Source organism: Hoplias malabaricus, chromosome Y, assembly GCF_029633855.1.
Source record: "Hoplias malabaricus isolate fHopMal1 chromosome Y, fHopMal1.hap1, whole genome shotgun sequence".
NCBI classification, from domain to species: Eukaryota; Metazoa; Chordata; class Actinopteri; order Characiformes; family Erythrinidae; genus Hoplias; species Hoplias malabaricus.
Window position 1 is genome coordinate 79,455,792 of NC_089820.1, and position 71,278 is coordinate 79,527,069.

At 40.0% G+C, this 71,278-nt stretch overlaps 4 protein-coding genes and 1 long non-coding RNA gene across 6 annotated transcripts in view; 2 read left to right on the forward strand and 3 right to left on the reverse strand.

Annotated features, from left to right (window-relative positions):
- Window positions 1-2,255: 2,255 nt before the first annotated feature.
- On the reverse strand, window positions 2,256-5,008 carry LOC136679683 (CD59 glycoprotein-like). Of its 2 annotated transcripts, none has more exons than XM_066658339.1 (4): window positions 4,920-5,008; window positions 4,393-4,448; window positions 2,893-3,015; window positions 2,256-2,512 (listed from the first exon to the last, which is right to left on the reverse strand). In XM_066658339.1, exons 2-4 carry the CDS (start codon window positions 4,439-4,441, stop codon window positions 2,406-2,408), a joined length of 279 nt encoding a protein of 92 aa, XP_066514436.1. In that variant the 5' UTR covers window positions 4,442-4,448; window positions 4,920-5,008; the 3' UTR covers window positions 2,256-2,405. The 2 variants fall into 2 exon arrangements, with proteins under 2 accessions (XP_066514436.1, XP_066514437.1); XM_066658340.1 differs by having other exon boundaries at window positions 4,393-4,445; window positions 4,920-4,998.
- Window positions 5,009-7,045: 2,037 nt separating this feature from the next.
- LOC136679454 (gamma-crystallin N-A) lies at window positions 7,046-11,396 on the forward strand. The gene is made up of 4 exons (XM_066657977.1): window positions 7,046-7,162; window positions 9,151-9,399; window positions 9,570-9,715; window positions 11,117-11,396. The coding sequence occupies exons 1-4, from the start codon at window positions 7,142-7,144 to the stop codon at window positions 11,250-11,252; spliced, it is 552 nt and encodes a 183-aa protein (XP_066514074.1). The 5' UTR covers window positions 7,046-7,141; the 3' UTR covers window positions 11,253-11,396.
- Window positions 11,397-14,400: 3,004 nt separating this feature from the next.
- On the forward strand, window positions 14,401-29,239 carry LOC136677896 (activin receptor type-2B-like). The gene is made up of 11 exons (XM_066655594.1): window positions 14,401-14,842; window positions 19,646-19,853; window positions 20,338-20,447; window positions 20,622-20,773; window positions 21,030-21,173; window positions 21,433-21,576; window positions 22,772-22,917; window positions 23,047-23,161; window positions 23,357-23,495; window positions 23,691-23,821; window positions 26,366-29,239. The coding sequence occupies exons 1-11, from the start codon at window positions 14,791-14,793 to the stop codon at window positions 26,567-26,569; spliced, it is 1,545 nt and encodes a 514-aa protein (XP_066511691.1). The 5' UTR covers window positions 14,401-14,790; the 3' UTR covers window positions 26,570-29,239.
- Window positions 24,396-32,119, reverse strand: LOC136677897 (uncharacterized). Its single transcript, XR_010796443.1, has 3 exons — window positions 31,599-32,119; window positions 31,129-31,195; window positions 24,396-26,102 (listed from the first exon to the last, which is right to left on the reverse strand). It is a non-coding gene; the product is annotated as an uncharacterized lncRNA (long non-coding RNA).
- A 9,345-nt stretch (window positions 32,120-41,464) lies between these two features.
- Window positions 41,465-71,278, reverse strand: part of LOC136677895 (sodium channel protein type 2 subunit alpha-like) — a 52,310-nt gene continuing 22,496 nt past the window's right edge. The window contains exons 9-27 of the mRNA XM_066655593.1: window positions 71,173-71,278; window positions 70,101-70,298; window positions 68,583-68,765; window positions 66,365-66,715; window positions 65,786-65,915; window positions 65,096-65,334; window positions 64,605-64,778; window positions 62,811-63,167; window positions 58,042-58,470; window positions 51,791-51,905; window positions 51,122-51,276; window positions 50,341-50,514; window positions 46,093-46,215; window positions 45,235-45,507; window positions 44,778-44,831; window positions 44,531-44,672; window positions 44,328-44,428; window positions 43,963-44,233; window positions 41,465-42,693 (exon numbers count right to left, since the gene is read on the reverse strand). The exon at window positions 71,173-71,278 is cut by the window's right edge and continues 36 nt beyond it. Coding sequence (XP_066511690.1) covers window positions 41,465-42,693; window positions 43,963-44,233; window positions 44,328-44,428; window positions 44,531-44,672; window positions 44,778-44,831; window positions 45,235-45,507; window positions 46,093-46,215; window positions 50,341-50,514; window positions 51,122-51,276; window positions 51,791-51,905; window positions 58,042-58,470; window positions 62,811-63,167; window positions 64,605-64,778; window positions 65,096-65,334; window positions 65,786-65,915; window positions 66,365-66,715; window positions 68,583-68,765; window positions 70,101-70,298; window positions 71,173-71,278 — 4,804 coding nt within the window. The remainder of the gene's footprint in view (window positions 42,694-43,962; window positions 44,234-44,327; window positions 44,429-44,530; window positions 44,673-44,777; window positions 44,832-45,234; window positions 45,508-46,092; window positions 46,216-50,340; window positions 50,515-51,121; window positions 51,277-51,790; window positions 51,906-58,041; window positions 58,471-62,810; window positions 63,168-64,604; window positions 64,779-65,095; window positions 65,335-65,785; window positions 65,916-66,364; window positions 66,716-68,582; window positions 68,766-70,100; window positions 70,299-71,172) is intronic.

The following is a 71,278-nucleotide window of genomic DNA, read 5'->3' on the forward strand; positions in this document are numbered from 1 at the left end:
TAATGCTGCCTTCACAGATGTGCAAGTTACTCATGCCATGGGCACTAACACACCCCCATACCATCAGAGATTCTGGCTTTGGACTTTGTGCTGATAACAATCCAGACAGTCCTTTTCCTCTTTGGCCTGGAGGACACGACATCCATGATTTCCAAAACAATTTGAAATGTGGACTCATCAGACCACAGGACACTTTTCCACTTTCCACTTTTACAGTTTTAACTTGCACTTGTAGAAAGAAGCAACAAACTGTATTCACCGACAATGGTTTTCTGAAGTGTTCCTGAGCCCATGTGGTAATATCTGTTACAGAATGATGTCGGTTTTTAATGCAGTGAGGGATCGAAGGTCACTGGTGTTCATTGTTGATTTTCGAACTTGCCGCTTACACACAGAGATTTCTCCACATTCTCTAAATCCTTTGATGATATTGTGGATTGTAGATGATGAAATCCCTAAATTCCTTGCAATTGTATGTTGAGAAACATTGTTCTTAATCTGTTGGACGATTTGGTCACGCAGTTGTTCACAAAGTAGTGAACCGCGCCCCATCTTTGCTTGTGAACGACTGAGCCCTTCGGGGATATGCTCCCTTTAAACTCAGTCATGACAATCACCTGTTTCCAGTTCGCCTCTTCACCTGTGGAATGTTCCAGACTGGTGTTTTTAGAGCATTCCTCAACTTTCCCAGTCTTCTGTTGCCCCTGTCCCAACTCTTTTGGAACGTGTTGCAGGCCTCAAATTCAAAATGAGTGAATATTTGCAAAAAAACAAAAAAGTTTATCCGTTTGAACATTAAATATCTTGTCTTTGTAGTGTATTCAACTGAATAAAGGTTGAAAAGGATTTGCAAATCATCACATTCTGTTTTTTTATGTTTTACACAATGTCCCATCTTCATTGGAATTGGGCTTGTAGGTATGTTAACATATGTATGTTCTGAAATAAGGGGTCACAGTTGGTTCTTGGTTAAACTTTTGCCCCGTTTCTCTTCAGTTGTGTGTGCACAACCGACCTGATGTTGTAATCTACAAACACTGTTGCTGGGAAATGTTTTGTAAAATGCAATGAAAACAACCTGTGGCTTGTTATTTCACTTGAACATTTAATTAACTGATAAAAGAAAATGGTTCCTGTTTTCAATGAAAAATGTGTTTATGGAATGACCATCGTCTTCTTGTTAATGGAATTTTACGAAAATCCAAACGTTTCCAGGAATATGATTTGTACATTTTGTGAGTTTTAAGAGCTGAGGACGGAAATATTCATTTTTACAAACATTCAACATATAACACGTGATATTTATATATTTATGACATAAAGTACCAGTTAAATTTTTGGAAAATTTTTCTTCTAATTCAATAGTATTTCTTTGTTATTTTTTTTTACTATTTTCTACATTGTAAATGAATATGAAAGACATTAAAACTATGAAGGAACACGTGTGGAATTATGTAGTAAACAAAAATGTTAAACAAACCAGAATATGTTTTATACTTTAGATTCTTCAAAGTAGCCCCCTGTTGCTTTGATGACAGCTTTGCGCACTCTCAGCGTTCTCTCAGTCGGCTTCATGAGGTCGTCACCTGGAACGGTTTTCAATGAACAGCTGTGGCCTCACCAAGAGTTAATTTGTAGAACTGTTCACCTTCTGAATGTGTCTGAGACCATACCCTGGGTTGTGCAGAGGTAGGGGCTGGTACACAGTTCTGTACAGTGACTAGCCCTATTCCACCAACGAGTAATGCGAAGATGTGTCCAAACTTTTGACTGGTACTGTATATCAGACTTGTGTTTCTATACTAATGGGTTTTATATGTGGTAAGGGTTATTTTGTCAGTTGGGATTTGGTTTGATTTTAAACCTGGAGTTGCAGGAGTTGACTATGAGTGATTTTATGTGATGTCCTCTAGAGGGCAGTCATCACCTTTTATGTGTAAAGTACTTTACCTCCGTAAAAACTGACACCCTGCCAAAGCCTCACCTTGGTGAATTGTATCTACAAAGACACAACTAAGCTCCCTCTGGCATTGTTTTGGTCTTCAGAAGCTAAACTAAATACCAACACAGCTCGGAGGTGACAGTAACATTAACAGTGCCAGAGTAAATCATGTTTTAATATCCAGTGTGTTCAGCTGGGGCATTCTTCTAAACTTATAAAAGACAACAATATATACAGTAAAGTAGTATCTATTTTCATTAAATACCACATCTGTATAATAATAATATAAATATAAAACTAAATAAAGGTTTCACAACATAGTTTCACATCTTTATTTTCCACACGTCACACTGCATTCATTTTTGAAGCAGTAAACACCTGAACACAAAGAAACACATTATTACTGAGTCATTGTGAAAGATCATAGGACTCTGGTTGTGGATAAAGCAAAAGGTCGCCGGGGTCAGAAAGTGTTGCAGCGGTCCATCTGGCAGCATTTGATATTGATGTAGGCATTTTGCTTTAGCGTCTCACAGTCAGACATGGCCATGCACTTCTGGTAGTGTCCATCTGTTAGAGAAAATAGAAAGATTTCACATATGATTTTGTTCTACGTTTACAGTAACATTGATGATAATAATAATAATAATTTCTGCTTCTTTACAGACGGCCAGTTATATAAACCCACTGGACCATTCAACACACTGGAGGAGATCACCAGCTGCTCAGATCAGTCATTCCAACTGACAGCCATCACTAGATACTGTGATAACGGGAGAAACATTGCCATTTATGGTTTCTTGGACCTGAAGACTGAGCTTTCACTGAGAGATCGAACTGTAAATGAGTTGCACTAGTGGCCAAAGATATGTAAGAAATGATCTAGACTTTGTGCAAGTGTGTGTATATGGGGGAGTGTGTCTTGTGTGTGTGTGTTCATTTAAGCTCACATGGATGTCGGAGGAACTTGGCTGCAGCACAGGCATCTTTTCCTGCAGGACATGTTACCATGGTGATCTCACAGGCCCCGCCTGCTTTCGCCGGCACACAGTTGAAACAGTCCAGAGCCAGACCTGGAATAGAGGTACACACTCAGAAACCGATCGTGATCTAATATCAGGTGTACACATAAGTCTGAAAGCATTTTTGTGTAACATATAAAAGTAATAAAAAATTCAAACATTGTCCTGATCTTTTTAATCTACTGGAAACTGTTGAGTACAGGGTGGGCCATTTATATGGATACACCTTAATAAAATGGGAATGGTTGGTGATATTAACTTCCTGTTTGTGGCACATTAGTATATGGGAGGGGCCTGAAACTACGGATACTGGAAGTCTGTGCTAGCATTTCTCCTGCGGTGTTGCTATCAGTGTGTGAAGAGTGGGAGAAGAGATTTGCATTGACAATCCAACACAATGGGCAGCGATTTGAACACATTTTATAAGTGGTCAGAAACTTGTAAATAACTCATGAACGAACAAAGTTACGTTAAAACTAAGCACACTCTTGTTTTTCTTGTGAAATTCCCAATGAGTTTGATGTGTCACATGACCCTCTTCCCATTGAAACTACTAAGTAACTAACTAATCCAACTAAGTTGGATCCAAAATGGCCGACTTCAAAATGGCCACCATGGTCACCACCCATCTTGAAAAGTTTCCCCCCTCCCATATACTAATGTGCCACAAACAGGAAGTTAATATCACCAACCATTCCCATTTTATTAAGGTGTATCCATATAAATGGCCCACGCTGTAGTATTAGAAATGACAATTGTCATTTTATTCACCAAATAAATAACCCAAAAATTAAGTCATTTGAGTTCCATGATGGAAAAAGCACGGCAAAAGCATGTTCATCGATTTGTCCTGTTCTTGGGGATAATCCAAAAGTACATGTGAGTTATGGTTTTTATGATTTAAAGATGGTGATTTTGCTGTTAGCGATCATGTACATAGCATATTAACACTTAATACATTCTTAATAATGTGCAACAGTTCCCATAAAATGGTAAAGAGAGCAGGACAATGATTGAATTCTATTTTTACACTTAATACAAACACTCTCCATACACTTACTCCTTACTCCTCCCTATGACCTAATGTACCTTTGCAAACCTGCAGAATTTTTAATAAGACTGTAATACACCGTAAATCAAGTGTAGCTCAACTTTAATATATTTTATAATTTAATACTAACACTAATAAAATAGACATCCCTATTATCCCCAAATAAAGTGCCTCATAAAGAGAAATATAGTATTATTGACTAGAAAGAAGAAAGTAAGGAACTTTTGCCATGTTTGCAGTGCTTTTGTACCATGCCCTGACCCAAGCTGACATATTACAGTGTGTTAAAGTGGGGAGAGGTGAATAACCATCAGGCCGAGAGTGTGTTTAGTTAACAGTGTTTCTTTGCTAATAAAAAACAACAACAGCAAACTCACCACTGGACAAAGTTAGCATCAGAACAAGAGCAAAGACCAGGACCTTCATGTTTCTGCTGAAACAGAACATCATCAAGTCATATATTTTCAGCATGTAGCTGTTTATTGGGATTCATGTTGTATATGTTGTAGACTAAGCTCAAACTTGGGGCCTACATATCTTCATCATTTTGTATCTACTGAGGTTTTTTATGATCAAAAAGCTTTTTTAAGTAATGCTCCAGCATTTTCCAGCCAACTCTACACCTTAATCATATTATTGATTACCACAGACTATGATTTGCTTATAACTTTCAGACTTATAAAAGAAGCCAGTGAGATGGTGCAGCTCAACAGTTTATATTCTTTCACTGAGATTGATTCTTTTAAATTGAATCATGAAGTGTCTTAACTCCCCCACCCCGTTCAATTAAGAGGAAGTGACATATTTTTAATTACTTAATTTTATTTGTATCTGAGGCAACAAGCAGTGCTACATTTGTTGATGAAATATCTCCGTATGAAAGCAAAATCTGTTCAGAACTTACCTTTCTGTTGCAGTGTCACTCCAGACTCAGGTCTTCAGTCTCCCAAAGTAAATGTGTCTACTTCCGTACTGCCTTTATTTCTCTCTCTCTGTTTACACAGCCCCTCCTCACACACACCCTGAAGCTCAGCCTACTGATATCTCCATCCACCGCTCTACCACTGTGTTATAAACATCAAATACATTGCTCAATTTTATGGCTCCCCGGGTATGTGCCGAGCTGGAAGAGAAATCAATATAATGCAGTAGTGACATACTTTGGGTTTGAAAAGTGTAAATCTGCTATGGTTTAGGTGATTCGTTTGGGTAAAGCGATGTTTGTTTCAGCGGTGCTGTTTGTGTAGTATTGGTGTGATAGTGTAGTGGACAACACACACTCCTATAATCCACCAACAGAAGCCATTGGATGAGTTATAACTCTGAGAGTTATATTCCACTATCAGGAACCTCTAAACATATAGTTTCAAGTCCTTCGCATGTTGTGAACATTTCAGAATGAATACATTAATAGGAAGGTTCCAGCTTAGAAACAATATATAGATTTACATTAATACTTTTACCAACATATTAAATATCATAATCATATCGTGTCGTGGGCGGCACAGTGTTGCAGCAGGTAGTGTCACAGTCACACAGCTCCAGGGACCTGGAGGTTGTGGGTTTGATTCCTCCTCCGGGTAACTGTCTTTGAGGAGTTGGTGTGTTCTCCCTGTGTCTGCGTGGGTTTCCTCCGGGTGCTCCGGTTTCCTCCCATAGTCCAAAAACACACGTTGGTAGGTGGATTGGTGACTCAAAAGTGTCCGTAAGTGTGAGTGTGTGAGTGAATGTATGAGTGTGTGTGTTGCCCTGTGAAGGACTGGCGCCCCCTCCAGGGTCTATTCCCGCCTTGCGCCCAGTGATTCCAGGGAGGCTCTGGACCCACCGTGACCCTGAATTGGATAAGCGGTTACAGATAATGGATGGATGGATATCATGTTGTTAGGTGTTCAGTGATTCCTATCACTTTTACCACATTGACACTCTGCATGGACTCTAAAGGTATCTTATTGTATCTGGAACCAAGACATTAGCAGCAGGTCCTATAATCCCTTTAAGTTGTGAGGTGGGGTCTCTGTGGATCAGACTAGCTTTTGTAGCATGTCCTTCACCCAATCACATTGAGATCTGGGGGATTTACAGGTCAAGACAACACTTCAAAATCTTTGTCATGTTCCTCAGAACATCCCAGAAAAACTTTTACAGTGTGACATTGCAACAGGAAAATCCATGCTATCCCTGTTGCCTCTCAGTGGTTTTAATGTTGTGGCTCATAGGTGTATGTGTGTGCATGTATGGACATGTATATATGAGTGTGTATTTACTATCATATGCAAAGGTTTGCCCACAAGTACACGTCTGGATATTTTTTTATTATAATTTTCCTGTTTCATTGCTTCATTTAACATAAAGTAAAATACCTGGGCTAGTTAATACTCAGCAATAATACAGAAAACATACACAGGTAGAAAAGCACAGTAATAGTGTGTTATCTATGGAGGGCATGTTCACTAAGAAAATCAATAAACACATCATTTGCTCAGAGGTGCATGACCCTCTGCACGTGACTGTATCCTGCCTGTGCTGTCGGCAGATATGAATTTCAGTGTCCTTTTTTACCTGCAAAACTGCTGAACGTGCACACGGAAAATATTGCATGTAAACGATGCGCTGTGTTCAGGGTTTGATTTGCAATAATGCAGCATATTCATCGATCGATCCCACTGGGATGACTGTGTGTGCTCTGTGCTGATTGGCTGCAATGACACTTCACTATACCTCTGTTGTGCGGTATGTTGACTCCTCGTAACCGCGGCCCGGCCTGTTTTGAGCGTGCCCATGTGGTAGCTGTCCAAACAAACCCAAACAGGTGGTGGACCCTGTGTCCAGCGCGCTTGTCCAATGCTCTGAAACACGGCCAAAAACATTCGGCACATTGTCTAACCCCCTACAGCCAAATCCCAATATCAGCAGAGAGCAATGTAAGGGAAATTGTCCATGAGGCGAAAACCACTAAGCCCTCTATTATAGTGGCATTGTAGAGGCAGCCTTGCTATAGCCCACCACAGCCTATAGGCCATATATATCAGAGTGTCCAAATTTTCCCTCTGGTTGCTTTCTCTCTCTCCTTTTCTCTTTCCCTCTCTCTCTCTCTCTGTCGAGAGGATAGTCTGGACTGCGTTCAGGATGTCTCAGTATTCAGGGAAGGTGAGTAGTGCACTCAGATTGAGGAACATTCACAAAGTTGCAGAACGATCCACATTGACCTAGCATTAATAGTGTAAGAGCAATGTCTGAGTCTGTCTGAGCCGTGCACGTTTTAAAATCCGGCCTCTAATGACAGCTCTAGGATCAGTTTCCCCCTGTGATTATTCATTTAAATTGTCGTGTGCATACGTTTGCACAATCCTAGTAAAATGATTCGCTGTGTAAATCAAGAGGCCAGAGTTAAGCATCTTGGAAGACAAGTAGAACCTAAACTTTAAAATATGCCATTACTTTTGTACAGGTCACATTTATGTTTTCTTTTTTTCTCAATAAAATCAATTAAAAAAATAGTCAATGGTGCTTTAAAAATGTGAATTACAATATTGGCCTTACCCTCTGCACACAGCTGTACTAAATGCAAGCCATCCATACAATGTAAATCTCAGCAGTGCACATTATTAATTTCTAGCTACAAGGACAGTTTGGAGGTCAGTGTTTTGTAAATGCATTAAAAGGCATCAGTCACGATGTGTAATTCCTACTCTAACCTCTGTCTGAATATGGATAACATGGTTATGAGTGATGCATGTTTGCAGATATTTATGAATGCATATAATGCATCTTTAAACTCTATTGTCCTTTTAGACAAACTTTCATTTATTCATTTGTCTTTTTTAACCACTTCGTCCACGTCCATTCATACATTAACAGCTGTAACGTGGCTCAGACACCTTGGACACGCTGAGAATAACTGACATTTTACTTAAGCATATGTTGTTTTGTCATTATCTCCCTGTACTTTTTCATTTGGTGCTTAATCACATTTAAAGCAGGTGCTTTTTTTTACTAAAAATATAAATTTAGCACTTCTACTTTTATTTGAATAACAGCTTGATTGTGTAGACTTTGGCCACTGCGGGGGGCGGGGGGTGTCCTCCAACTACATTAGTTACAGGACTGGTTCTTTTATCCCTATGATATCCCGCCCAGGCCTTTCTGCTGACATCAGCCCGATTATAATGCCTGGTATTTAATCAGGGCCTTCTATTATTGATAGCGAGAGTGAGTGTCTGTAACATGAAATTGCCCCACAAGCTGACTGCAGGAAATGATATGTTTATTATAGGAGTGAACTGTACGTGTGTTGACTTAGATTCTATGTTTAATTAAAGCTTTAAAGTACTGGTGGACATTACACATTCTTGCCACTTAGTGTGTGTGTGTGTGTATGTGTGAAACTATGTGCATGTAGGTTGTGAAGTGTTTCCTGACTCAAACTTCCTTCCATTGAAATATTATTTTGGTTGAGAACAGAACTCATACAGAGGAAACTAACCATCAATGTTTAACATTTTCCTTTAAAAAAGGAAAAATGATTGCCTCATGTCTCTAAGTGTTGTGTAGGGAGCCTCTGGCCCACCATCCATACACAGCCCTCTAATCATCTGTATATATTTCATATTTTTGCAATAGCTATCAGTTCTTTTGCAAAGAAAATGAGCTGAAAACCTAAAAGAACCTCCCTGTTTTCAATGAAAGGAATATTGAAAGCGAACACACACATTATGCCACGCGACAAGGAACAGTACAGAGAACATGAAGGTTCTCAAGATTAGTCGGACTGCGCAGCAGGACACTGTGACAGGAATAAGTGTGGGATAAGTGTGTCTTTAGTGAATTGATAATGCATTTTGAGACGTTTTTTTCCATGTTAGCTGTTAATGTAACCTCCAGATACCAATTACAAGCCTGTGTAGTGGCTGGAAGTAGGGGGAGTGACAATAGCTATAAGTGAATGCAAGGAACTGAAATTCTAGCCTGAACTTAGGACTTGAGGTAAAATTGTTGACCTTTTAAAACCAACAAAAACAAGCTTTTGCGTGTTCTCTTTTTCATTTTGCAACCACCAGAAGAGTGTGTGGGCACTCCCATAACAGGCAGGTCTGTAGCAATCATGCTAAAGCTAACGGCTAATCCTCTTTTTCCAGATAGTGTTTTATGAAGGGAAGTGCTTCACAGGCAGGAAGCTGGAGGTGTTTGGGGAATGTGATAATTTCCAGGACCGCGGCCTGCTGAACAGGGTCAACTCCATCCGTGTGGAGAGTGGAGCCTGGGTGTGCTTTGACCACCCGGATTTCAAGGGTCAGCAGTACATGCTGGAGAGAGGAGAGTATCCAGAGTTCCAGCGCTGGAATGCTCACAATGATCACATGGGCTCCTGCAAGCCAATAAAAATGGTGAGAGGTTCTAGAGCATCATTTGCAGAAGCAATCAGGCTATTTGGAAAGCAAAAACCGTCTGAATGTATGCCCATGGTTTTACTTCACATTTTACATATTGGTTTCATAACTGGTGTCTGTCTGTTGTTCTGTGTGTGTATCTCTCCCCCTCTCTCTTATTCTCCCAGCATGGAGAGCACTACAGAATACAGATGTATGAAGGTCCAGACTTCACTGGTCAGTGTGTGGAGTTGTGTGAAGACTGTCCTTTTCTCCAGAGCACTGGCCTCAGCAAGACCTGTGTCAACTCAATTAAAGTCTATGGAGATGGAGCGTAAGTCCTGTCACACAGGGTAGATAGAGACGTTGTGTTCATGTCACTAGTAGAGAACCAAGAATGAGGTGTTCGCTGTATATTACCAAACTGGACAATGCTGTTTTAACTATTTACACTAGGCAGTCCGTACTGTGCATATTTGACACCAAAAGTAAAGGTTGTTTGACTAGTGTTAGTGCCAACAATGGCAATGTTCAGCTGGACTCAGGCAGGGTATGGGTCTTTGTGGGTGCTAACCACACTCAAACATGGAACCTGAATGTGATATCATTTTTGTGACACTCACTGCAAACAAATATCATGTCAACGGGGACACTCTGGTCTACTCATAGACATATGGGTCTGTGACTGAGGTGCAGTGTTTGCTGGAAGTGTTTACAGAGGTTTTTGTTACAATTTGTAACTATTTGCTTCAGTAAAAATATCCTTATACATTCGGTACGATTGAAGGAAAATCACTGTGCTGTTTGATCGATTAATTTATAAGGCATTAGAGTGTCATTTATCAAAAATGAAAAGCCATAGTCTGGTGATGTAAGCGTGCTTGGGCTCTGAACATTAAACACCGTCTGAGTGCAGGTCAAAGCGGGGTACAGAGATGGGGACCACCCTACTTCCACATGGTAGTTTCGACTGGGCCAGCCCTGTGTCTGAAATGACTCCGCTATCCTAGGGTGACCACACGTCCTCTTTTACCCGGACATGTCCTCTTTTTTAGACTTAAACAAATGTCCGGGCGGAATTTCACAAACTTTTTGTCCCCTACTCTGATTGGTTCGCTTGAGTGAGAAAGGGGCGTGGTGAAGTAGCCTAAAATCTTCTGATTGGACGGTCTGACTGTAGAGCTACAGTTATTGGTCGATAACCTTCTCTGTAAACATTTAATTGGTCAGTCTGCACGTCAGTAGTCCTTGTTTACGTCAGGCAAAGCTCATGTACCCACCCTCATCTCGAGCAGCTATGCCGAAACGTAAATGTAAGTCCTCGGATGAATTAAAAAAGAAATTCCCATGTTTTGTGTAGCAGATAAAGGTGTAAAGGATCTAAAAGCACACATAGGTTCAGCTAAGCATAGAACGGCACCCACCCACCCACCTCCCAATGTTTTTTGAACACTTCTACAAAATGACAGAACCCTAAATAATGCACTATATGGTGATTAGCACAACATTTAGCCACTGTACTACAGTCTAATTTGCTGTTTCTCTTCAGCTGGGTGCTATACGAGGGAATATGTTTGAAGTAAAATTCACTTTTTAGCTGTTTATCCATGTTCTCTGCTCAGGTGCTGATTTATGACGTGTCAAAGTTCCACTCTCCGTACATGGAAAATCCTTGTAATATATTAGCATAATAATATAAGCCACAAAAATAATCTAACTTGCTGTTTGCCTATAGCTGGGTGCTGTATGAAGAGCCAAACTACCGTGGACGTATGTACATTGTGGAGAGAGGAAACTTTGGCAGCCACATGGAATGGCAGGCTGAAAACCCCAACGTCCAGTCCATCCGCAGAGTGGCCAACTACTTCTAAACCTCCAAGACATGAGTTGCTAGCCTGATAAATCCAGCTAAATCAAACAGCAGATACAGCTAGCAAAAGCTACAAACTCCACACCATAGAACAGTTATGGTCTCATCAAACTGGACATGACACAAATATACTTAAGATTTTAATCTCTGCAATAAAGCTGTAAATGAGTAAAAGAACCTAAGAGTTGCTTTGTCCAATATTTGTGTTTTTGTGTGAAAATGTTTGAACGTCAGAGAAGTCGTTTCTCCAGAAATTTGCTCAGGGAAATCATTCAGTTTCACAATATGCTTCTGATCTATTTTAACTCTGTACTTTTGTCATATCCTGAGGAACAGCATTTTGTTAAATTTCCTCATAAGTCTTTTTCTTTCACTTTTCTTACGTTTGTGACTGTTGCGCTGCTCAGACGTTAACAGGCATCTCCTGTAAGACATTGGCGTTGGGCAACAGTTGGCACAGATAAGCTTTAACACGGTTAGACAGGCCTTTCCTTGGCCTTATCTCATAGTGTCTAGTCATGGATTACAGTTCTGTAGCTTTATCATACTCTATTCCATCAAACTGACATTAGTCATCAGATGCATTTCTGTACTGAATCCTGACCTCTTTCTTTAACAAACATTGAATCATTGGTCATTAGAGACCTTTTACAACACTCAGTGAGACATTTTAAAAGCAGATGCTTTATGCCCAAATGTGTGTTAGTAACACTGACACTGCTCTTATGTAATCAACCAGTCAGTGCTAGTCCATATAAATGTTTCTTTGAAGACTGTACTATAGCAAGGACAGGCTTTGCCCACAAATGTGCAATTTGCTGTGTTGGACAAGCTAATACAATCCAACACCTTATGATTGCTTACATCTTAAAACAATTATAAGATACTCCTAAATGAGTACATGACATTATCAAGCTTGACACATTATACCTGGTGGTTAGCTGATAGTTTCTGGTGCTCACCTACACCTTTTCCAAAATGCCATAGTTCTACCTTCCTCTGTGTAAAGACATGATGTGCCATATCAAGAACCCATTACTGACAAACAAGAAGAATATCTGCAGATCAAAGAAAGAAGCTGCTGATGTTCGCAGAACAATGTACTGGTTAGAGCCCAGACCCCAACATCAATAATGCAACCAATGTCTATGACTGAACTTTGTATCTGAGCATGACTCATGCAAAATACTGTAACGTAATAAAATTAACACACATAAATGGTGATTTTATTATAGTGCCTGTATGAATTTTACAGGAAGTCAAACGCTCAAGAACATAAGTCTATTCATATGAGCCGCAAGAACAATACACATATAACAACTAATACAATATAGGCAGCAGGTCTTTTAGAAAATGGTAATTGAAATTTTGGTGATAAATTTCAACTTAAGATGCAATTTTGATATTTGTTCAGATACTTTCATTTGTAAAAAAAAATGTTACTTAATTGTGGGTTTAGGCTTCTCTGTCCCCTCTGGATATGACTCCTGCGTTCACTTCTTTGGGTGAAACAGGGAGAGCCTTTGTATGAGTGAGGAGGAGAAAGCGAATATGCCTGAATATGTGTGTGTGTGTGTTGTGTGACAGCTGAGCTTGTGGGGGTGTTGGGGAGAAAATGGCCTTCTCCTCTGAAGTTTTGTCTCAGAGGAGCTGAGGGACAAAGCCATGACCTTTTGGGGCAGTCCATGCTGGGCCTTCCCTTGGCCTTTGTGCTGCTAATAGTGAAGCAACTCAAAGACAACAGAAAGAGTGGGAAGGAGAGAGGAAGAAAAGACACATTCCACATGCAGCGTTACACTGCTGATTCACACTAGAGTTAGAAAACAGAGACACAAAAATTAGAACCAATACTGGGTATTTTATAATATGATGCATACTACTTGAAATCATCATAAGTTCTAATTATTAAAAAAATATTTGTTTTAGTTTAGTTAATTTTTTTATTTAATATTTATTAAACTCCTGCTCCGGGTGACTGTGAGGAGTGTGGTGTGTTCTCCCTGTGTCTGCGTGGGTTTCCTCTGGGTGACTGTCTGTAAGGAGTGTGGTGTGTTCTCCCTGTGTCTGCGTGGGTTTCCTCTGGGTGACTGTCTGTGAGGAGTGTGGTGTGTTCTCCCTGTGTCTGCGTGGGTTTCCTCTGGGTGACTGTCTGTGAGGAGTGTGGTGTGTTCTCCCTGTGTCTGCGTGGGTTTCCTCCGGGTGACTGTCTGTGAGGAGTGTGGTGTGTTCTCCCTGTGTCCGTGTGGGTTTCCTCCGGATTCTCCGGTTTCCTCCTACAGTCCAAAAACACACGTTGGTAGGTGGATTGGCGACACAAACCTGTGAGTGAATGTGTAAGTGTTTGTGTGTGTGTGTGTGTGTGTTTGTGTGTTGTCCTGTGAAGGACTGGCGCCCCCTCCAGGGTGTATTCCCGCCTTGCGCCCAATGATTCCAGCTAGGCTCTGGACCCACTGCAACCCTGAACTGGATAAGGATACAGATAATGAATGAATTAATAAACTCTTATTATTTTGTTATATTCATTAAGCTATTTATTACTTTGATTTAAAAAACTGTACAAAAAATTGTATGTAAAGAAACCTAAAGAAGTTCAGATTCCACAGTATTGGTTAAATATAAATATCATGGATTTTTCATGGTAAATAATAATACTCTCTTTGGGAAAATCACTTTGTAAATATTTAATTCTGAGAATGTTTCCTGCTTTAGTTTTCACCGTTCACTACTTAACATTATGTCTTCTAAAAATAAAATACACAAATCTTGTTAGATGATCTGAGAAAATTACAATTAAATCTGCAGCTCGAAAGCCCTTCCCTGCAAATTGACAGGATTGGTTCCTTAGGTTTATGACATAACAAACCCCACCTGTCTGAATCCACCTGTGTTTGGAAAACAGCCGTTTCAATTTGACCCCTTTTTGACACAATATATCTTCTAGCATAAAACACCTCATGGCCATTTTATGAAGATTAAACACTTGGATTTCCGTTGGAGGGAGTCTTTATATAGTAACTGCTATTAATGAATCAGTGCTGTAGTAGTGTGAGTGGGTTTGTTGTTTAATTGAGAAAATTCCCGTGTTGTGATTGGTCGCCTCTGGAACATCCGGGTCCCTGCGCTACTCTTCTCTCCAGTCTGGAGCCATTTTGGCTGAGGTTCAGTTTTTCTCGTGGTAAACTCCGCTCCCGGAGCCTGAGGGAACTGAGAGAAACAGGCACTCGGCGTGGACTTAGCCCGATAAACAAACACTGTCCAACACCGGCTCGGAGTCTCAACAGTTCCGCAGATATGAGACTGCGTGTCTGTGTGGGATTAGACCGTGTTTCTGGCTGTGTGAGGGAGCCGGAGCGGCGCTGCTGACAAACTCGTTGTTTTTGTTGTGGAGCGGAGCGGTGGGGAGTCGGAGGCCGAGGGCCGTTTGTTTGCGCTCCCATGTGTTACCGCTCTTTCCCCCTGCTGTTTTCTTCGTAAATGCTTTCCAAAGGAGAACAGGGTAAAAGACAGAGTCTTGCTCGGATCTCTCTCGCTGAAGGACTATGTTCGCTCGCTGGCTGACGCTTGCACTTATTCGGGGAAGTTTGTTGGCAGGTAAGACCTCAGAAAGAAAGTGGTTTTGTGACATTTACGTTAACAGTTAAAGATACACGACTCAATATCAGTCATGACCGACTTCTCAGAGTCCTGCTTGGGCGAAACAAACTGAACTGGGATAGATATATGCTTTAATATTAATCAAAGCCTTCAGGAAACAACACGGTGTCGGTGAAGTTGGCTTGTTTTCAGCTTTTCTCATAGAAAACCATGTCCACACCCCCCTAGTTCAGTCTTACAAGCTGTTTTGCGTTAAAAGGTGGTCTGTATCTCTTACATCACATAAGGGGGACGGAACGTTTGGATACAGAGTCCAATTCAACCTGGTATTTTGTCCGTTGTTGTGTATTTTCTGTTCCTGCTCGTGATATTCTCAGACCCGTGTCCAGAGCTCTGTTCCTTCTTTGGTCACTTGGGGGTTTCAGTTAATCTCAGCTAAAGTGGTGTGTTGTACTCTGTAGTCTTTTTAGAGCAGCCACGCTGAAAAACTGTCTTCACACAAAGGAAAGAGTTGAGAGACATGCCATGAACAGCTGCTTCGAACACGTTCCGCGCTGCAGCCTGTAGGTGGCGCACTTTTGTTTGTGGTTTCAGGAAAGCAGGCTTTGTGCACATTCACACATGTTGGAAAACAAACGGGATTTGTAGTGTTTTATAACATATTTAATTTTTCAATAACCTGGGTCCAGATTTCTCTGAAACTCTGTACAGTTTTGTAGGTCTCCATTTAACACTTGTTACAGGCGTTTATTCATAGTGACGTCTTTGCTGGAATATAGCATAAGGCTTCTTATGATATTGAATGTTGTCAGTAAACACAGCATTCTCATATTTAATTTAGCAATAATAAATTCGGTTAATATTTTGTCCTTCAATACGTTTACGCTGGGATACAAATTTGTCTTCTTCCTATCCAACTTCTTTTGATTAAATATTTTGTGTGGCAAATTCATTAAGGGATTTGTTTAATATAACAGAGCCAAATTCATTCGTTATCTGTAACCCTTATTCAGTTCAGGGTCATGGTGGGTACAGAGCCTACCCGGAATCATTGGGGCGCAAGGCAGGAATACACCCTGGAGGGGGCGCCACACACATTCACTCACACCTACGGACACTTTTGAGTCTCCAATCCACCTACCAACATGTGTTTTTGGACTGTGGGAGAAAACCGGAGCACCCGGAGGAAACCCATGCAGATACAGAGAGAACACACCACACTCCTCACCGACAGTCACCCGGAGGAAACCCACGCAGACACAGAGAGAACACACCACACTCCTCACAGACAGTCACCCGGAGGAAACCCACGCAGACACAGGGAGAACACACCACAGTCCTCACAGACAGTCACCCGGAGGAAACCCATGCAGACACAGGGAGAACACATTCAATTAGGGAGTAAATTCAATAAGGCTTGAGCCATCTGCTCCAGTGAAAAATTATACTAAAAGAACGTACTAAAACTCTCGTCCTGCAGTTCTTTTGAGCAGTGTTTTGACATGTTCGGTTTGTTTTCTTCGTTAATAGGATGATTTATGCATTGTCAAACACGAGGCACTTTCTTAGTGTAATTCCTAAATGTAGTAATTTGAAATCTACTCTGGAAACTGCTTCTTGTGTAAAGCAGAGAGTTGGGGAATCCCTTCAAAACAAAAGAGCTTTTGATGCCTTATACACCAGCGGCTCTACATCAGCTGGGATGTGGTGAAGTAATCTGGATCAAGGGGCTGTAAGACTCCACAGGGGGCTGAAACTTGCATATACAGCCCCTACACCCTCACTCTCTTTTGTGTGTACATGAGTGTAGAGCAGGAGGGAGTGAGATATAATTGGAAAGGGTGGGGGTCGTGGCCTGAGGCTGATTTTGTAATTTGCTCTCACCATGTGACGACCTGTATCAGTAACAAGAGCAGTAGAGCAGGGGAAATCTGAAGTAGGGCTACATGATATGGACGCAGTACTAGTATTGTGAGTGTATTGTTGCATAGTGCCGTTGATTTCTGGAGGTTAAAACAACATTCAGGTGACGTGGTCATAGACGGACACACGTTATTTGGGTCAAAAATCCTTATATTCCTATGTTAAATCACATAAACATAAAGATTCTTCAAAACACCCACAGAAACACAGCTTGAAAAATGGTTTGTTAAATAGACTGAAGAGAATGGGCCACAATTATTTGAGGGAAAATTAATTACCTTGATATTAGCCGTGTCAATGTTACTGTTAGGGTGGTACGGTGGCGCAGCAGGTTAGTGTCGCAGTCACACAGCTCCAGGGACCTGGAGGTTGTGGGTTCGATTCCTGCTCCGGGTGACTGTCTGTGAGGAGTGTGGTGTGTTCTACCTGTGTCCGCGTGGGTTTCTTCCGATTTCCTCCCACAGCCCAAAAACACAGGTTGGTAGGTGGATTGGCGACTCAAAAGTGTCCGTAGGGGTGTGTGTGTCTGTGTTGCCCTGTGAAGGACTGGCGCCCCTCCAGGGTGTATTCCTGCCTTGCGCCCAATGATTCCAGGTAGGCTCTGGACCCACCGTGACCCTGACAGACACTCCTAAGTTTTAGGTTATCATTACCACTCATAGTTAAAAACTACATTCACTGCTTCTTATCCCACTTTCACGCCATTGGACAAGTGTCAACCCAAAGAGGGTGTGTTCCCACTTATGACTCTTGCTTCCTGTCAATGTTTCTTCCTTGTGCATCGAGGACGTTTTTAGTTGTTACTGTCGCCCTTGGCTTGCTCAAAGGAGGCTTGGACCTGGATGTATGTAAAGCTGTTTTGTGAAATGTGCCATGTACATAAAATCTGATCAATACATTTGATTGACACCAGCGGTCACTCATGACACCCCCGTTTGATGTCACATGTTTGTGTGTACAGCATCCAGCTCTACACTTCAGTTTTCTTTAAATTATCTTTGTATATATTAAAGATGAAGCATATGGAGGAGGAAAAAATGAAATAGCAGTTATGAACTTCCCTTTCTTAATTTGGGCGACACAGATTTGGGAATAAAAATGAAAAGCTAATATGACACTTTCGACTCAAGGATAGACCCCTCAGTGTTTGTATCTGCTCAAAGCTATTTTTGGAGCCAGTATATTTGTTTTACAACTCATTTATATACAGTATAGAAAACCTTAGCTTGCTTTGTTATGCTGTTGCCATATCACTTGCTGCCTGCCAAAGTAATGACTACAGTCGGAAATTGATGGTGCTCTGTTGCTTTCTACTTAGAGTTACAGGGTCAGATTTGGAAAAAATAAGACAAATTAACCATGCAAAATACTGGCAAATCACAATGAATGTTTTTAGCTAGTTGGACATCATAAATGAACATTTATTAACATGAATCTCTTATTACCAAATTATGGTTGACATTTAAAAACACCAACTTAAAAGTCACTAATACAGATATATGTAACATTAATGACGATATGTAGCAGGCTGACAGCACATTGTGATGGGCTTTCAACAGTCTTCCTTCTTTCAAGGTGTGTGTGTGTGTTTTGGTGGGGTAAGGAGGGGGACTAAAAAAAACAGGGTAGGTGGTTAGTGGAAGAGATTACCACTTTGGGGGATGGGCTGCAGTCGGCTATATACATACATAAGACTTAAAGAGACAGAGCATGAATTTTATTTTTTAAAAGATTATACTGTATTCTGTCTTTGAATGGGTTTCGGTTAATTTCCGAATATTTTTCTCATGTCACTGAAATCATAATCCTTTGACAAATTGCAGTTAATCTGAAGGTTTCTTCCTTTCACTCTTATAGTAGACCACCCGACGTAAACATGATCCGTGACCCAGTTCTCTGGGTGTATGTGTGCATGCGTATGTATGGGGGTGATCAGCCTTTAGCGTTCTTTTACTTTGTGGCTTCTCTACTGACGCCTCACACATCTGGATTTAATTGTGCTTTTTAAAGAGCTCCATATTGATATTCTGAGCCACTTTTGGTAATTCAAATCTGAAGGGTTACATATGGTTCCTGGTGTTTGTTGAACATGTGTGCTTATGTTATTTTACTGCCAGCTAGGATTTAATGACTTGTTAAACATCTCTTGAGGTTTTATTGAAAAGGATCTTGAAATTTGAATGGTCCCTCAAAGGAGGTGGTTGACAGGGTTTTTTTTTTTTAAACATAATATAAAAGTTAATTTTATGTGTAATTATCAGTCCTCTGTGAGATGTTGCTTGATCCATTTGTGTAGAGTATTATATTTAATTCAAAAGGTACTTTACAGCTGCCTCCAGATTCATTCATTTTTCATTCATTATCTGTAAGTGCTTTTCCAGTTCAGGGTCGCGGTGGGTCCAGAGTCTACCTGGAATCATTGGGTGCAAGGCGGGAACACACCCTGGAGGGGGCACCAGTCCTTCACAGGGCAACACAGACACACACACTCACTCAGACTCACCCCTACAAACACTTTTGAGTCGCCAATCCACCTACCAACGTGTGTTTTTGGACTGTGGGAGGAAACCGGAGCACCCGGAGGAAACCCACACGGACACAGGGAGAACACACCACACTCCACACAGACAGTCACCAGGAGGAAACCCAAGCAGACACAGAGAGAACACACCACACTCCACACAGACAGTCACCAGGAGGAAACCCAAGCAGAAACAGAGAGAACACACCACACTCCACACAGACAGTCACCCGGAGGAAACCCAAGCAGACACAGAGAGAACACACCACACTCCACACAGACAGTCACCCGGAGGAATTATAATATTTGACACTCTTATTGCTAACACTAATCCATTTCTTGCACCATCCCCTCAGGTCCTGGGCATGGGGAGGTGGGCACCAGAGAGTGTGTGTATTATAATGACAACTGGCGGGCAGAGAGGACCAATCAGAGCGGCTATGAGAGATGCGAGGGAGAGAAGGATAAACGGCAGCACTGCTATGCCTCATGGCTCAACTCTTCCGGAGCTATCCACCTGGTCAAAAAAGGCTGCTGGTTGGATGACTTTAACTGCTATGACAGGTGCGGAGAAAACCATTCTTGTATCTTTCACTCATTTTTTTTAAAACTTTTTGATTAGCTCTGTTTGGCTGGATTTGTTTTACCTGGAAAAAGATCTGCAATGAACATTGGGATCTGTGAATTTTATCCAGTAGAGGTCTGCAACAACTTCAACTGTTTAGACAATCTGAGCAGAAGCAGAGTAATGTTGGCAGTGTTGTGTATAAAGTATTTAAGAAGAGATCTGATACCATTTGAAAACATGATATTATTATTGATGTGCAGATAGATGTACTAGATGCTGCCCTCAGTATTTCAGCTCTACTTTTTCTGGAACTAGGGTCAGCGTGTCAGTCAATCAAACAGACCTCTCTTTTATTTTTTGTAGTAAATGATATGATTACTTGAAGATTCTTATTGATCCCTTTTCCAAACATCTCTTTATCTGCTCTAACCGTGTATGTTTGTGTCTGTTTTATGAATCCATATAAATGTGTGTGAGCAGACAGGAGTGTGTGGCCACAGAACAAAGCCCTCAGGTATTTTTCTGCTGCTGTGAAGGAAATTACTGCAATGAGAGATTTACACACATACCTGAGACCATCAGTTCAGGAGGTGAGATCAGACGCCAGGGAACACCATAAGAGTTGTCATATTTTAAACGACAAGTTAATCAAGGACAAACTCTTCCTCCAAAACCTAACCTGGTCTAAACAAGCCAGCAACTTTACTGGATGTAATATAGTATAACAAAAGTAATCCTCTATGTCGTTTTTTGTTTTGTTACAGTGAAGATCCAGCCTCCTCCAGCAGGTCCATCTCTGCTGGGGGTATTGGTTTATTCTCTCCTTCCGCTGGTTGTGTTCTCGCTGGCCTTGGTACTCGCCTGCTGGACCTACCACCAACGCAAACCTCCCTATGGTCATGTGGATATCAGCCAGGTTAGACAGCACTGTTACAGCAGAAAAAACACCTTTACCTCTTTGTATGCTGGCAGGGATGGTGGTTTATGTTGTGTGTACCAGCTGCTTTTTAGTAAATGGAACAAGACCTTTGTTGTAGTAAAGACCACAATCAGCCAATGTATGTGTACATTGCTTAAGGCAGATTAAATGAAGAAAAATTAAATTGATATTTTTTGACTATATCTTTTTGTCTATTACAAACCACTTACCTTACCCCATTTCACTGTGTCAGGATGTGGGTCCTGCTCCTCCGTCTCCTCTGGTGGGTCTGAAGCCACTGCAGTTGTTGGAGCTGAAAGCCAGGGGGCGCTTTGGGTGCGTGTGGAAGGCCCAGCTTCTGAGTGAATATGTGGCAGTCAAGATATTCCCCATTCAGGTCAGAGCCCTTTATAAATCTGATCTAAACCTTTCAGCTCATTATTTCTACACCGTTTGAAACTGGCAACTGCCTTTTAATTTGTGTACGAAGATTAAAATATAGGTATGAGTGTATTAGTTACCACAGTGTTATTGTAATTGGGTACCAAGGAGTGCCATCTTTAACTGTGCGCCACAAAAGTAAAAACTATGCATTTGTAATCGATGTGGTCTGGGAATAAACTTGTGTAAAGTAATTTAATGTTTTGTGTGTACAGGATAAGCAGTCATGGCAAAATGAGAGAGATATCTACCTGACAGAAGGACTGAGACATGAGAACCTGCTACACTACATCTCGGCCGAGAAACGTGGAACTAACCTTCAGATGGAGCTCTGGCTCATTACGGAGTTTCACGAGAGGGTACGTTGTTTAATAATTCAGGGATGATTTCAAAACTCTGCTTTTCCTTCTGAACATTTCTGGAGCTTATTATTTTTAATTTCCTTATTGGGCTTTTTGTTCTTCTGGTACTTTTTTTTGATAGCTGATAATGTAATAAAATGTACTGAAAGTATTGATAAAATAACTTCTATGTATTTGTATTTTATTTAATCGTGCTGGTTTCTTACTACAATCTCAAAACAGAAAAGTTTGAAATATTTTAGATCATTTAACTTAACGGCGGCATGGTGGTGCAGCAGGTTAGTGTCGCAGTCACACATATCCGGGGACCTGGAGGGTGTGGGTTCGATTCCTGCTCCGGGTGACTGTCTGTGAGGAGTTGGTGTGTTCTCCCTGTGTCTGTGTGGGTTTCCTCCGGGTGCTCCGGTTTCCTCCCACAGTCCAAAAACACACATTGGTAGGTGGATTGGCGACTCAAAAGTGCCCATAGGTGTGAATATGCGAGTGTGTGTGTTGCCCTGTGAAGGACTGGCGCCCCCTCCAGGGTGTGTTCCTGCCTTGTGCCCAATGATTGCAGGTAGGCTCTGAACCCACCGTGACCCTGAACTGGATAAGCACTTACAGATAATGAATGAATGTATACCCAATGTTTTGCAGTGTACACTGATTTGTAAATATGTCAATTTTTACTGATAGTTCTGGGTAGCACAGCTTGACAATATAATTTCCCCTCGTCAGTGATCTTGTTGGTTTGTGTTTGAAATATGCCTCTTTCATTTTTAAAATCAAACTACCAATCTAGATAGATGTTAAATTTTTTGAGTAACAGTTTGTCTATAAAAGTGGACCACAGCTTGTTACACAGTTAAAAGCCATGATAGCAGCTTCCTAGAAACCATATTTTTCCTGTTCTCAAGGTAGTTAAATGCCTGTTCACTGGTGGTGTTTAATTCTCTCGTCTTCTTTCTGAACTTTTGAATGTCAGGTCATTTACTCTGTTGTTTAAACTTACAGGCAATGTTGCAGTCTGTTGTGAATGCTACAGATGTTTTGTCTGGGAATGTCTGAACACGTTAGTGTGAATACCAAGCACTGGTTTTTAAGTTTCCTCTTTTGTATGAAACCCAAGGGACAGTGATTCTTCTGTATTATCCAAGGTTTCTGCTTGTGATATTAATACTGTGATACATTTTGCATGTGTGTTTGGTTGTAGGGCTCTCTGACTGATTATTTGAAAGGAAATGTAGTGAACTGGACAGAGCTGTGCCGTATCGCTGAGAGCATGGCCAGAGGCTTGGCTTATCTACATGAGGATTTGTCCTACAGACTGGAGAAACCTAAACCTGCAATTGCTCACAGGTACCCAGCTACACTCTTTCTGAACCCATGTTTAATAAGCCCCCAAAATCAAAATGTAACATCTTTTGATTATAAGCATATGTTTATCCTATGGGTCTGAAAAGTACCTCTGCTCTTTCTCCTCTGCAGGGATTTTAAGAGTAAGAATGTGCTGCTAAGGACAGATTTGACTGCTGTCATTGCAGACTTTGGTCTGGCTGTCCGCTTTGAACCAGGGAAGCCACCAGGAGATACTCATGGCCAGGTAAAATTGTCAGAGAAGAGTTAGACCTGAAAATAGTCGATTCAGTAGTTGCATTGTTATTGTTTGTTGAATTCTGCACCTACTGTTCACAATGTCTTTGGATTCTTACTGCTTTAAGCTGAGATTACGGCAACTCATTTATCATAAACTACTAGAAACAAAGCAATCCTATTTTTGGTCTCTTGTCGGCTGCAGGTCGGTACAAGGCGCTACATGGCTCCAGAGGTGTTGGAGGGGGCCATTAACTTCCACAGGGATGCTTTTTTAAGGATAGATATGTATGCTTTGGGGTTGGTGGTCTGGGAGCTGCTGTCCCGCTGCACTTCAACTGATGGTGAGTATTTAGTGTTTTAGTGTTATACCTCTGGTCCTAAAGATTTCAAACTGTTAGAGACTGTTTCAACTGTTGTTAACAATTTTATTTATTTATTTATTATTGCTTTATTGGGTTCCTCCTTTAGTTTCTTTTAGATTATGTCTATTCTGTTATTTAGATGGCTGTAATGTGCTGTCTCTGTTCTGTTTTCAGGGCCTGTGGATGAATACCTGCTCCCGTTTGAGGAGGAGATTGGCCAGCACCCATCTCTGGAGGATCTACAAGACCTGGTGGTCCATAAGAAAATGAGGCCTGCCCTGAAGGATTGTTGGTTTAAACATCCAGTAAGGATATTGTGTTTTTATTGCCCTTAAGTCTGTGCAACACCACAGGAACCAAACCAACCAAATAAACCTGGTGCTTTAAAAGCCTTCTTACATGGCTTTGCTAAAGCCCAGGTGCATGTGCTCAGTGGCCGAGGACCAATCAAGCTAATGAACTGTTCCCAAATCAGGGTTGTGAAGTTGAACACTAGTAGTAATTTGTTTTTATTTTTTTTTTTCCTTTTTGCAATGGTTTGTTGTCAACTGAGGATCACTGTATTATTCTGTTGTAGTGTATGTTGTGTATACACTGTAATATATATATATATATATATATATATTGTGTTTGTAGTGTTTGACCTTATTCAAACTCTTCTGATTACTGACGTTTGGACTAATGATAATAATTGTTATTATTATGATTGACTTAAATGACAAAAACATTAACAAGTAGTTAGAGAATGAATACCGTCATCGCTACGTGAGTTCTTCAGGATTTTCAGACTTTTAATGAACAGACTCCACACACTGTTATTTCAAATAATGGAAATATTTTATTAAAAGGAAAAAAGAATATTTACTTAACATAGCATAATCTTAGGAATTCTCACTGGATCAACGCAGGTCAAACTAGTTCGAATCTAAAGATAGGCTAGGCGATATGACTTGACTAATGTGTTACTAAATGAGGTTTAATTAATGTATAAATTTATCAAGAGACTTAATTAGGCATCAGCTTCTGAAAAGTGAGTAAAGTTTGCTTCTTACTCTTTTTGCCTTTTTCACCGAGCCGTCGGGTCCCGCAGTTTCAATCTCCGTTCTCCGGGTTTTTGCTTCATATCCTCCCCGTGTCGTCGAAGGTAGGCTCGCTGGAAAGGGGATTCCTTCCAGTTTGAGTCGGACACTCTTGGCCTTAGACGGGGTGACGTCAGTCTGGGGGATTCCCTTCACGGAGAACTACTGGCCTGTCCCCTGAGAAAGGGGGGGCGTCTCAGAGTCGTTAGCTCGTTACTCGAGTCTCCAGAAGCGATGCCCTCAGAAGTCAGCTTATGACGCTAATGTATCCGCTATCAACTAATCTCAGGGGTGATATCTTATTCTGGCCAAAATAAGTTTCACCTGCTTTGACCAGTCGTGAGATTAAACTTAGATTGGGCGATCGAACACAAACACAATAAAAAGAAAAAAGATTAGAGTTACTCAACGTTACTTGTAGTTTCTGTATCACACTGCTAGCTAACACAAGACGTCTCTTGGAAGCTGAGTGAGGTCCTTTTAGAGTCTTTGATTCGTTTCGTCGACGTAAGGAATAATGAAGAGCGTCGCACTTGAAGAGAGTGAGCGCAACGTCAGGAGGTCGCCGGAGAGCGGCAGAAGGGCGAGAAGAGGAAGCGAAGGGCGGAAGCTAGAGCGTAAGAGTTAAGAGGCCGACAATTGGGCGTGACCGCGCCACCTCTGAAAAGAGAGTGCCCGGCTCACGCCCAATTGGGAGGTATCCTTCCTTTGATTGGATCCTGGTTCTGAGGCTCATGTGACTTGCTTCACGTTTCAGAGAGAGAGAGAAAAGATTCACGCATACACAAAAATTACTTATACATTTTTGTGGTATAGCACAATGAGTGTCCTGGATTATTAATATCAAACATCTACGTATATATATCTTGGGTATTTTACGATTACATCCCACTACAATATTATGCTAGAAGATACTAATTCGTTTTCTTAATCAGAGCCAGAAACTTTCTTTCATGATTGAAACAGTAATACACATCACTTCATTGGTTGGTAGACGTTCACCTGAGAATAACAAGGGGGTGACATTAATACATATTTGCATAAAACATGTTCATAAACACTCGTTGCGTTCGGTATGCATTTAGAAGTCAGCAGGGCGAAACATGATTTCGCAAACGTCCACTTGGGGTCGCTGTTGGTCCATGCCGTTCGTCCTGTGCGGGTGGGTTAACAGGAGTTCAGACCGAGGTCACCCCTGTTAGCCATCTGTTGATTTTGCATACAATAAGGTTTGCCATCTTGACGCCGCTCGTCATAAAACTGGATTGTTAATCATAGTTATTCACCACTTTGTTTGATCTTCTTTTTGCCTAAGAGCATCATAAACTGGGTTTGTTTTCTTTCCATTTCTGAAGACGACGGAGGGGGTCACTGGAAAGTGTCCTGCTCAGTCTTTGATGTGTGGGGGGGGGGATGCAGGGTCCTGTCCCAGGAAATCCTTATCAAAGAGGGAGAGTCTTTTCATTCAGAACCTTTCATTTCTTTATTCGATCCATACTCCACTACACTGTGATAGAAATATTAGTAGAGAATACATGACAGGATGGGACAAGATGTCCACAATGCAAGCATGTCATTATATTAACTGTTCAGTATTTCTATGACCATTAAAAAAAAATAGTAATTGGAAGTCTCATATAAAACGTTATTTAATATTGCCAATAAATTAAATCTGTGTTGATTTTATTGACAACTCGTTTTATTTTTTTTGTCATTATCTTTGTTGTTTTGGTAGTGGTGTAATCTCTTTCTCTGTCTCTGATATCTCAGGGTTTGGCTCAGATGTGCGAGACAGTGGAAGAATGCTGGGACCATGATGCTGAGGCTCGTCTTTCCGCTGGTTGCGTGGAAGAGCGTATTGTGACCATCACCAGGGCGACCGGCACCTCCAACACTTCTACCTCCGAGTGCCGGGTCTCCATGGTAACCTCGGACAGTGACTCAGAATTGCCACCAAAAGAGTCCAGCACTTGACTCTCAGCCACTAAACCAGGAACTTGACCACTTCACCATGGTCCTGTTTCCATAACAACTGGACAGACCTCTTCAGTAATAATGTGAACTCTGCTGCTGTTCTCATCTTCACGACTTTTTCCTCTGGATGAGTTAAGGGTTGTTTGTTTTGTTTTTTTAGTTAGCTTTTTTTTTTTTTTTTCATGGACTTATTCGGTCAGTTTACAAGCCTCACACTATCTGTCTACTGTATTCCTCTTTTTGGAAAGCACAAACACAACGATAAAGCTGACACCTCGAAGTGTGTCAGAACCTTCAGGTCACCACTTGGAAGTGCTGTAGCATTAGCACACGTTACCTCATCTGTTTCTTATTGTATTCTAGGCTTTTATTTTAAAGTGACTTTTTTGTTTTATTTTATTTTTTTTAAACGTAATCTGCCTTCACTCCACAAATACCTCCATTCAAGGGACTCCACTTGTGAAAACCACATTCCTCATGTGTCGTGTTGGATTAGCCATTGATCTGGCAAATTCGAGGGGGAAGTTAAAGACTGTTACTGAAAACTGATCTTCCACTGGAGAGAGAAAGTGTTCATACCTCTCTTTTTACTCAGTGATTTATTGTTTTTTTTGTATGTCTGTGTCTCGACACATTTTATGGAACAGTGGATTTTCAGAGAGAGAGAGAGCAGTTGTCAAAAACACTGGAATTGTAAGGCAGCAGGACTGTTTTGTTTTCTTTCAGTGTTAGTATATCAACATTTTAAGAGAATTAGGTTTATTTTAGCTGATCCTCTGCTGATTTCAAGCAGATTTCTACCATGTATTCAGAGTTTATGTTAGGTCCCGCATAGGGTTCCCTGACCCTGCTGGTCAGCTGAACACGAGTAGTATCTACAGGTTAGGAAACTGTTTGTGGCACAAAGAATAAATGACCTGATTTCATAATGCGGCCGCGGATTCACCCCAATAGGGCAGGGTCAGCTCAGAGCTCAGCTACGGGTCAAGATTTGATAAGTTAATGAGATTTATGCAGTCAGGTGCTGTGGAAATATTGAGCAATAGCATTGACACATCAGGATAAATGAGGGTGCTTTTGTTTGTGGTCTGTACACTACTCAGGTAAGTGTGTGTGTGTGTGTGTGTATAATATGGCTGTTTTTCTCACAAGTGTCTCATGAGCATAGCTAGCTTTGAATCTCTCACAGCTCTTAGCAATAGACCTCAGCCCTCTTCTCTGTATGTTCAGATCGTTCACCTCTATCATATGCAATGACTCTGCCATGTAGCAAAGACTGAATGTCCAACAAGCTGCTGGGTACTTGGTGAAGGTGTGTATACTCATTGCTCCTTCAAAAACAGCTGTTCATTTTGATGTAAATGATTATGGATGACAATTGGCTTCCCCTTGCTCTGCTCCCAAAAGTACTGTACTGAGGTTGGATACGTTTTACCGAGTTCTGGGACAACTTCATTAACTGTATTGGTTTTATATTGTGAGTTTTGTGGGGATGAATATTACATTTCAGTGTGATATGGAGCTTAAAACAGACTACCGTTACTTATTAGGTGACTTAGGATTCCTGCTAAGCTTATCTAAAGTAACAGTTACTTATGAAAGCATTTACAGGAGGAGCCCTGGATGGGTCAGTTGAAAAGAAAGGACAGAGACGCCGAGTTCAGTGAAATAGAACAAGTTCAACCTCATATATAAAGGTTGGTTTGTTTGTTGTTGTTTTTTATTATTATTTTATTTGCTTTTTGGTAGAAATGTAATTTAATGTATGGCTGTTTTTTTATGATTGAGATTTCGTTTTATATAATTTTAAAAAAAGCAGTGTTTCAGTTTCTATTTTATTTGATTTTTTTTGTGTGTGCTCATAATGTATCCAATGTAAAGACAAGAGGTCTGTGTTTTTATTGCATAAGGAGTTGCCATGCAGTAGCAATTACATCTATTTTTGTTGTTATTATTATTATTATTATTAGTAGTAGTACATTTGATAAATGGTGTAACCTACCTCATTTTAACCACTCTGGAATAATGGAGACCGTTTCCAAACCTTTTTCTCTTTCTCAGCTGTGTTTTTGATTGTATTTATGTGCTGTTGTTATATCTGTGTATACAGTAGCATTGTCCCTACTCTTTACCTGAGCCATTTCAGTACTCCTTTCAATTTCTGCTGACATCAGGGACTTGAATTTAAATATGAAGTACCGTAGTTGTATGCAGGCTTGTGCCAAATTGTTTAAAGTGTTACCTGACCTTGACAGAGGTCAGCTGTTTTCAGGGCAGTTGCATTATAGTTCTTGACCATTGAATCTGTACACTCCTAGCTAAGAAAAATGAAATAAAATGAACATTTAGGTGAAAGTCATGTAGGATTCTAGGCAAGACTGAGCACTTGTCTGAAGGGGCATATTTCATCATTTTGTAGTCTCTACTCAAATCCCCAGCCCTTTGTCTCACAAGCAAACAGGATATTACCAGAGGCAAAGGCATTCTTGGAAAAAAAATGTGTATGTTATGGAATTTGTTGTTGATTGCTGCTTGTGTCATTTTATTGTCTTGCCCTTTTGGGTCATTTCATGTTGTTTTCTGTTGCTCCGTTCAGTATTTCTTTGAATTAAATATAGCTTATTTCTAACATTTGAATCGGGCTGTTTGCTCTCAGTGTTGGTCATTCGTCATTTTTAAAGGCTAAGCACCACTTAATGGACCTCCATGAATATTTCACATTATTGTAGTTACTGACAGATATAAGTATGAATTTAAATGAAAATAGCAGCTTAATTTGCTTTAAAACTGACAATTTTATTAAATTGACGGAAAAACCCGAGCTCGCTACGGAAATTCTTGAACGTAACCGTGACGTCACTGGTGGACAACAGCTGAACAACGCCGCGGTAAAACACCGTTATGACTGACTGTTATGACAGTATCTAGCTAAATAACCAACATTATTCATGACAATAGCCTAGCAATAAGCTAAACTCAAATGTAGAGGTACCGTTATTCTTGTAAATGTGATCGAAGTCGAAATCGAATTCATCCGACACTATAAACCTCCGTAATGCAGCTACGTAGCCGAGTATAATCTGAGACACCGAGTTTAGCGAGTCAAGCTAACGTTAACTAACACCAACTAAAACAGGCGAAGTGAGTGTCCTTACCCTGTTTACCTCCATGTTACAGAGGCTCTTGAACACCTTTCGTTGGTGTCCTTACATGCCCATATTGTTGGAAAAGCGCCAGTGAAATGAGCTACAGATAACGGAGTGAGCGGATGGTCCTTTCCAAAGTGCCCGTTTAAAGTGGACAAATTTAGTCCATTTTCTGGATATTTTGGGATCTTTGGGCCATTTGTGCACAGATGTCCCACTGTACATTGAATGATTGCAGCCAAAAACAACACACCTTTTCGTCATTTTGCATTAAATTAAGTGCAGCTTCTAGAGTTGTTGTCCACCATCTACGTCACAGGCAAGACGCCTATTAGAGTTTCCCAACACCGGTGGGGGGGGGGACCAACGGTCTTTTAAACCTTATTCCTTCAATTAGTAAGAAATAACATGTTTTCTGACGATCAATAAACACAAGTTAGGAACTCAAATTCCACTGTGTTTATTTGTTTAACACTTTCATATCGCTGCTGCTTAGCTTTTAAGGTCAAACTCTATTTTCAAAACAATATCTCAAGCACCAGGCAAAGTATAAATAATGTAGTGACTTTCTGCGAGGAAACCTTTTAAGACGCATCACAGCAAACAATTCTGACCCGAGGTTTCTCTAGAATGGAACACTGTTGATGGAAGTCCTTTAACTGAAGTTTTTTATACTCTTACTGTTGTAGATACCCCTCGACCCCTCCCTGACATGTCATTGTATATGATCAGAAACACCGATCAAATTATCTCACTGTCCTGTGGCTTTATGAAGAGAACTGTATGTAACTTAAGTTCTTTTTAGTGGCAAGTTCAGATGTGCACAAACTGACATTTTGTCCAGTCAAAGGTCTTTGTGGATTAAGTGGGTTGAGCTCATACTCTTGCAGTTAAGCTTTCGCGTTTCCTGGATTTGGCCGGAAATCCAATACTGTGTACAGCCTTTTAGCAAGTGGACCTTTCTGTGGACACTGCTCAGACCCTACTGAAGTGTTTTGTTTTTAGGACTGATCCCATTTTCTCAAAAATATAAAATCAAAATAGTAATTACTTTAGTAATAAGGATCTTTTTTGTGTATTAACCTTTCTGCAAAATAATGAAGAAACATAGCAATGCATCAGTAAACACTATCTACACACAGTGCACTGCTATTAGCGCCTTGGTTTTAAAAGTGTTCATTAAATACAGGGCATACCCTAGTGTTGAACACAAGAGGGCAGCATTGTTATGGTCTGAATTGTTTCATTCAAACCAGCGTGTTCTTTGACTGTGCAACTTAATAAATATTAATGTAATCTCCCTTTGTTTTCTTTACTGTTTCCACACCAGAAAAGAATGTATAATTCACAATGAATTCAATATTTATAATGAGACTGGGTGAGTGTGTGGGTGACTGGGTGATGGACTAGTACCTTCTCCGGGCTGAAGTTACTGCCTTGTAGCCAAATATTCCCAGTGGGCTGTGGACCCACAGTGACCCTGAAGAGATAAAACAATTACAGAATGAATGAATGATTGATTGAACAAACGAATGCTTAGTTTACAGTCAAATTGTTCCTGAACAAATCAGAAAAACTAGAAACAGCAACTGCGTGCGGTCATAATGTCTCTTAATGGTAATACAGCATTAACATGGAATTAATATGTCTGTCTGTGTTAATAGTTATGCTTCCTCTCCTCTATTCACTGTACTCACTGTCTGATTATATGGGTCATATCCACATGTGTATGGGCTTGTGTGGGTGAGGGCTTGTGTGTTAATGCATGAGAGAGTGAGAGAGAGAGAGAGAGAGAGAGAGAGAGAGAGAAGCAGATCTACTTAGTCATAGTGGGCAAACAGTGTGCAGATGGTGTGGTGAGAGAGGAAGTGCTGTGTAATTACTTTTAGTGTGTTTGGTATCCTCACAGTTAATCTCTTCCCTCCCTCTTTCTCCTTCACTTCCTCCCGCTTTCTTTTTCCTTGTATAAAATTGCCTGAAAGCTCCTTCCTTATATCTGTATCTGTTATCGTTATGAACGAAGGAGCAGGATGAATGTTAGTATGGAAACACTACAAAAGTTTAAAACATCCATATGTGTATAAACTTAGCCTGAAAAAAGGACCCATTTTGAATTCACATTTTTGTGATGTCAGAACATATCATTTACATAAAGGCACGACAGCAAAGAACTTCTAATATTAAGGGATAAAGAGAGTAGGACCACGCCCAAACACCCCCAAGTCCTATACGTACCCTGCAAACGCACATCATTTCCGCACCGGACAAACTCGTTCCCACCTCTGCCCTGTCTCCACCTTTTCTCTTGCACCCATCGATCCAACAGGTTTGTCTTTACACACATCCCAAAGCCACACAGAACTCCTGCCCAAAAATGTATCCGAGTTTACCTCCCCGTTCAAGCCTTCACGGGCATGGCGCGCACTAACAAACAGAATAAATGCAGGGTCCCTTTAAACGAAGTCATGGAACCAGTGCATCCAAAATACCACGTCCATTATTGGACGTGGACGACCATATAAAACATTATAGTGTTATATATTTTAACCTGAAGAAAATAACTGACAATCACTGCATTTAACTATAAGTTTCTAATTTTCTGTGATTGTGATTCCGTAATAAGTCATTGGTATGTCCTGTTAAATATACACGTGTGTGTGTATTGAAGGAATAAGCAATAGATCACCATGGACACCATGTTCATATTGTCATTTTGAGGCTGACCAGTATCACCTGCTTCTCTCTGGGCAGCTTCAGCTAATAACAGTCCAGGGGCAGTTCAACCAAAAGCAATCCTATCAACTCAGAAAAGTTTGGTATTAATGTACAGACAAGACTAATATATATATATATAACAGCCTGAAGATATTGCTGCAATGCTAAGACCTCATTATTTAGAATTTTTTGAGATTATTTGAATATATAGAAAGTTCAGGATGAATAATTTCTAGGCCTGTCATCATCAAATTTGTCAATTGTCTTCATATTTCCAGAGCAAAAATGAAGAATCTGATTTCAGACACTAAAGATTTAGACTTTAGCTAGTTAATGTATAGGGGGCACGGTGGCGGTCACACAGCTCCAGGGATCTGGAGGTTGTGGCTTTGAGTCCCGATCCGGGTGACTGTCTGTGAGGAGTGTGGTGTGTTCTCCCTGTGTTTGCATGGGTTTCCTCCGGGTGACTGTCTGTGAGGAGTGTGGTGTGTACTCCCTGTGTCTGTGTGGGTTTCCTCCGGGTGACTGTCTGTGAGGAGTGTATTGTTCTCCCTGTGTCTGTGTGGGTTTCCTCCGGGTGACAGTCTGTGAGGAGTGTGGTGTGTTCTCTCTGTGTCTGTGAGGAGTGTGGTGTGTTCTCCGTGTGTCTGCGTGGGTTTCCTCCAGGTGACTGTCTGTAAGGAGTGTGGTGTGTTCTCCCTGTGTCTGTGTGGGTTTCCTCCGGGTGACTGTCTGTGAGGAGTGTGGTGTGTTCTCCGTGTCTGCGTGGGTTTCCTCCGGGTGAATGTCTGTGAGGCCTGTCATCATCAAATTTTGCCGAAAGTTAACTGCCACATTGATAACTGCATTTATCAATTGAATTGTCTTCTTTTCTGTTGTTGTTATTTGTAAATGTTGCACTGTAAGCCCATAGTGACCCGGCTGGGCGAGTTGTCCACTGGCTGTAGCTTAGTTCCTACCAAAAGATGACATAAACAGCTTGAATTAACCAGGTATTACTCCCCAGAGCCCTCTTAAGTTATAGAGCGTTTAGAAATGTTGTTAGAAGACCTCTTCAATGTTTAAATACATGTGTTTTTTTCACAATTCTCCATACATTAATGTACAATGTAATTTTAAGAAAGACGGTTCTCTCCTTAAAGCTATCATGTTTAGCTTGTGAGGTTTGGGAGTATGGGGACAATTTTCCTGAACAGGAATAAATCCAAGATTAAAAGAATATAGCAGAAAAACGGACGGAAACACTGCGTGGGTTTCCTCCGGGTGGCTGTCTGTGAGGAGTGTGGTGTGTTCTCCCTGTGTCTGCGTGGGTTTCCTCCGGGTGACTGTCTGTGAGGAGTGTGGTGTGTTCTCCCTGTGTCTGCGTGGGTTTCCTCCGGGTGACTGTCTGTGAGGAGTGTGGTGTGTTCTCCCTGTGTCCGCGTGGGTTTCCTCCGGGTGCTCCGGTTTCCTCCCACAGTCCAAAAACACACGTTGGTAGGTGGATTGGCGACTCAAAAGTGTCCATAGGTGTGAGTGTGAGTGAATGTGTGTGTGTTGCCCCGTGAAGGACTGGCGCCCCCTCCAGGGTGTATTCCCGCCTTGCGCCCAATGATTTCAGGTAGGCTCTGGGCCCACCGTGACCCTGAACTGGATAAGCGCTTACAGATAATGGATGGATGGATGGATGGATAGTTAATGTATAGCTTCTATATAAATCACAGGACTTTATTCATTCAAACTACAGTTCCTCACCAATGGTTTTTGCCTGATTTTCCTCTTAAAAATGTCTTTCTTCACTTTTCAGCATCCAACAAATAATATTTATGATATTATATATAAAAATTATTATAATATTTAATCCAATAAATCAGATAATGTTTCCTTATTATTTGCTGTCTAGAAAAATGTCAGGTGTTTGTACACAGCCACAGTGTCTCTCTCTCTCGGGATTGTACAAAGAAACCTCTGAAAGTTGGAAGGCATGAAGAAGGTGAGGATCCTGCTCTATTCCTGCTCCTTAGGTAGGTAAAATTGACTTATTTTTGCTTTTTCAGATGCATAACTTAAGGGGGGGACTGACATCAAATATGAAAAAAAGACCGCTAACTGCGTACATTTAAAGTAAACACAAAGTGCTACAAAGCTAAACAAATTAGTTTCTGTGGTAATTCAAAATCTTACAGGTAAGTTAGCTACAGTCGAGCTCTTACTCAAAACTAGTTCCTCCAGGTGAAACTGACTGCATATTGGGGTTTTTGCCATAAACGTAAACGCTAAATGGCTTTCAAAAAGCTCGAATTACAAATTGGTTTATGTGGTAATTAAAACAGTGAATACAAACAGACAAACCAAGAGCAAGCGTCAGTCAGCTATTCAAACATACCATTCCACCTTAAAAAATGCGGAGCTACTGAATGGCGGCAGCGTGGGGAGGGTGTTTTGTTCTGAGAGCTGCCGTAACCTAGGGTGACCAGGCGTCCTCTTTTACCCAGACATGTCCTCTTTTTTAGACTTAAAAAATGTCCGGGCGGAACTTCACAAACGTCCGGGATTTTGTTTTTCTAGAGCTTACATAGAACTTCGAGAAGTTTCGTTCACAAACTAGTCCCGCCTTCCCCTACTCTGATTGGTTCGCTTGAGTGAGAAGGGGGCGTGGTGAAGTAGCCTAGAATCTTCTGATTGGACGGTCTGACTGTAGAGCTACCGTTATTGGTCGATGACCTTCTCTGTAAACATTTAATTGGTCAGTCTGCACGTCAGTAGTCCTTGTTTACGTCAGGGAAAGCTCATGTACCTACCCTCATCTCAAGCAGCTATGCTGAAACGTAAATGTAAGTTCTCGGATGAATTAAAAAAGAAATTCCCCTGTTTTTCCATGTGTAGCAAATAAAGGTGTAAAGGACCTAAATCACACATAGGTTCAGCATACAACGGCAGCGAGGGGCGAGACGTGTCCTCTTTTTCACCATCTCAGATCTGGTCACCCTACTATAAGCTGAATAAACCTTTATTGCCACAAAAATATTACCACACAAAAAATGAACGAAAACATTTTGATATTCTGATATACCACTACAATACCTGAATTTTTTGGTTCTCATGGTTGAATGCCATCAAATCCTCATAGAAAATTTCCAACCTAGTCCGAAGTTTATATCTGAGACTTCTCAAAACCTCATTCCGAGGCCAGATAAGCCGCAGCTTCTTTTCGTGCTGTGTATGTTTGACGTTAAAATGTCCTGCCAAATTCGACACAACCTTGAACCTGGACTATATTCGCCTTTCCTCTGGACTCACAGCAGTACAGACGCCAAATTTTTCAGCCATAACATTATGACAACCTTCACTGATATTACAGGAGCACTTTGTATTTCTACAATTACAGGTTGTAGTCTATTTGTTGTTCTGCATAAGTTGTTTGCCGTTTTTAACCCGTTCTTCAAGGTCGCGACAACAAGAGAACAAGTACTATGTCGGTGGTGGATCATTCTTAGCACTGCAGCGACACTGACGTTGTGGTGAAAACTCCAACAGCACTGCTGTGTCTGATCCACTTGTACCAGTACCACAACCTGTGTCAACCCAAAATTATCTGCTCTGTGTTGGTCCTGACCATTGAAGTTGTAACGGTTACAAACTTTTTTTATATATATATATGGGTACAGGTATATAAGGGTCTCTCCCATGAGAGAGGGGGTAGTAGAGTGAGAAGAGTGTAAGCTGGTATCTCAGCATTAGGCTGCACCCCTCCATCTTAGTGTAGACTCTCTATTAAATCCAATAACACTATTAAGAAGTTCCCTGCTGCACTTTTCCTTTATATGTGAACGGAATGAGTAGCAGCCGTGTGGCCTGGCTTTGTATGGTCTGTGTAGTAGCTAAATAAACTAGCCTTTGTGTAGCCCACTCCAGAGTATGTGTCCTGAATGCTAACTGCTAGCGGCTTCCTACACACCACGTAACCTCTAGGCCTGGAGTTTCCAAATTCCCCGCCCTAAAGGTGAAGTTAGTACAGTCAAGTGTTACAAAGTACACATTGAAATGGGGCAAACAACAGACGCAGAGCAACAGAAGACTACAACCTGTAACTGTAGAACTACAAAGTGCTAATGTATGCTCAAGGAGGTGTTTAATTTTATGGTTGATATTTGTGTTTTCCCATGTTGTTTTACTCCTCCATCAGTATTCCTATTTCTTTCAAACTTAGCCAAATTTGACATAGTGCAACGAAAACCTGTGCTGTTCATACTAACATACTTATAATTGAGGTTATGCTTCAGTGTTACTATCAGGTGATTTTTGATAATTCATTAAGTTTAATTTTAAGCAGCAAATAACTATTTTGAAGGACTGGCTCTGGACCCACCGCGACCCTGAACTGGATAAGGGTTAGATAATAAATGAATGAATAAATGAAAATTACTATTTTAGCTATTGCTAAATACATTTGTTCATGTTGTATATTCTACACATTTTGAACCAAACTGAAATGTCTTGTGACTCATTCACTCACTCACATTTAGTGGACTACAAAAATCTCCACAAGGGGGTGCCATTTACAGCCAAATAGCTTTTGATGCCTCATAAGGTTTTTTTTTTTTTTTACATGATTAGCCTTATAGAGTAGCCAGCATGTTTTTTAATTTGGTGAAAGAAAATACATTTGCAGTGGATCATGGTCGACTACCTGTAGCAGAAATACAATTCTTTAAAAGCCTCCTCATTGCCCTGATATGCATTCCACGATTTGGACAGTGATGGTACAAACACTTCTTGCATGTGATAGATCAGTTCCTTTAAAAGTAAACCCCTTAAGGTGCATTTGACCCTTCTACAGGTCATGCTTAATGACTACAATGACATACAGTCCAAGGGAATTTTTTTTCTGTCTAAATCAAATTTCAGATGCATTTGGATTGTGTTCACAGAATTGCAAAGGGCAGTAGCATGTGCAAGTACATTTTTGTAATTAGTAATAGTGCATTTTTAATCTCTTATGTTTCCCCTCTAGCAAAGCTTAATCCTGGCCACATGTTCCAATGCTTTAACATCATCTCAATTACTTAGGTACATTCATAAAGAGGGATTTTCCCTCCATATATTTCATAGCAATTCTAGCACGTAAAGAAACTAGAGGAAGTAAAAAAGCAAAGAACTTACTTTTGCGCAAAAGCAAGAAAATGCAGCAAGCGAGATAATGAGCTACATAAGGATGGGTTAATCAAGACATAAAGCATTGGAGAGGAAATGCCCAATAAATGTATGCACACAGCTGAAGGAAAGAGAAATAAAGTAGAGAAAATGACTTTTGCAGTGAACAGAAAAACCCTGACTGCTTCTGTCTGTATGTATGACTGGAGAGAGAGAGAGAGAAGTATGCGTGTGTAATTAAAACAAGTGATTTTTTTTCCCCCCTCTCTCCGCTGGGATAATCCATACGGTCCAGCTGGTCTCTGAGGGATTTGAGCACCCTCTCTGTTGGGCAGGAGAGGGGCAAGCTCTCTGGGAGCTCTGCCAAATTGGCTCCCTCTTCCAAAGCCCCCAAAAAAATCTGTGCTCATTACAAACTCCAACTACAGTCTGAGGCTTCTGCAGACTGTGGATTTCTTAAAATAAAATTAGTTTGAATTTTTGATTGCAGACTTTCTTGAACGTTGCGTACAAGTCAATGCATTACCTTTCATTTATTTAATTTTCAGGCAAAATGCCTTGGAAAAAGTGATATTTTCATCATACGTCCACTTTAAAGAGGCATGTTTAAGAGATATTTGATAGATAAATAAATATCAAAAAATTAAGATAAAATAAATAAATAAATAAATAAAAAACCCAAGGTTTCTGTAAATGCTTTCTCTGTAAGAAGGCGGCCTAATGCTGGATCTTAAAGGATGTGTCGTTAAAGAATCTTTAATAAGAAAAGTAAATAGACTAAATTTGCCAATCAAACAAAGAGACTGCTGGTGTTGATGCTCTTGGTGATCCCAGATTACAGTCATCCAACATCATTGTCGGGGATTATTCATAGATTGATCCTAAACACTTCCAGCCACTTCCCTTGTACCGTAATTCAGGGGACACCTTGCACTTAAACTTGAACCTAGCAAACCTCAGTTTCTGCAAAACTGCACCATCCATTGGTACCATGATCCTTTTTGGTGCACCTTTAAAAATAAAAAATAATTAAGACATCCTGAAATATACTGTTACATGTTTCTTCTATCTTTGCACATCACATTTTCCTTTTCCTCTGAGAAGGCAAGGGTGGAGATCTGGGCCGCATTGCTGGGAACACAAAGACCAGACCCCCTTTTCTCAGCAGCAGTGGAAGGGAGGGAGGGGATGGGGTGGTGGGGGAGCACCATGATTTTCATCACATCAAACAGAAAGGAGATAGGGTGTGGAATGTGTAGACACACACTGCAATATTTATAATCTTTATGGACGGTACACGTATATACAAACGATGTACATTTGATGCAGTTTGATGTACATTAGAATGGGTTTTTACAGTATTGTAAGTGTACAAATGTACAAGCTGTAGTTCATGACAAATATTTTATTGTCAATTTCTGTAATATTTCATAAACGAATAAACCTCTTACAATAGGAAAATATTTTGTATAAAAAAAAGAACAACACCTAGCAGATGTTTGTTATATCTCAGTTCTCTGTTCACTTTCCTTCTCTTGCTTTTCTTTATAGCTGAGTATAGCATACTGCTGAAGCTCCCTTTCAGAATAATTTAGTAACTACTGAAGAAAGTAAATGAACTGTAAATGATATGATGGTCTACAGCAGGGGTGCCCAACTCCAGTCCTGGAGGATATCCAGCAAATTTTGGTTATACCTCTGCTCACACACACCTGAGTCAACTTATCTGTTAACTGCCAGGTTTAAGGGGTGTGTTTTAGCAGAGCAATCACCAAACTTTGCTGGATACCAGCCCTCCAGGACTGGAGTTGGGCACCCCTGGTCTACAGCATACACCCCCCTCTCACACAAACCATTAAAGTAGGGATTTAGATTATTGCTTACAACAGTGTCTCAATGCCCTCAGAAAAGGCTCCTGAAGACAGCTTTATCAAGTTGAATCAATCACATGAACTCACTCACACACACACACACAAAGCAGGAACAGGCACATATTGCAGATCTCCATATTACAGTCTGAAAACTCTAATTTGGCTAAGTTTAGAAAATAGGTTTTGTTCTAAAGCAAATGACTCGTATTTTTCCTTCATTTAGTGCAAGTTTGATTTGAAATTTGTATTAAAAGAGAAAACACATTAGTGAATGATCATGACCCCTGACCCTTATCTGTATTAGAAATACTAGAATATAATTAAAAATGTTATTAAATGCTAAGCACCACCTAATGGACCTCCATGAAGTATTTCACATTATTGTAGTTACTGACAGATATAAGTATGAATTAAAATGAAAATAGCAGCGTAATTTGCTTTAAAACTGACAATTTTATTAAATTAACGGAAAAACCCGAGCTCTCTACGGAAATTCTTGAACGCAACCGTGACGTCACTGGTGGACAACAGCTGAACAACGCCGCGGTAAAACACCGTTATGACTGACTGTTATGACAGTATCTAGCTAAATAACCAACATTATTCATGACAATAGCCTAGCAATAAGCTAAACTCAAATGTAGAGGTACCGTTATTCTTGTAAATGTGATCGAAGTCGAACTCGAATTCATCCGACACTATAAACCTCCGTAATGCAGCTACGTAGCCGAGTATAATCTGAGACACCGAGTTTAGCGAGTCAAGCTAACGTTAACTAACACCAACTAAAACAGGCGAAGTGAGTGTCCTTACCCTGTTTACCTCCATGTTACAGAGGCTCTTGAACACCTTTCGTTGGTGTCCTTACATGCCCATATTGTTGGAAAAGCGCCAGTGAAATGAGCTACAGATAACGGAGTGAGCGGATGGTCCTTTCCAAAGTGTCCGTTTAAAGTGGACAGATTTAGTCCATTTTCTAGATATTTTGGGATCTTTGGGTCATTTGTGCACAGATGTCCCACTGTACATTGAATGATTGCAGCCAAAAACAACACACCTTTTCGTCATTTTGCATTAAATTAAGTGCAGCTTCTAGAGTTGTTGTCCACCATCTACGTCACAGGCAAGACGCCTATTAGAGTTTCCCAACACCGTTGGGGGGGGGGCCAACGGTCTTTTATACCTTATTCCTTCAATTAGTAAGAAATAACATGTTTTCTGACTATCAATAAACACAAGTTAGGAACTCAAATTCCACTGTATTTATTTGTTTGACACTTTCATATCGCTGGTGCTTAGCCTTTAATGATATGATCCCACATTATGTAGGAAACTATACTGTAAAGATTAGTGTGTTGTGCCTCTGAAAAACAAAATTAATCATAATTGAACGAAAGAGGCCAGATTTTTTTAGTTGGTGTGCTCATGATTAAGAGCTACTGAGTTGATATGTCCTAAACATGGACAGTTCACGTTCCCACTCTAAATAACTTTCAAGTTATAAAGATGTCATTCTTTCCTTTAAACCCAGACATTTGAACTATAAAAAAATAATATTTTGCAGCCCTGGAGATATACAAATCAAAATTTGTTGAGGAATGTATCATTATAGTCAAAACCCATCTTGTGAGGTAAATATCTAAAAGCCATTTAGTCTATAATCAATACGATCTGGCAGGACCTTTAAACTTATTAGTCCACTGATATAATGATGATCTTTTGCTCTTTTTTGCTAAATTGTTATTCACACATCCTGATGTTTCAATGTCTGTAGCGATATTAATATAACGCATGGCTTGTGCAATGATAAAATATCACAGAAAACTGCAAAAAATACTTTGTCTTTCTTTCTTATAAGTTCTGGATTCCTTTGCATATTACGTGATAGCAAACAACATAAAAAAGTATAATTTCTCCATAAAATCTAATGTGCTGTGAACACTGTGTATGCTCATCTTGAAAAAGGTGGCCCCGACACGCTTTAAAATGGACCCAAACACACTTTCAACTTAAAAAAAGAGCAACAGTTCCTAAAGAAAGGTCTCTTCATAAGTTTCTGCCGAGGTGCAAGGCTCAGAGGGTACAGAGTCCCTGGAGTCAGATATCAGCACCTGGAAGAGGTCGCTGTTAGCCATAGTGATGGTCTCATATGACGGAGGAGAAGATTGCACAGACTCCTCAACTATTTCCTCCTCAGGGCCATAATTCTCCTTAATCATACAAGCTATGAGTCCCTCTTTCTCTGGGGCGTCCTCAACGTACACACCGTCAAGGTTTATTTGTCGATACAAGTAGGAAGCTTGCTTCACCTGTCGTTTGACCAGGTGCCTCCTATAAGCATGCTGGATGATAGCTGCTGAAACTTCCTCTTGTTTGCGCCGGAGAGTTGTGGTGATTGGCTCGTGAGAGATCTTGGAAGGGTTGGCCATCATAAACTTGTCCTCCATTTGCTGCTTGAGGGCGTCCATCTCACCCGACTCACCCAGGACACGTTTGGTGAAGGCGAACAGGATGTCAAGGCAGTGGATCTTGTCTCCACTGACCATGGGCAGGTCCATGTTGATTAGCTTAATCCTGTTGGGTTTGGGGATCCGCAGGGGCTCTGACAGTGCATCTGCAAAGTTTGACAGCTTGGAGTACTCAATGAAGTGTGTAGCCTCGAAGTCAAACTTTTCCCACACCTCATAGAACATCTCAAAATCGTCCTCGCTGAGAGGTTCTGTGCTCTCTTCCGTGGCCACGCTGAAATTTTCTAGGATAATGGCAATGTACATATTAACAACAATAAGGAAGGAGATGATGATGTAACTGACAAAGAATGTAATCCCCACTGAAGGACTTCCACAGTTGCCCTTGGTGTTGGTTCCTGTGTTGATGATTTGTGGGTTGCATTCCTCAGGTGAGTTGTTCAGGATTGGATCCAATAAATTATCCCACCCAGCTGAGGTGGTGATCTGGAACAAGCATATCATGCTGTTCCCAAATGTCTCGAAGTTAAACATGTCATCGATTCCGCCTTGCTTTTTCACATAGGCGAAGTTGGCCATACCAAAAATGGCATAAATGAACATGACGAGAAAAAGCAAGAGGCCGATGTTGAATAGCGCTGGTAGCGACATCATTAAGGCAAAGAGTAACGTCCTTATTCCTTTGGCTCCTCGTATGAGCCTGAGGACTCTTCCAATTCTGGCCAGTCTGATAACCCGAAACAAAGTGGGAGACACAAAGTACTTCTCAATAATATCAGCCAGGACAATTCCTGCAGAGAGAGACAGATACAAGGAATTCTGAAATTAAAATGTGAAATAATGACACATTATATACAGAAAAACAATAAATATATTATTGGCAGTACAGGAGGTCCTCGGGTTATGTCAGTCTCGAGTTACGATGTTTCGTGGTTACGACACATCTCCCATTTACTGTATAAAGCCTTGTTTTGACTTAAGTGGTTTTGTGTCGTAAACGTCGTAACGTGAACTTCGTGTTTGGTGTGCGTGGCGGAAGAATACACAGTTACGCGGCTCGGGACCGAGGAGGATAGGTGTTAGGATAGGATAAGTGCTTACAGTATGTTATTTACGTACAGTATGTACGTATGTTCCGACATGCACCGAAAATCAGTTTACGACACCATGTAGGAACGGATCAACATCGTAAGTCGAGGACCCCCTGTATATTTATTTATATATGTTTTATAAATACAATATATAGGGGGTAGTTGTCGCCTAAAGTTTGGACAAGCAAACTTGGGAATGGAAGGTCGCCTGCTCGATCCCCATGGCAGGCAGGAAAATTGAGGGCAGTGGAAATGAAGGAACAGTACTGTCCTCCCTCAATCCATGGCTGAGGAGCCCTTGAGCCAGGCTCCTAAACCCCAACTTCTCTCCAGGCACCTGGGGATGGCTGCCTGCTTCCCTGTGTGTGTTCTGTTCACTGCCCCTAGAGCACTAAAGTGTGTGTGCCCATGTGTGGTTCTGAGTGGATTTTGAGTGGTTAAATGTTAAAGACACATTTCTTTGTACAATGATAAATAATGGCACATTCGCACATATGCATTTGCATATATACACATGAAAATATTAGTTTTATTTTTACAGGTTCCTGAAAAACCTGAGGCTAATGCACTATATCAAAGTTACACCAACAAATAATTTGAGCCCTCTACCTTAGCCACCAAGCTAGATGGATGAGAGGAATTTAAGTACTATAGGAAGCTCTGTTCTATTTAAACTCTCAGCCAAAGATGGATGTGATGTTGCTGGAAGCTGCATCTCAGCCACATGCTGGCAGTAGGCTAGATTTTAAATGAAAAAAAACATTTCAAGCAAAGTGGCATGACATGTATTGGTCCAAAACAATGTAGTGATTTGAGATTTGAGACCTCCTTTTGACTGTGTTTAATGAACGTTGCCTATATGTCATTAGACAGTACACGGCTTACTGTATTTTGGAAAGCTCATAGCTCAAGACAAGTTTGATACCCCTGATATATCTAAAGCAACTCCTCCAAACAGTCATTACCCACCCACAATAGAAAGGATGACCACTACAAAGTCAAATATGTTCCAGCTAATGGTGAAGAAGTAGCAGCGGAGGGCAAAAATCTTGATGAGGCATTCAGTGGTGAAGATGATGATGAAGGCCAGGTTGATGTTGTTCAGGATGAACTCCATGCGAATGGACTGCTCATCTGTCTCCACCATCATGGTAATCATGTTCAAGATGATGAGAATCATGATTGTAATGTCAAAGGCTTGTTTGGACACCAAGTCAAAGAAGAATCCTTGCAGAACATTCTAGATAGACCAACAAATTGTTAACAATTATTAAGAAATACACTAGGTTCATAGCTAAGATAATAACATTAATTGAATGAAACTTGTGTTATACCATTGGTCTTGGTATGGGCTTCTGCGGCTTTTTTGTCCCCAATTTTTTCATGGCATTGTAATATTTTTTCTGCTCTGCAGTCATAAAAATGTCCTGTCCACCTAGAAACAGCAAAAAAGAGGTTAGTCTTATATTAACCAACAAATATCCACATTCAGATTAAATATCTCTCTAAAATTGTAAATCTAAAAAAGTATCAGCACCTATCTTTCTCTTCTGCTGATTGAAGTTGTCAATAATGACACCAATGAACAGATTAAGGGTGAAGAATGATCCAAAAATGATGAAGATGACAAAATACAAGTACATGTAAAGATTGATTTCTTTAATAGGCTGCTCTTCTACCTGCGGTGAAGAAAACAACACAGAGGATAGTATTTTGATTTACACTTCAACATTTTTTTATTTGATATCATTTCTGTCTTTTCCTGAAGCAATAAAAAAGCTTACACCACGGGAATCCACAGCTGCATACATGATTTCCATCCAGCCTTTGAAAGTTGCCTGGATAACAAAGACACATACCAAGGTAAACATGACCTACTTTTAGAAAAGCTATTAAACGCAATTTTCTCAAATATGGCTTTTATTTCAAACCTGATATATAACTACCCTACCCCTTACCCACACATTTACCCCTTATAAAGACAAGACCCACACAAAGTCAGTTGTAAACCAATTGGATGCACACCATAGGAAGCCACTGCCTTGGTAACAGGCAATTATATGCTTTTGTGATTGACTGAAAGCAGACTATTTTCAGAGGTAAATGATAGGTTTGGGACCAGAGACCAGAAAAGAAGTGAGATGACTCAGCATAGCCAGGGAAAATGGACATGAAAGACTGACATAACTGTCAACTCCCAAACAAACAACATGAATACAGCAAAAAAATTGTACCACTTACCACTTGCAAAAGCGAAAGATAGCCCAAACCGACATTGTCGAAGTTGACCTTCACCTTGGTCCAGTAGAACTGGGTGTCGTTCATGGCCTGGCATTCAGATTTGTTGTTCACAACTGATGCATTGTGGATGTAGCCTGTCCTGTTAACACACTTCCCAAACTTGCCAGCGAAAAGGTTGACACCCATGATGCTGAAGATGAGCCAGAAGATCAGACACACCAGCAGGACATTCATGATGGAGGGGATGGCTCCAATCAGTGCGTTAACCACCACCTCGACAACAGCAGACAAACACGTTAGACCACACAGTTCTGGGAGACATATTGGACCTGTCTACAATCTAGTGTAGTAGTAGTAGTCAGTAGACGTTTAAACCCTAATCCTACATTAGGACGTCACCAAAACTTGAGTGCACCTTGTTAAACGAGGAGGAAAAACATTGGAGGAACACACTAGAATATTTTATCTGGCTGTTACAGATGTTTCTTCGGATACAAAGGGATCTGTTACTCTTTAGGGGCAAGGACAAAACCTATAAATATATTATATACTGCAGAGTTGGTAACTTTAGATCCAGAACGTAAAATAAATCCCAGACACCTCTCAAGCTGCTTTGAGATTACTTACAGTTGGGATGAAATCTTGGAGAGAATTTTTTACTTTTATTTTGCCACCTCTGGTGCCCTGATGGATGTCATTTAGAATTAAAGTAAACGTAAGGTTTGTAAACGTAAACTGAGGAGTGAGGCGACGACAAACCTTATGTTTCAACACTAATATACCATTTTTCAGGATGTGTATATTATATATTATTTCCGTAACTAAATACAAGAAACACAGAAGAGAAGTTGTTCTTACTCTCATTCCTTCGAATCGGGAGAGAGCTCTCAGTGGTCTGAGTGCTCTTAGGGTCCTTAAGGATTTAATAGCTCCGAAATCTGAATATCCCAGAGAGTTAGCCACCAAGCTAATCAACGACACCTGCAGGATTGAAAGAGAAAAGTATATTTGAGCTTTATTGTAGTTTATAATAAACCACAACCTGATGGGCTATTACTTATTGAGTTAATTAAATATTTATCAGAGTTCAAAGACCTAGAAGATATTTCTCAGAACTCATAGAGTTCTGACGTCTGTTTGGATTGGGCTTAGGTTCCAGATTTGGACTTTGGGCTTGAGATTTGCAGTACATTTCGGCATCTACCAAGAGTTTATATAAGGGAGTTGTGCACTAGGTGTAATCACAAAAATAATAGTAATTATTTAAAATAAGCGATATAAAAAGTATACTCAGTCCAATAAGTTATCCTTGCTACAGGAACCTAGAAAATACATTACAGTGTATGAAGTCAGCACTTTATATTAAAAATGGAAAAAAACATACATTCTTGTAAGTTACATTATCCACAACTTGCAGCATTGAGGTATGTTCTTCAAATTAGAAAAGGAAAACATCCCCTATATCTGATATGGCAGTATTTACTGACACTGCAATCAAACTTTCATCAAAACACAGTTATACCAGCTGAGCACACTGCTATTACACATTTTACAACAATGTATTGCTAAGAAATATTTTGCAAATGTTAAAGTAACCTGATAAAATATTGCAATGTTTTGTAAAATGCAATAAAACAAGAATCCCTGTTTATTATCTTTAACCTTTATTGTGTTAGCGTGGCTTTATAGACACAGAATGTGTGTGCTGTGCTGGCCTACAGTTGAGATCAGTTTTCTAATGAGCAGCAGAATCAAACAAACAGCTGAAGTAGTGCTGGGCGATGCGATTGAAAACCAATATCACGCTTCATTGAACATTTTACCTCGATTACGATTAATAAACGATTATTTTGTTGTTCTTTGTTGCCTCAGAGTTCACTGACAAAGCTTGCACTCTAAATATGCTCCAATATTGAAGGTGAGATATATGTTTCTAATGTTGCTGGGAGCTTTTCTCTGTTTTTAAGCCGTGCTCTGTTCATATTCGGAGTGTGATTGTGTTCAGTGTGAAACAGACCGAGGGACATATTTTGGTCTGAAATTAATCAGTGTTTACATTTGACTACTTTATGTTCAGTGTCGTCTTCACTAGACTCTAAACATGTCCAACCTACAGACGCAGCACTTTTCTTTGTTACGAGCTGCGCAAATCGCTCTGTCCACCTCTTTGTTTAGGTTCTCCTCCATGTTGTTTCCATGTGGCAGACTGAATGAGGCAAAGTCACATGACTGCATGGTAGTGTGGTTTTAAAAGGACAGTACATGAACAGGCAGCGGGGATGTAACGGAATTAATTAAAAAATGTTAAAGAGAATTAAAAGAAAAGTCAGTATTACTTATATGGGCAAGATTACAGCGATAAGAAATTCTGAATGTTGATTTTGATATATTTTAGATTAATTAAATGGTGGCACAGCAGGTAGTGTCGCAGTCACACAGCTCGAGGGACCTAGAGGTTTTGGGTTTGAGTCCCGCTCTGGGTGACTGTCTGTGAGGAGTGTGGTGTGTTCTCCCTGTGTCTGCGTGGGTTTCCTCCGGGTGACTGTCTGTGAGGAGTTTGGTGTGTTCTCCCTGTGTCTGAATGGGTTTCCTTCGGGTGATTGTCTGTGAGGAGTTTAGTGTGTTCTCTCTGTGTCTGCGTGGGTTTCCTCCGGGTGCTCCGGTTTCCTCCCACGATCCAAAAACACACATTGGTAGGTGGATTGGCGACTCAAAAGTGTCCACAGGTGTGTGTGTGTTGCCCTGTGAAGGACTGGCGCCCCCTCCAGGGTGTACCCACAGCGCTCTGAAATGGATAAGCGGTTACAGATAATGAATGAATGAATGAATGAATGAATAAATGATTAAGAGATATAATTAAAAGATATTTTGACATAGTGGTACACATGCCTCTGTTTTTGGAGCATATTTCGGGTGTCAAATTCTAGATTTGTTTATAATGGTTTATACAATTAAGTTAGTTGATGAAAAGAGTAGGATGAAAACAAATCACAGATTCTTGTTTTTTATTGCATTTAACAAAAAAAAAAACCTTTTATGGAAACATGGTTTATACAAAAGACACAATAAATATGTAATTTTAAATAGAAAGCTAAAACAAATCAAGTTATGACATATTCTGAAAATACTCTAAAATTAAACAAAATTCAATAATTGTAGTAACTGTAATGTACTTGCAGTATGCACACTTCAGCTGTATTTGAAACAAAATTTCAAACTGGAACAAAACAAAACTTCTACCAGCAGCAAAGAAAACCTTGATCAGGATATATCCGTATACTATTTATACAATAATGAAGTTAAATTTGGCAAAATAAATGGTTAAACATTGTAGAGCCAATAATTATGGGTTATGGGACATTCTACAGGAACACGCTTATTGGGACGTCTTAAGTTGAGTAAATTCTGATGTGTAATTTATAAATTGGGTTGTTACAAGAAATATACTTCCACTCTATTCTACATTCAAAGTGGAGAGAACAGTATGGTATTCTGCTGTTGAATGACCCGTTGCTGATGACTGTTGCAGGAAATGGCATGATGTTTGTGATCATCTAATGAAATGACATGCCGACAAAGACAAAGTATGCTCCAATACGCATTTTATTAAGCGCACTTACCCGCATACTCAACTATATATGCATTTCAGTATGCATATATATTAAATAGAGAGGTTTTTTATAAAGAATTTAGTTTTTTACAATGACAATTTAATTACTTCAGCCAAATTAACTTTAGGCACTTTGCAGTGCCAAAAGTGTATAGTTATGCCAAATGAGAATACTGCAAATATATTTTTTCTAAACGTTGTATTTGTCCCAAAAAACTCTAGTTCTTTATAAAAGAAAGTACTTTTGGATTTTGTCCAGTATACCTAAAAAGGACTCATACAACATGTTTGTGTGAGGCTCTAGTTTCAAAAAATCAGTAAATAAAATAATATAAAAATTGCATACAGCACGCAACTACAAGATTTTAATTATTCCCTGATACAATACAAGATCTAGTTAACTGAGAAACTCTTGCTCTCTTTTCACCACTCAATAGATAATCTCATGAGCCTCTGCAACAGCACTGAAATAATGGTATGTAGAAAAGATACTTAAAAATGTAAATAAATAAAAACACCGTCTAGTTCCTCTTGTTAAATCTTCCACAGAAAAAAAAAATGATGGGGGCAAGTTCATCTGATATAAAAGCCAGGGTCCTGCACATGTAACCACATAACTGTTACAAAATCTGTAAGCCTACATACTCAAACAAATAAAAAATAGGTTTTGATTTTGTCTAGGAGAGACAGTGGCATTTATATCTTGAAGTAGCACAAGTGAAACAGAAAAGCAGTCGTCATGCAGATGTGACCGCTTATCCTGAGTGTTTACTCACCTCTGACCTTTGAACTATGAACTTACCCTATCATTAGAGGTATGTGTGGAGATCTGTATGGGGTCAGACGAGTGGGTGAAACCAGGAGAAACACAGTGAGGGCTTGTGCATTTAAATCATATAAGGTAATTCTCACTCGCCTTACCCTCAGTGCAACTCATTTTGGTGTGTGTGTGTGGAAGAGAATTTGAATTGTCTGTGACCATTGCTGCCTATATATATAAATATTGTATGGTATAGTATAGTACTGGTATGGTACTGAAGACATGTCTTAAAATACGTTTTATTATGTAAAAAAAATTGATAAATGGAATCCATAAGTATCTTACGTGTCATATTAATAATCTTTTTTATAATTCAAATATCAAAACTAATGTTTTTGTGGTCGTTTTCTGTTTTGATTGGACAATCTTGGCTGGATAATTTTTTGCAATGAATTAATGCTCAAAAACAACTACCGTATAAATCCAAAACAACAAAAATGTGCTTTTACAGAGTCTACATAAATACATTTTCAAATGTTCTTTTCATATTGTGGTGCATGCCATTATTGAATAAAGAAAAGCGTTCATGAAGAATGTATACTTCCAAATGCACTGTAAGACGTCACACATCTTCATACTGAACTCATCAGAAAATGGTGACATCAGCCAAATTCAACACAGTACAATAAACAATCGATTGTTTCAGTGAAATAAAACCATAAAAATGTACACTCACATCCACAATCAGGAAATCCAACCAGCACCAGTAATTTGTGAAGTACTTCTTAAAGCCATAGGCAATCCACTTGAGAAACATCTCCAGCACAAAGATGTACGTGAAGACCTTGTCAGCATATTCCAGTACTACTTTCACCACCTTCCTCTGTTCAATATAAATGTCTTCAAATGCCTGAAAATACAAATGGGCAAACATAAATCATAATAAATACAAACTAAACTAAATTAGAGTTCATATTTCATTCAGCACATCTCACTGTACAACCAAACTGCTTTCTTATACACTCGATTTCTGCTACTTGAAGTTCTGTGTATAGTTTATGACATCATAATTTGTTACTGATTTATTCATGAAGTAGTTACTAACCTACTTTCTTCATCAATACATTATCTTGTGTAGACTGTTTAGCATCAGAAAGAAGCATGGGTTGAAAACACTATACTCTTTTAGATTCCTGTCCACACATGGCTGTGGAATTTCTTGATCATTTTACACAGCTGCATGACTCAGTTTGTTGAGAGAAGGTAAGGATTTTGTTTGGCCATTTAATTATTCTTCTTTAGTCTCAATTAATACCACATTGTTTTCATGAGTAGAACAGGAGCTATGGACATGGCTAAAAAACTATTAAGTCAAAGGTGCAGATCTGAATCAGAATGAAAATAATATATAAATTAAATTTCTTATGTTACAATGCAATAAATAACATATACATTATATAACACTAACTGTAGACTAAGAGTTGATTGTGCATGGACGTTTTTTTAACAGCCTTTACCAGTGCTCCGCTGCTGAGAAGAATCATAAAGATGATGAATGTCTCAAACCAGCTGTGCTCCACAATTTGGTAGCAGGTCTTCCTTAGCCTCCACCAGGACAGGCCAAAACCTTGTGTAGTGTTGATTTTACAGCACTCACAGTGACGCAGGCAAACTGTGCAAAGTAAGATTATTATTAGAGTCAGAAACTAAAAAAAAACAAGGTGAAGGAAACTAGCCAACAAACATGGTCCAATCAAGGACGCTGAGTACAGGCCTGTGTCCTCACATACTCATTTGGTATCTTATGTCATAAGACCTGGATTTAGGTCAAGCGGTTGGAAGTAACAACTACAGATAATGACCTACATTTAGGGAGACGAATTCGTCAAACATGGTGTAAAACTGTGGTTTCCCACCCTTCAAATGTCATCAGTTTTATCTATAATCCACAACACATAATCAATTTTAGCAGAAGGCTATTAATATAAGGATCAATTGTTTCTCTAGGAAGCTCCAGAAAAACATAAAAAGTGTAGGCTTCCTCTTAACCTAAATATCGCCCAGTGTAAAGTGTCTGGCATTTGCATCGACACCCAAAATAATCTCAAATAGACTTGCTTATATGGTCAACTACATTTAGGGTAGGAGAACACAGGTAGACAATTAGGATACTATACTTCACTCACACTCAGGAAAACATTCTTCTGGCTCCATGGTATCTTCAACCACAACAGAGCCTTCTTCTTCTTCACCTGGTTTCCTTAAATCAACAGTACTTCCTTCTGACAAGCTGATCACTTCCTAAAGGAAATGACAGGATAATGTTCAGTTCCATTCTACACAATGTTCACAAGTAAAGTTGCATTATGTCCATGTTTGCAGACACGTCTTATTATGATTGGTAGGACTGGACAATAAATCAATATATACATATAAATAATTATCACAATATAGAATGCTTCAGTAACAATGATTTAAATTTTGCCTATATCTTCCAGCTTTAATTATTGGGTTTACCTACTTTAACATGCACCTACTAAACACTCAGGCATTTAAGTATGTATACACAGCTTGTATAATCTACACAGAAAAGCATCAAATGTAATGAGGCTCTGGAGTAGCTGCATATGAACCTAAGGTCACTATGCCCAATGCCAAGCATCGGCAGGAGTGGTATAAATCTCCCCAGCACTGGTCAGTGGAGCAGTGAAACTGCATTCTCTGGAGTTGTAGGAATCCATCCAATACCTCTGAGATAGGTTAGTGTGGCTCCTTTGACCAAAAACCCTGACATTATCTCAGAAAGGTTCTTGTGGTTAAAGCCATAAATACCTCACATAAATGATCCAACATGAAGCTCAAATCAATTTCAGAAGAAAGTTAATTGAGCTTAGGCTTGTATAGTATTGCCGTACATGACAGGGTTTAAACACACCTGGGTAGATTGAGGAGCAGGGTTTATTCGCACTGAGGTAGCTTGTGGACCAGGGAGAGCAGGGTGCAATCGCACTGTGGAAGCTTACAGGGCTGGGTTAAATTGCACATCTGTGGCTCGTGAGGCACATTTGAATCGCCTTGTAGTAGCCCAAGTAAATACAGAGAGGTTTAATTGTGTGAAGCTGGCTATGACAATTTTGCCAAACTTTTTATTATTTTTTTTCACTCTTCTTGTCAACACTTGACATTAACAAACAGTGAATATTTGTGCAGTGCTTGTTCCTGTCTTAACATGAGACAATAAAAACAGAGGAGCATTCCTGCAATTCTACATTGCTTGTTTTTTTGGCAGTTTACTAGCTAGATGTAGAACAGAAATTTGTCACATTGTCGTTTTCATATATCTGGCAATACTGGCAACTCCTACCAATATTGATGTATATTGTATAACAATCCTACTGCCAGACCCTAGCTGGGCATCCACAAAGTTCTGTTAATAAATGTACTTATGTCTCTTTTTGGTTAAGAAGAGTTGATTGACTGTTAACATCCAAACCATTCATGCATAAACCTATTAATATTGACAGAGGACAGAAATCCCTGAAATATATACGAGAGTTGACAAAATTTATTTATAAACCATATGTCCTTAAGTTCATTCAGTGTGGTAGATTAGACTGCTATAAATGTTACTTTTCTCTCATCTAAGATTAGAGAGCATCACTAACCTCAGCTTGTGTGTATTAAGTGTTTGTGTGTGATGTAGCTCAGGCTGAGTATGCACTGCCACAAGCCCTACCATCTTAATGCCATTTTGAGGAGATTTCCTGGTGTTGTAATGGCAGCATATTTCAAATGATTTACCAGGATTACTGGTCTGAAGGTGCTGGCAAAATCCAATCATGTTAGCACCGTAATCCTACATTAAGATGCCAGTGAGCAGAGTGAACAAAATGTGTGTGTGTATGTGTATATGTATGTGTGTGTGTGCGTGTGTGAGGGAGAGAGACAGAAAACAAGAAAGAGAGACTTTATATTACTATAAACTTTAGAGTTAACTTGCTTAGAAGCAAAAGATAGTTCCCTTTGAAAAGAAGCTGGTGAATTGTGTCAAATTTATCTCAATATATACTTCATCCACAGATCTTGTTGAGCCTCTGGCATTTAACAATATCTTTTTAGCCTTATAGACACACACGAATAAGAATATATTACTGGGCTTATTCCAAGTAATTTCAAGTATTAATAAGTGATCTGAAAAAGGATAAAAAATGTTAAAAATTAACGTGAAGCAATACTTGTGTTTAATAATTAAAACTGGACATACAGGGGGTCCTCGACTTACGACGTTGATCCGTTCCTACATCGCGTTGTAAACCGAATTTCGGTGTAAGTCAGAACATACGTACATACTGTACGTAAATAACATACTGTAAGAACTTATCCTATCCTAACACCTATCCTCCTCGGTCCCGAGCCACGTAACCGTGTATTCTCACGAAGTTCGCGTTACAACGTTTACGACGCAAAAACATTTAAGTCGAAACAAGGCTTTATACAGTAAATGGGAGATGTGTCGTAACCACGAAACATCGTAACTCAGGACTGACGTAACCCGAGGACCTCCTGTATATAATAATTAACTCAAAGACTGATTTGTAACTAACATATATGGTATTCTTCACCATTAGCATTTATGATGGCAATGGAGGTAGTAATCAGGGCCTCTATGTGGGTCGCAGGTGGGAAGAGGTTCCATGATGGTACTTGGTTCCCTCAATCAGGGCTTACATGGACAAAGTTAAATGATAATCTAACGTTGGCTACAGTACTGGAGAGACCAGTGAAGAGCTTAGGTAGCTGGTACAGTACGGCACTAAATAATACTGACCAAGTTCTGGGAATAAAGGCTGAATTGGTGAAGGCTATTAATAGCATTGATAGACCATGTGTGCCAGTGAAGTTGAAAGTGTTTTGTCTGCAGTTTGGCTTACTGCCTCGTATTAGATGGCCGTTGAAAATTTATGATGTTTCAATCACTGAAGTATGGAAAAGGTTATGAACAAGACTATAATGAAGTGGCTAGGGGTGCCACAGTGTTTAAGCAGCGTGGCATGGTATGGGAGAGGGATACTGGACCTACCACTCACAAGTTTGGTTGAGTAATTTAAATGTGCAAAGGTGAGTCGCGAGAATATTTTGTCAGGGGCAAAGGATGCAGTGGTTAAAGCAGCAACGCCAGTCACAAAAGCAGGAAGGAAGTGGAACCCACGAGTGGCAGTGCAGGTAGCCAGGGGCTCATTACAGCTAAGGGCCAAGTGCAACACGGAAGAGCGGGCCTTCGGTCAGGTGATTCGTGAAAAGCGTTTAGTAAGGCCACATCACCAGAGAGAAGGCAAACGATGACTAGATTTATTCACGATCAGGAAGAGGAGGCACATTGCGCAACAGCAGCGTCACAGGCAAAACAAGGCCAGTGGTTTCGCTGGGAGAATGTAGAGAAGTGGAAAATCACTTGGCAAGAATTGTAGGTGATGGAAGCAAGTCGTATTGAGTTTTTGCTTGGAGCCACTTATGATGTCCTTCCAACTCCACAAAATCTTGGACAGTGGGTCCTGCTTGTAAGGTCAGTTTGTTACAGGGGAGGTATACATGGAGATATAATCAGGTGCTAAGGGTTTTAGCATGTTTGTTGGACAGCAAACGCTTAGAGGTAAACGCATTAACGAGTGGTTGTAGTAATAAAGTGATTAGGTTTGTGCATGAAAGTGAACATATTCGAGAGTGTGCACAGGCTATAAATATTGGTAAATGGGTCGAAGCACAAGACTGAAAATTGTTGGTGGACGTGGGTAAAAAACTGCAGGTCCCGGAATGCATTGCATTAACTACACTGAGGCCAGATATGGTGCTGTACTCTGAAAGTAAACGGATAATTCATGAAGTAGACAAAGCATTCGAAAGGAAGAAACTGGACTATGCGGACTTGGCGGCTGAGGTGAAGGAACGTGGGTGGCAGGAACATGTTAGACCGGTGGAGATAGTTCTTAGGGGATTTATAGCCAAATCTGCCACATCCCTGCTTGTGCAGTTCGTATCAGGGGCCAGACACTAAGGGCAGCTGTGAAGAAGTTATCAGAAACAGCTGAAAGGTCTAGTCAGTGGTTGTGGATAAGCAGAACACAGAATAGTTGGGGAAATGCACTGTAGAGATGCTGTTGTGGTGGTTGGTGATGTAGCATGTAAAGATAACATGGAACTGGTGTCAGTGGGTCTAGGTACAGCCTTAGTCACCAGGGAGGCCAGTGTGGATTTACGGTTGTTGATACTAAAGGGTAAGGTAGGACTGTAAATCTAGCTTGGAGTGGGGTGGGTCTGGGACACCAGACTTCACTGTTGAGCTTTCTGGAGGTGTAGAACAGCATCAGAAAAGATGGTAGCCTCTGCTTTTAAAAGATCTTCCACAGTGCTGAACATGATTTTATAAGATGATATTAACCCGTAATGTTCTTTAAGGTCCTATAAAAGGGAAATCCATTCAAAAAGGACTGTGTTGCCTATATGGGTCAAATGTAGCTAAATGTAGCTAAAATTAAAGTTGACATTCAGCACTTATATTTTAATTTAAAATGGTTTCCTCTGGGTGCTCCGGTTTCCTCCCACAGTCCAAAAACACACAATGCAGGTGGATTGGCGACTCAAAAGTGTCCGTAGGTGTGAGTGTGTGAGTGAATTCTGTGTGTGTCTGTGTTGCCCTGTGAAGGACTGGCGCCCTCTCCAGGGTGTATTCCTGCCTTGTGCCCAGTGATTCCAGGTAGGCTCTGGACACACCGCAACCCTGAATTGGATAAGCGGTTACAGATAATGAATGAATGAATGAATTCTCTGGGAATGCTGAGCCAAAACAAACAAACAAACAAAAGTCATTGTCCAGTTACTTATGGACTGAGCGTGGGTTCTCTGAGATTGCTCTCTTTGACGGTGCTGCTGTTTGTGAGCAACGTGATCATTATGAAAGAGGCCAGCCTGGTGGGCATTAAGATTATACAACTGGTCACATGGGTGCTGGACTACCCCTCTGAGGGCCACCCTGCCTTTCAGATTTGTCTATTACTGTAAATTACAGCAGAGTACTTTCCAAAATGACTGTACTTCTTTTCCAGTACTGTACAATGCTACTACTTTCGTATACTAAATGTTTGAAGTTTTTCACAGTCTATGATTAAATTTGCAAAGTAGTCAAGTTCAAATAAGGGCAGACTACTATCTTCACTTTTGAAAATTACTGTAGAGTCCTGGTATATCATAGTTGGTGACATGAAATTGTCAGTTAAGTTTATTATTTTATGTTTATTTTTATTGCTCATAAATTGTTAATTAATGCTGAAAAGCAACCCCCCCCAATAAAGAAAAACTTTAATATCTCTCTCAAACCAATCATTGCCAAACTCTAATCCTGCCATGTTATCACTGCACTGGTCCAAATGGATTGCATTACAATGCATAAACATTAGATAATAAATTATTTTTAAGCGCTAAAATACAACTCTAATACAATATTTTTTTAAAAATATGACATGCCACTTATGCCTATGACAAGCTGGCCTACTTGAGCAGACGCATTTCTCATCTCAGCTCTTATGTAAGAGAGACTGTGCTGCCGCTTGGATCACCTTGTCTGTGGTGCAGCTTAACAGCTTATGAATTCGGAACAGGCTCCACACATCCAAGGCTTCCACCCCCTCCCCTTCCTTTCCTGGCGCACACACACACACACACACACACACACACACAGCAATCTGCCCTTTCACACATGCCACATCATCCCGTTGACCTACGAACCCTGCTTTTCATTTGAGGGACAGTTCTCACGTCCAGTCACAATGAGGATGAAGGTATAATTGCAAATAGATGTAGAGATGAAATGAATAAATACACCTTAATAACAAATGTTCCTAATGCTTATCATTACAATGTGCTGTGATTTCCTTTAACATAGCTCACAGATAAATAGGAATCACAAAAACACTAAAAATAATTATTAACAAAATTGGAAAAATTACACTGATGCTCTTTTCCCCTTGCAACCAGTCTTGTCTGACATTATAATTTCTTCTTGCTTTACTTTGGAGCTAAAGTACTAAAAAGCAATTGGTAGCAAGCAAACTATATGATGTGCTATGTTTTTTTTATCTATAAAAACTGACAAATTTAGGCTTCAAGATGCATTCAGGTAAATGTATGATGATTATGCTCAGTGTTAAATGGTGTATAGGCTTTCGTGAACTGTCCACTAGATTAGCCTCAAATTTAAAGCTAAATTAGAACATTTGGAATTTCATACTTGTCTGACTAAACATAATGGAAAATTCTATAAATTTGATTTTTGGCAAATCTATTCCTTTAAGGAAAAGAACTTGTCATTCTTTAAAGAAAATCACCAACTCAAATCAACCATTCAATCAACATTCAATGAAAAGTTATTTCAGTAATCCCTTACTGCTTTGTTTTCTTCATCCTCTGATGTCTCAGTATCCTCCTCTTCTTCCTCCTCCAGGAACTCCACATCTGACTCCCCAGGTGCAATGGGAACACATATGGTCAAGTTAGGATTGGTCATATAGCTGTCCTCCCCTTCTGGAATGATATACTTCTCTCCATAGCGTCCAATTTTCCCAACAACTCCGTTACATTCAATGTGGTTGGTACTGTGAGCCTTGATGACTGCCAGGGCCTCCTTGTTCTTCTGCCTGTGTCTGGACAGATTGCCGTTGAAGAGGTCCTTACTGAAGCCCAGAATCCAGGTCAGACTCGAATGAATCCGTGCAATGGCAATCTGCAAGTTGTTCATTTCGCCATCCTCATCTGGAGCTGACAGGTTATCAGAACTGAAGGAGCTCAGCAAAAGAGCTAGGAACAAGTTTAGCACCTAGAGACAGAAAATGCATAAGCAACTGTAATTAAGATCACTTAACAAATGAAAATGGAGGCTTGGGATAATTTGCACTTAGTTTGCATAATGGAAAGGGGAAAAGCTTCCATTATTATCCTTTAAATTTGCCTCAGCTCTGGTGCAAAACAAAAAATTGTAAAGGTGAAAGGTACGGTGAATTGGATGTTGTAAACTATTCTTTTAAGATTTAATAATGTTAACCTTACATAAAATTTTCAGGGGACAAAACTCATGTAGAAGTTGTGATTTTTTTTAAATAACAAACGAAAATATGTGAATTTAACTGAGATTTAGCTCACAATGAAAGGATATACAATTTATTCATGGCTTGATTGAATTTTGTAAATATTAAACTGCAACACATTTCAAAAAATGGGACAGTGGCAATAGTATATATTTTAGAGAAACATGCTGCAACCAGTGTGACATCTTTTCCTGGAACATCCATGGTTATTTCACTAAAAAAATGCCAGACCTCATTGTTCATGTGATAAAACAGCATGACTCTGTAGACACAGTGTGTTTTTTGACTGGCCGGCCTGCAGACCAGATCTGTCTGCTACAGAGAAACAGTGATAAAAACATGCCTCTGTTCCGAGTGTGATACAGGCATCAAAAACAAACAAAAATATGTAAATGCTATAACCTGTCTCTTTAATTTTATGGCACTACATGCCTGATAACATATCAGTTTTAACACATAATATGCTTTAGTTGCACATGATTGAACATGAATTTAAGCCCAGTCATTATGATCATGTAATCCCAACTACAGGTCTGCTTTGAGCCTTACGTTTACTGGCTCAGTAAATGAGCTCATGCCAGCATGAGTTCCAGGAAATGCTTGCCTGTGCAAGCTAGGCTCTGAACTGTATATATTACAGTCAATGATATGCATTTAACATTGTGTTTGAGCCACTATGTGGCTCAAAATGGACCTGGTATTTGACAAATGTTTTTTTTTCATCTGACAGCTAGAACAATCCCTAAGGGGAAATGGGGATGTAAAAAAAGTACATCGGATACAATGAGTAAATTAGTGGTGTCTAAAGCTACACATCATGATTAATCATAAAAATACGATGAGCTAACTGTGTAAATCAAATCAAGTTTGGAGCAATTTCTGTGTAGGTCAATCAATTTCATATTTATGTTTATAGAAATGTACATCTCAGTTTACAAAATTAAAATTTTGGGGTTTTTACACATACCTTGTACAAATGTCTATTTAGTTTTTTTTATAAACTAGGAGATGTATCATGCCCCAGAATTTGAAGTCACGGGTGAGCTATTTCACTTTTAAACTTGAACTACTGAGTCCCAAAGACAGTCTCAAACATGTGACTTCAAACAGCCAGGTTTTCTAAATAACAAATCCTGTCAGCATGCAGGGTGGGGTTTTCAAGCTGCAGGCGAGGTGCAGACTGTACGTAAAGATAGAGGTGTGGACGGATTCCACATTCCTAGATCCATGTGTACTGATTCATAGGAGGTGCAGAGCTACAGGGGTCAGACAATGAAACTGAAACACCTGGTTTTAGACCACAGTAATTTATTAGTATGGTGTAGGGCCTCCTTTTGCGGCCAATACAGCGTCAGTTCGTCTTGGGAATGACATATACAAGTCCTGCACAGTGGTCAGAGGGATTTGAAGCCATTCTTCTTGCAGGATAGTGGCCAGGTCTCTACGTGATGCTGGTGGAGGAAAACGTTTCCTGACTCGCTCCTCCACAACACCCCAAAGTGGCTCAATAATATTTAGATCTGGTGACTGTGCAGGCCATGGGAGATGTTCAACTTCACTTTCACGTTCATCAAACCAGTCTTTCACCAGTCTTGCTGTGTGTATTGGTGCATTGTCGTCCTGATACACGGCACCACCTTCAGGACACAATGTTTGAACCATTGGATGCACATGGTCTCACTGGTGCAATGTGCAGTTAATGAAGATTGGCCACCAGGCTGCTCCAATTTAGCCATGAAACCTCCCTCACTACAATGACAGGTGTTTCAGTTTCATTGTCTAACCCCTGTACATCTAAACCCATTTTAAGGCATTAGGGGAATTTTAAAAATATCTAATTTTGAAAAAAGTAGAGATTTTTAGAATTTCATTTGATGAACAGGGGGTGACTGGTATAATTAATATTATTTTGTGGAAAGCAAAAAACTTTCTTAACAATTTTGCAATGTTTTTATATTTCTGACATTGAAACCAACAATATTTGAAATTAAAACAAAAATGATGTAAATGTAACTAATTACTTATGTAATGAATATAAAATATTCATTTCATTCATTCATTATCTGTAACTCTTATCATTGGGCGCAAGGCAGGAATACACCCTGGAGGGGGCGCCAGTCCTTCACAGGGCAACACAGACACACACACACATTCACTCACATCTACGGACACTTTTGAGTCACCAATCCACCTACCAACGTATGTTTTTGGACTGTGGGAGGAAACTGGAGCACCCGGAGGAAACCCACACGGACACAGGGAGAACACACCACACTCCTCACAGACAGTCACCCGGAGAAAACCCACACGGACACAGGGAGAACACACCACACTCCTCACAGACAGTCACCCGGAGCGGGAAACGAACCCACAACCTCCAGGTCCCTGGAGCTGTGTGACTGCGACACTAACCTGCTTCACCAACGTGCCGCCCAATATAAAATATTTTGAAATATATTGTACAAGATAAACTTAGGCTCTAAAAGGGGGTATTGTGCAAGATCTAGTTTATCATAATGTACATGGACTATGCTGTTACCCAGTCATTCAATGTCTATGTTAATAGGAGCATTGTGGCTGTTTACTAAATAACATCTGTTCTGCTTTAATAAATCTCACCAAACAAATCTACAGTGATATGTACTTATACTACTAACAACAGGTGACAAGGTCAACAACAGCCAAAAAAGATATCCTGCTTATCTTCTCTCTTTTACTGAAACCAAAATAAAGGACAAAAACACAAACTCATGTTTAAAAATGTACTTAAATTAGTTGGTTTGCTGTAATCTGTAAACATTGGTTTGCTGTAACCTGCCACAAATGTGTATATTGTTGTAAATGAAGGTAATGTCCAATATGATAACTGTTCAGTGGATCTGTAAATAAGAATAATATGAATGGGTGTTCCTCAGGCAGAAAATTACAGTATGTGTCATCTGTTTCTCTGGAAAAAAAAAACATTCTTGAGCTGCTCCACATGTATGTTTTTGTAGGCTATGAAAAGGGTCATGTTGGTAAGGGCATGAACTGGGCGTAAAATCACAGTAGATCACTGAAGCTTACGAAACATAGCTTTCATTGAATTCAGTATTACAGATTGATTCCTGATAACATGATAGTTCAGCAACTTTTCAGAAAATTTCAACCTCCAAAATCGCTTCAGAACATAAAGCATGATACTGAACATTTAATACATTTTCAAAGTACAGCCATTTATTTTTTCAACCATCAACACAGTCTGAGTAGGCAGGCAATAATGTTCTATAAGTGTTTTTGACATTAGTCATTGAACTCGAATGATGCTTATGCTGTCACTCAGAAAAAGCTAGTTTATGTGCCTTTGTATAGAACTCGGCTAACGTTCTCAAGAAAAAATGTTTTTGAAAAAGGTGTCCACACTTCCCAAGTGTCAGTAGATAGTAGGTAGTTAATGTCATGTTTTAGAAGCCTATGCTAAAGCAGGTACTTTAATTTGGAGTCACTGCATACTGAATACATCAAACTGATAGAGGTAGTAAATAAATATTCCATATACAAAGTGCATAAACATGGAAGGTATACCTGATATAATTGCCGATGTACTGATACTGTAAAGTATCAGAAAAAAGTACACATCACTGAATGTATGTCTTAATCTTATTTCCAGCTGGGAACAAATTTTTCTGGTTCATGAACCAGTTTATTTCTGTGCAAACGTGCCGAACGGTTTCAAATTTAGCTCACAAACTGGAACCATTCCGGATTCTCGTTGGTGGAAAAGCGGTATGTGAAATATAGCTGAACTAACAACAGAGGGTGAAATAAGCTTAATACTCGCATTTCAACAATAGGAGACAAAAATGGACATAAAATAAAGTACTGCTTGCAGCATATGACAGATGTGGTAATCCTGTAGTCAGCACAAGCCATGCGCTACACATTTTACCCCATCTCCCTCATAACAGTTATCTTTAAAGATCCTATGCAAACATGAGCTTTTCCAATCACTACAAAAACCTACACCGATAAAATCATTTGTCATTAATACATTTGAATATGCAAATGTATTTTTCAGAACCTTTTAACTTACCACCAGGTTGCCTATGACCATGACCAGCATGAAGACCAGAATGCAGAGTGGTTGTCCAGCCACTTCCATGCAGTCCCACATGGTTTCAATCCATTCGCCACAAAGGACACGAAATACAATCAAAAAAGAGTGGAAAAAATCCTTCATGTGCCATCGTGGCAGTGTACAGTCCTTGCTGATCTTGCACACACAGTCCTGGTAGTTCTTCCCGAATAGCTGCATGCCCACCACAGCAAAAATGAAGACGATGATGGCCAAGACGAGTGTCAGGTTGCCCAAGGCGCCCACTGAGTTGCCAATAATTTTTATCAGTGTGTTGAGTGTGGGCCAGGACTTTGCCAGTTTGAAGACTCTCAACTGAAAGAGCACAGAGGTCAGTGTCTTGTTTTCAAAGATATCAAACACTGCACTGAGTAAAATTTCAATAGACCAAATAATTTTGTGGTGAAAAGCTAGATGTCACAAATTTTAATCCACTGTTTCATTTAGCAGATGAAAAGTTTCATGATCACCCATGTTACACAATAAAGCAAATAAAGAGTGTTTTCCACAAGGGTGTATTTAGTTCAATTAGTATGAAAATCCGGAAAGTCATAGTGTGTAATGGTCAATAAAACGCTGTAGGGGCAACCTCAAAAACCAAATTATTATACATAAAAGATAGACAAACTGGTCAATCCATTTGGCTAAACACTACATGACCTGTACTACAATTTGTTTATGCATTGTGATTGAAGTGGACAGAATGTGTAAGCCACATTTGGGTTTCAGTAGTAACATGATGGCATATTTAATCATTCTAATGCAGTGAGCATTTATGCTAGCGTAAGTGTGCATGTGAACAAGGCTATGTAAAAAGCCAGATTTTCCACTTAAATACATAGAACATACCTATGCTCCCAAAACTGTTACCTATTTGAAGTTGACATAAAGGCATATATAGAAACACATGCTATCTAGTAATGATAAGGACAATCATAAAGTTCTGCACATGGCTTTCCCTCCAGATTTACAAAATAAATGTAGAGAAACATTTTAACATAAATGTTAAATAAATCAATGTTAACATAATCCCCAAACACAAAAATATTTGATCAATCTCCAGTAAAAATATTCTGCTGAACTACTTCCAATAGAACTAATACAGTGGAACCTCTAAAGTTCGTTTCATCGAGTCAATTTTTCCCATTTAAAATAATGGAAAAGCAATTAATGGGTTCCAGCCCCCACCCCGAAAATCACCCTTTTTGAACTGATATATGTTTACAACACTCTCAAATTAGTAAAAAAATACATGTAGCGTTACTAAAAATAAAAGAGAAATACAGTGGTAACAGTAATAAAAAAGAAATAATAAAGTTTTAAGTGGTTACACATCGCTACCTTGAAGACGTGACGACTGGCTGGAGGAGTAACACAGGCACTGGCTGTATGACGGGAGGTGGGGGGTGGGGGGAATAACGGAGAGTAGGTGGTGAATGTGGGGAGACGAAGCGTAGATACGGCTTAACTTTCACGAATTTCGATGTCTGCTATTTACACTAATGCTAAATTGCTAAAGCTACAATTAGCTAATCTTAAAAGCTCACTCAAGTCTGGGCGCTGGGAGACTCGCCTATTGGGGTCAGTGGCCATTTCCAGCCGCCGGCTCGGGGGAGGCTCAGGTTCGTTTCTAGAGTCATGGTTCGTTGGTGGAGGAAAAATATATTCAAATGCCCGGTTCGTATCTTGGAAAGTTTGTTAGTAGAGGTTCCACTGTACTTTGACCATACTGATGCTTAGATGTAACCATACCAGTCTGAATGAGCGGAGCACAGATAGTCCTTCCACATTAGATAGGCCAAGTTCCATAAGACTCAAGCAAACAATTATCCCATCAAAGATATTCCAGCCCTGCTGGAAGTAATAGTATGGGTCCAAAGCAATGAGCTTCAGCACCATCTCAGTAGTGAAGATGCCAGTAAACACCTGAAGATACAAAAAGATACAAGTCAACAAAATATAAACAGACTTGCTGAAACCCTTCCATGAGTTTTTTTTTAAATATACCTAATGAACAAATGTTACTAAATATATTATTTACTCAACAGTTGAACCAATACAGCCTTTGTTGAAAGAACCAGTATGTCTTATATTCTGGCCTAAAAATGCATACATGGGGCTAATAAATGACTTTAGTAAACACTATTAACATTCGTTGTAATCTGCTATAACACTTTAAATACGATAGAGACTGCTACATTACATTTGATGCATTTGTATGAATACTCTGTGTAATTTCTCACCAGGTTCCCCACACTGAGCATGCCATTGAACTCCTCAGTCATGGGGTAGTGCTCCAGGGCCATGAAGAGTGTATTGAGCACTATGCAGATAGTAATGGCTAAGTCCAGGAAGGGATCCATCACCATCACCTTCACTGCCTCCTTAAGCCTCATCCAGGTTGGAGAGCACGTCCAGATCAAGTGCTTCTTTGCAAATTTATACCAGCATGGATAACACTTCTGGCGAGACTCTTCCAGCTCTAAGATTAAAAGGTGAATCATTAAGATCTGGTCACAAAAAATATCATAAAAAAATGTGTTTTGCCAAAAAAAAAAAAAACTCACCTATGTTTAAGCTTAGATTAAAAAATATAATTAAAGTATAATCCTGTAGTTCAAAATGTGTTCATTATCATTCATGTGTGTCCAAACATAAGATTAATGAAAGAACAATAAAAAAAAGTCTCAATGAAGCACACACCTCTTTGTGGAGCATTTTTCTAAAAATTACTGAGTAAATATGTGTAAATAAGTGAGTGAGTTACAAGCCTGTTCACTGAGAGACTTCACATCTAAAAATAGCAATGTTGTTCCATTCTCATAACCATGAGAACAGTTTGGCATTAATAATTTTGTTGCAGTGTTCATTGTGCTCAAAGCATGGAGTGCACTAGATGCTCAGGCTAAAGGAAACTAAGCAGCATCACACACCATCCATGGCATCACTGAAGAAACTGATGGAACTGAGTCCTCTCTTTCTGCGCGGAGGGGGTGCTTCCACTTGCACTTCCTGAGTGGGTTTGGGGACCGCAATAGGGTGCTCTTCCACACACAATAGCTCCTGTTACTCATCATACACAAAGCGTATATTCAGAACACATACACTATATGTTTGTACAGGGGATAGACAATATTTATAGCCTTTAATAACTCCATGATACTTTCACAGTAATATGCAAAGTCAGAATTCACTTTCTATTTTATGTTATTCCCAGACAAACATTTCGCTCTCAGTAACTATACTTATTTTAGATGCATATGAGAAATAAATGAGCAAGGTGCTAAAAAAGTGGTGCTACTGAGATTAATTAAGTAAATGTACACTACAGCAATGAAACAATACATCTGAGATATATACTGTAATATACTCCACAGTAAGCACTTCTAAGACCAAGCTTTCAAATGTGGAAATGTAACCAAAAGATGTTCCGTGAAGCTGTTTAAATGTCATGGTTGGCATGAAAGTTTTTTTTAAAATGCCAGAAAATGCCGTTTGAACCAACTACTCACCATGTCTTCTTTGACCTTCTCCATGCTGCAGCCAGGCAGGGAGTTGGGCGTGTGGAGGCCGATGACAGTGATCCCATTTTGGTCGAGCGAGACATTAAGACGGCCATTAACGGTGAGGGTGGGTGTAAAGACTTGCGAGCAATGGCTGCGAATGCTACTCGTGCGGCGCTTGTGCCACGGTGTGACAGTGGACCCTGCCCTGCTTCGGCCATCACCGAGAACACTCTTCTCATCATCTGCAAAGTCAGCCTCTGAGTTATTGCGTGGGCGGAAGGTGAAGATGCTGATGTTGCTGCCCCGCCGTGTGCTGAGAGGATGGGAAGAGAGAGTAGCTAGTAGAGGGTGTGTGGGCTGGAGCAAACACAGAGAGATAAATTGGCTAGAGAGATGAAGAGAAGGTGTAACAAATGATTAAGAAGAACAGATAGGTGCTGATAAAATAGAGAACAGAATGGATAAAGATTTTGATGAACAACAGTAATGATATTTTATTATTACATAATTAGTTATGCACTGGATTATATTTACATTTAATGTACGCTCAGGCCTGTGCTGTTTGTTTCTGTGTGCAAAAAGACATATATGAATGAGAAATCCAAACTGGCTGATGTGATACCTACACATGTAGTTGAATAAGTTCATCTAACGAAAAGATGCTGTAAAAAGCATGTCAAAGAATATTCTATAGGACTGGCCTCTCTAAAACGTGTTAATACAGTAGTCTAAGGGTCTTCTGTGGACCCCTGGTGCAGGGACATAGACACAGGTGGGTCTGGAAGGGCCTGAGCCCACCCAAACTGAACAAAGACCCAGCCAATCAGCCATAGCTAATTTCCTCTGTCTGAGTTCACACACGTGGACACACTCTCCTTTTTGGCAGTTCTGTGCTCAAGTTAAATTAGAATGGCATTGTAAACATAGAGTGTGTGTGTGTTTGATTAGTCTTACTACAGTTCAAATTTTTCTTGAAAATATATGGTGCCTCATTAAGAGGAGAATCAGACAACAGTTTCCACAGACTGTCGAGCAGCTTGTGTCTGGTATATAGCAGGAACAGGTCAAATTCTCCTTGCCAAACTGCAACAATTAGTATCTTCAATTCCCAAACATTCATTCATTCATTATCTGTAAGCGCTTATCCAGTTCAGGGCGGCGGTGGGTCCAGAGCCTACCTGGAATCATTGGGCGCAAGGCGGGAATACACCCTGGAGGGGGCACCAGTCCTTCACAGGTCAACACACACACACACACACACACACACCTACGGACACATTTGAGTCACCAATCCACCTACCAACGTGTGTTTTTGGACTGTGGGAGGAAACCGGAGCACCCAGAGGAAACCCATGCAGACGCAGGGAGAACACACCACACTCTTCACAGACAGTCACCCGGAGGAAACCCACGCGGACACAGGGAGAACACACCACACTCCTCACAGACAGTCAACCGGAGGAAACCCACGCAGACACAGGGAGAAAACACCACACTCCTCACAGACAGTCACCCAGAGGAAACCCATGCAGACACAGGGAGAACACACCACACTCCTCACAGTCACCAGGAAGAAACCCACGCGGACACAGGGAGAACACACCACACTCCTCTCAGACAGTCACCCGGAGGAAACCAACGCAGACACAGGGAGAACACACCACACTCCTCACAGACAGTCACCCGGAGGAAACCCACGCAGACACAGGGAGAACACACTCCTCACAGACATTCACCCGGAGCAGGAATCAAACCCACAACCTCCAGGTCCCTAGAGGTGTGTGACTGTGACACTACCTGCTGCGCCACCCAATTCCCAAACATTTAAAACTATAATTTTTAAGAAATGTGATGTGACCCAGTAGTAAACATGCCACTCCCGTTTTTTTTTTTTTTTTTTTTTTCAAATGTTGAAGGCATTTCTTTCTAAATTTGTATAGACTTAACAAACAGAATTAAGTTTGTCACTGAAAACAGTGAAAATCTCATGTCTTTTTTCCTGTTAAATAAAGGTTAAATTAATTAACAAAGAGTTTTGTGCATTTATAGGATTATAGGATTTCTGGAAATGGGGTTTGTATATTCTTAAACATGACCTCTGTTTCCTTCATTGAAATACAGACAGAAAAAACTATCCCTCATGTTTCAGGCATATGACATTTTTAAACATTTTATAACAGGGAAAGTAATTTATTCTTTAATGGGAGATCTTCAGAAATCATACCTTCTCATCAAATGGATCGAACTTGTGGGATCTGAAGTCTGTATCCTCCTCTGTCTCCTCTGACATAGTTCTGTGGGATCTGGATCTGGTCCGGCGTTCTCTGGAGTCTTTATGACTACATGGAGATGGAACCATTTCTTGCACTCGAGCTAGCTCAGCTTCCTTGTTTCTTTTTGCTAATGCCTAGAAAAAACGGTTCAAAGCAACTTCTTCAACAGATATTTTATTGAATGTTCTATAGCTAAACAAAATACATAGTCAACTTGAGTATACACTGATCAGCCACAAGATTAAAACCACAGAATACCATTAATTGTCTTGTTACAATGCCACCTTTCTATGGAGAGAGATTAGTCTCAAAATACTTTACAAATGCGTAAATGTTAATCCACAAATTAAACACAAGTCACAAATATGATTCACTGTTTACGAATGAATACGTCCCAATCTGTGTCTCACGGTCTGCAATTTGTACAAATACAGTTACATTCATAAATACATGTTTTTGGTTTTCATAGATATATCACAATTTTACAAAATAAATACATTTGTTTACATTTACATTGCAAATATTTGTAAAGTCGAAGACTCGAATTTAAAATTTATTTGTAAATTGTAGAATCTGCGTTTGTGGATCAAGTCACTCGCGTGTTTACCGTGACATGCATTTGTTCATTTCCTCTAGCGGGTTTTTGGATTTTGAGACTTTCCTTTCGCATTTCACCCGCTCCAAATACAAATGCAGCCTGATCCACAAATGAAACCTATTTGTGACTTTATTTGTGGATTAACATTTACGCATTTGTAAAGTATTTTGAGACTAATCTCTCTCCAGACCTTTCACGGGGTGGGATTTACTAGAAAGGGAGTGAGTCAGTTCTTACCATTGATATTTTGGAAGCAGGAAAAATAGACAAGTGTAAAGACCCAAACTACTATGACAAAGACCAAATCTCCAAAATGGCGGGTCTCCTGAAATGTTTCTTGTATGCTGTGTGTAGTACTTACTAAAAGTATTCCATTAGGACAGCCATTAGGCTCACTGTACAAGGCTCAAATGGGTCAGCATGGGCAAACAGCAAGTTGTGAAGCACTGTATGTTTTAACATACAACAATTTGTGATACAGGAGCTCCTTTGTGGGATTGAACCAGGAAGACTAGGCTTCCATCCCTGTGGGCCCATGAAGATGTTGTCTGTTCACCTGACTAATATATTCCACACTTTGACAGGTAACAAGCTAATTTTTGTTTACCACTTCTACTTCTATCTATCAGTGGCTTAATTGATTTCATTCTTGTGGTTGATCTGTGTACAGTGACTATAGCATTTTGTGTAAAGCAGAGATGAATGGTTATTACAAAATCAGCTACATAATCTACCTGTTACTACACGGTTCCTCATTCATCCACTACTATCTGCCATGATTGTGATAATCATCTTAGCATAATAACTGTAATGTAATCAAATGGAATAACAGTTGAGCAACAACGGAATAACCTGAGGTTATGTGTATTACCCTTTGCTCTTTTCGGAGCTGTTCCATGGCCAGCTGGAACTCTCTCTCTTTCTGCCAGGCCTCAGCGATAGTAGCCTGGTTCTGCTCCTCATACGCCATGGCCACCACAGCCAGGATCAGGTTCACCAGGTAGAAGGAGCCCAGGAAGATCACCAGCACAAAAAAGATCATATAAGTCTTACCTGCCGAGCGCAGAATCTGTCAGAAACCAGGTGGACAAGAAGTGAGTAATTGATTTAAACTCCATGGACTAAAAGACAGAGGTTTTCCTAGTTTTTAATATTTCTTGACCATCTAACAATTTAGAATAATGGTACTTAGAGCAAAATAACACAATACAGAGAAAATGTTATCCATTTTTATGTAAAGTTTCCAGTCAAACAGGCAATATGTGGGAGCTTTACAAAACCACAGCCCAACACATGATTGATTATTAATTATTTACTTTAATCTAAATAACCCTAAAGGATATATTTACAGGAATACTGGAATCAATCATGTAACATATATATATATATATATATATATATATATGTGTGTGCAGGGGTTGGACAATGAAACTGAAACACCTGTCATTTTAGACCACAATAATTTATTAGTATGGTGTAGGGCCTCCTTTTGCAGCCGATACAGCGTCAGTTCGTCTTGGGAATGACATACACAAGTCCTGCACAGTGGTCAGAGGGATTTGAAGCCATTCTTCTTGCAGGATAGTGGCCAGGTCACTACGTGATGCTGGTGGAGGAAAACGTTTCCTGACTCGCTCCTCCAAAACACCCCAAAGTGGCTCAATAATATTTAGATCTGGTGACTGTGCAGGCCATGGGAGATGTTCAACTTCACTTTCATGTTCATCAAACCAATCTTTCACCAGTCTTGCTGTGTGTATTGGTGCATTGTCGTCCTGATACACGACACTGCCTTCAGGACACAATGTTTGAACCATTGTATTGGATATATATATATATAAACACACGTACATGAATATATCACTGCACATTAATGTGATCAAAGGTCACACAACCTGAAAATACATATGCATTAATACATGACAATAACAGCGTATCACTACCTGGTGATAGAGATTTTCCCAGTAGTCTTGTGTCATTAGCCTGAAGAGTGCCAAAAAAGCCCAGCCGAAACCGTCAAAACTTGTGTAGCCATAGTTGGGATTTCTC

Coding starts and splice junctions, on each gene's coding strand:
- LOC136679454 (XM_066657977.1), top strand. CDS start 7,142: ATGTCTCAGTATTCAGGGAAG. Junction 7,163..9,150: donor TGTCTCAGTATTCAGGGAAG/GTGAGTAGTGCA, acceptor CTCTTTTTCCAG/ATAGTGTTTTATGAAGGGAA. Junction 9,716..11,116: donor AAAGTCTATGGAGATGGAGC/GTAAGTCCTGTC, acceptor GTTTGCCTATAG/CTGGGTGCTGTATGAAGAGC.
- LOC136677896 (XM_066655594.1), top strand. CDS start 14,791: ATGTTCGCTCGCTGGCTGACGCTTGCACTTATTCGGGGAAGTTTGTTG. Junction 19,854..20,337: donor GACTTTAACTGCTATGACAG/GTGCGGAGAAAA, acceptor GTGTGTGAGCAG/ACAGGAGTGTGTGGCCACAG. Junction 20,774..21,029: donor GTCATGTGGATATCAGCCAG/GTTAGACAGCAC, acceptor TCACTGTGTCAG/GATGTGGGTCCTGCTCCTCC.
- LOC136679683 (XM_066658339.1), bottom strand. CDS start 4,441: ATGAAGGTCCTGGTCTTTGCTCTTGTTCTGATGCTAACTTTGTCCAGT. Junction 3,016..4,392: donor GATGCTAACTTTGTCCAGTG/GTGAGTTTGCTG, acceptor CCTCTATTCCAG/GTCTGGCTCTGGACTGTTTC. Junction 2,513..2,892: donor CAAGTTCCTCCGACATCCAT/GTGAGCTTAAAT, acceptor TTTCTCTAACAG/ATGGACACTACCAGAAGTGC.